This window comes from Phyllobates terribilis, unplaced genomic scaffold (genome assembly GCF_046119375.1).
Source record: "Phyllobates terribilis strain yellow unplaced genomic scaffold, ASM4611937v1 Scaffold_47__1_contigs__length_9908305, whole genome shotgun sequence".
NCBI classification, from domain to species: domain Eukaryota; kingdom Metazoa; phylum Chordata; class Amphibia; order Anura; family Dendrobatidae; genus Phyllobates; species Phyllobates terribilis.
In genome coordinates, this window is record NW_027362807.1 from 3736163 (window position 1) to 3808251 (window position 72089).

General features: G+C 45.1%; 1 protein-coding gene across 1 annotated transcript; it reads right to left on the reverse strand.

Moving 5' to 3' along the window:
* Positions 1 to 5813: 5813 nt before the first annotated feature.
* On the reverse strand, positions 5814 to 36615 carry LOC141191591 (uncharacterized). Its single transcript, XM_073661521.1, has 3 exons — positions 36607 to 36615; positions 17052 to 17142; positions 5814 to 9333 (listed from the first exon to the last, which is right to left on the reverse strand). Exons 1-3 carry the CDS (start codon positions 36613 to 36615, stop codon positions 8312 to 8314), a joined length of 1122 nt encoding a protein of 373 aa, XP_073517622.1. The 3' UTR covers positions 5814 to 8311.
* Positions 36616 to 72089: the final 35474 nt, after the last annotated feature.

Below are 72089 nucleotides of genomic sequence, written 5' to 3' on the forward strand. Positions count from 1 at the left end.
TGTAAGCACAACCCCCATCTGTGGACGTCGAGCCCTCATACCACCCTCATGGAGTCGGTTTCTAACCATTTGTGCAGACACATGCACATTTGTGGCCTGCTGGAGTTCATTTTGCAGGGCTCTGGCAGTGCTCTTCCTGTTCTTCCTTGCACAAAGGCGGAGGTAGCGGTCCTGCTGCTGGGTTGTTGCTCTCCTACGCCCCCTCCACGTCTCCTGGTGAAATGGCCTGTCTCCTGGTAGCGCCTCCAGCCTCTGGACACTACGCTGACAGACACAGCAAACCTTCTTGCCACAGCTCGCATTGATGTGCCATCCTGGATGAGCTGCACTACCTGAGCAACTTCTGTGGGTTGTAGAGTCCGTCTCATGCTACCACAAGTGTAAAAGCACAACCAACATTCAAAAGTGACCAAAACATCAGCCAGAAAGCATTGGTACTGAGATGTGGTCTGTGATCCCCACCTGCAGAACCACTCCTTTATTGAGGGTGTCTTGATAATTGCCAATAATTTCCATCTATTGTCTATTCCATTTGCACAACAGCATGTGAAATTGATTGTCAATCAGTGTTGCTTCCTAAGTGGACAGTTTGATTTCACAGAAGTTTGATTTACTTGGAGTTATATTCTGTTGTTTAAGTGTTCCCTTTATTTTTTTGAGCAGTGTACAGTCATGACCAAAAGTTTTGAGAATAACACCAAAATTATATTTTCACATGATCTGCTGGCCTCTAGTTTTAATTAGTGTTTGTCTGATGTTTATATCACATACAGAAATATAATTGCAATCATATTATGAGTACCAATAGGTTATATTGACAGTTAGAATGAGTTAATGCAGCAAGTCAATATTTGCAGTGTTGCCCCTTCTTCTTCAAGACCTCTGTAATTCTCCCTGGCATGCTCTCAATCAACTTTTGGACCAAATCCTGACTGATAGCAGTCCATTCTTGCATAATCAATGCTTGCATTTTGCCAGAATGTGTTGGTTTTTGTTTGTCCACCCGTCTCTTGATGATTGACCACAAGTTCTCAATGGGATTAAGATCTGGGGAGTTTCCAGGCCATGGACCCAAAATCTCTAAGTTTTGTTCCATGAGCCATTTAGTTATCACCTTTGCTTTATGGCAAGGTGCTCCATCATGCTGGAAAAGGCATTGTTGGGCGCCAAACTGCTCTTGGACGGTTGGGAGAAGTTGCTCTTGGAGGACATTCTGGTACCATTCTTTATTCATGGCTGTGTTTTTAGGCAAGACTGTGAGTGAGCCGATTCCCTTGGCTGAGAAGCAACCCCACACATGAATGGTTTCAGGATGCTTTACAGTTGGCATGAGACAAGACTGGTGGTAGCGCTCACCTCTTCTTCTCCGAATAAGCTGTTTTCCAGATGTCCCAAACAATCGAAAAGGGGATTCATCAGAGAAAATGACTTTGCACCAGTCCTCAGCAGTCCACTCCCTGTACCTTTTGCAGAATATCAGTCGGTCCCTGATGTTTTTTCTGGAGAGAAGTGGCTTCTTTGCTGCCCTCCTTGAAACCAGCCCTTGCTCAAAGAGTCTCCGCCTCACAGTGCGTGCAGAAGCACTCACACCAGCCTGCTGCCATTCCTGAGCAAGCTCGGCACTGCTGGTAGTCCGATCCCGCAGCTGAAACAGCTTTAAGATACGGTCCTGGCGCTTGCTGGTCTTTCTTGGGCGCCCTGGAGCCTTTTTGACAACAATGGAAGCTCTCTCCTTGAAGTTCTTGATGATTCGATAGATTGTTGACTGAGGTGCAATCTTTGTAGCTGCGACACTCTTCCCTGTTAGGCCATTTTTGTGCAGTGCAATGATGGCTGCACGTGTTTCTTTAGAGATAACCATGGTTAACTGAAGAGAAACAATGATACCAAGAGCCAGCCTCCTTTTAAAGTGTCCAGTGATGTCATTCTTACTTAATCATGACTGATTGATCGCTAGCCCTGTCCTCATCAACACCCACACCTGTGTTAATGGATCAATCACTAAAACGATGTTAGCTGCTCCTTTTAAGGCAGGACTGCAATGATGTTGAAATGTGTTTTGGGGGTTAAAGTTCATTTTCTGGGCAAATATTGACTTTGCAAGTACAGTAATTGCTGTTAAGCTGATCACTCTTTGACATTCAGGAGTATATGCAAATTGCCATTACAAAAAATGAAGCAGTAAACTTTGGAAAAATTACTATTTGTCTCATTCTCAATACTTTTGGCCATGACTGTATATGTAGTGTTGAGTTGTCAGTCATTACAAGGCGGTTGCTGATTGGGTAGTGGCTCTCAATCATTAAGGGCAGATCAGTCTATCCATAAGAGCTTGCTTTTAGGACTCAGGGTGACTTGTCAGTCCACTTTGCTTGGACGGTAGTTGTCACTCATTGAAGTTAAAAAGTTCTATTTCTGAATTTAGGCCTTTTGGCCTCAGGGTGTCAAATTTAAAAATAAAACTACTCTCCACTTGGGACAATTGTTTTATGTAGTTCCCTTGGTGCCAGTGTTTGTGGAATATTTGTTTACTAGTCACTTGAAAGCCATTACATGACCCTCCATGCTTGTCAATAAAGTGTTTGGATAAAGGGTGACCCTGTTTCTGATATTGCTGAGGTGTTCGTAAATTCTGGCGTTCATGGGTCGTATAGTACGACCTATGTATAGTTTGTCGCATGGACATTTCAGGCCATAAATTACTCCTTTTGTGGAGCAGGTAATGACATTTGAGATAGTGTGTTTGACAATACCATTCTGGAGGTTTTTTTTTGGTGTGTAATGTTTTGCATATGAAAGGGAGGGACGTGGGTGTTTGTCCTGGTGTTTTCTTTACAGATGGAGTGATCCTGTTACCCAAGTTGCTGGTTTTCTTAAAAATAAATTTCGGGTGTTGTGGGATTAGATCACCGATGATTTTGTCTTCCTTCAAGATGTGCCAATGCTTTCTGACTAGTTTCTTTAGGATGTTGGTGTTTGAACTGTATGGCGTGATAATTGAGGCATCAAAGACACCTGGGGTATTACCACTTGTACTAATATTTACCATTCAGAACTCCATACCTGACTTATTCTTTCCTTCCACCAGGTACTTACCACTATCTGGGATACAGCATCCATTGGGCCTTCTTCAAACATTACCGGAAATACTACTTCTTTATTAGTCCCATTACCATCACACCTTCTGAGGACCACCCTTCTCAATCCCAACCCCCTTGTGTAGTTTACCCAGCACTATTTTATACAGCTTCATTTTATACAGCTTAATTTTATTATTTTAATCAATAAAATACTCTGGTTTTATAAATAGCCTCCTCCTTACTTCCACTTACATGTATTCAATAAAATTAAATTTTATATTGAGTTAATTTTCTCCAAGTGTTCTTTGTAGGCTACATACAGGGTGTAGCGTCTGCGTCTCTGCCCTCTGACAGGCAGAGACGCCGTTCCCCTTACCACAGCGCTCCAGCCCCGGCGTCTTCCTGCTCTCCTGCTGCTGCCGGCACGCACAGCTTCCCAGGCACTGTGCTTAGGGCACGCGTGCTCCCTCCTTCTTAAAGGTGCCGCGCGCGCCATCCTAAGGCGTCCCCGTCCAATGGCCGGAGGACCTCTCATATAAAAGGCACCTCCTCCAAAATGGAGGTGCCCATGCAAGGTTGTAGCTCTGTGTACTTACCTCTGCTTCAGCCTTCAGTCCACTGCTAGCCTGACTACCAGTCCTGTCTGCCAGCCTATCAGTCCTGCCCGCCAGCCTGACTACCAGTCCTGCCCGCCAGCCTGACTACCAGTCCTGCTCGCCTGCCTGACTACTCTCCAGCCCAACAGTCTGTCTACAGTCCAGTCTGCCAGTCTGTCTATGGGCTCTGCCTGCCTGCTTACCTGGAAGCACCTGCCTGTTACCTGCCATGCCTATCAGCCAGCCTACCTGGAGGCTCCTGCTTGTTATCTGCTGTGCCTACCAGCCTGTTTACCTGGAGGCTCCTGCCAGTTACCCGTGGTGTCTGCCAGTCGGTCTGCCATGCTCATCTGCTGTACCGGTCAGCCCCTGCCTTCTGACCGGAGAGAGTCACCTGCTCTCATACAAGGTCTGGCCCAGGGTAGCACCTGGTCCCTCTGCTCGGTCCTTCCCTGGTCACGGAGTCGATTGAGCCGCCATACGACCTTGGTCAGTCCGAGTTGATACCTAGTTACGCCCCTCTGGTCCCTCCTTACACCGCAGCACAGAGGTTCCACCACCCCGATCCGTAACACAGGGTGGGCCATTTATATTGATACACCTAAATAAAATGGGAATGGTTGGTAATATCAACTTCCTATTTGTGGCTCATTAATATATGGGAGGTGGAAAACTTTTCCAGATGGGTGGTGACCATGGTGGCCATTTTGAAGTCAGACATTTTGGATCCAACTTTATTTTTTTCAATGGGAAGAGGGTCATGTGACACTTCAAACTTATTGAGAATTTCATAAGAAAAACAATGGTCTCTTTTATGGGTGGCTCAGTGGTTAGCACTGCGAGCCTTGCAGCGCCGGGGTCCTGGGTTCAAATCCCACTAAGAACAACATCTGCAAGGCGTTTGTATGTTCTCCCCATGTTTGCGTGGGTTTTCTCCGGTTTCCTCCCACACTCCAAAGACATAATGATAGGGAATTTAGATTGTGAGCCCCAATGGGGACAGTGATGATAATGTCTGTAAAGTGCCACGGAATATGTTGGCACTATATAAAAATGAAGATTATTATTATTTATGGTGGACTGAAACACCTACTTCCTGGAAAGTGTTCTTCACTTAGGTTGAAATTGCGAAGGGGCTTTCCTTCAACAAGGAAAGGATTCTGCAATCATCCACAACTGTTTTTTTAAGTGGACATTCACGCCTTTTTGAGTTTCCAAGCTCACCAGTCCACTCTTTCTCTTTTTTTTTTTTGCATAATGTACCAAATTGTTGATTTGGCCACTTCTAACATTCCTGCAATCTCTTTGAAGGATTTGATCTTTTTATTCAGCCTGATGATGCTCTGTTTCACTTCCATTGAGAGTTCCTTTCCGTGTTGTGTGTTCATGGCAACAGCTTCAAAATACAAATACAAATGCCACACCTGGAATCAGCTCCAGCACTTTTATCTGCTTAATTGATGATGGATTAATAAGGGAAGAGGCCATGCATCCAATAAAAGAGTGTTTGAGATAATTGTCCAAATACTTTTGGTCCCTTGAAAAAGATGTAGCTACATAGAGTTGAAACCAGAAGTTTACATACACTATATAAAAAGACACATATGCATGTTTTTCTCAATATCTGACATTAAATCAGAATAAACCTCTCTCATTTTAGGTCAATTAGGATTACCATCATTTTTAATATTTGCCAAATGCCAGAATAATGAGAGAGAGACTATTTTAAGGCATTTTTATTACTAACTGCAAAGTCAAAAGTTTACATACACTAAGATTTCTATGCCTTTAAACAATTTTGGACTGCCCATATGATGAAGTCATGTGTTTAGTAGCTTCTGTTTTTTTTGGCAATTTTTCTAATTAAATCTTTCCTGATGGTGTAAAGTGGAAGGGTGAATGTCAAACATCATATCCGGGGGTGTGGCTCAGATTCACCCGCTGTTATCTTTTTGTCACGAACAGCCCTCTGCTGCCCCCTACCATCAGGACAATTACACAATTGACATACGATTAACGGAGGAGTTCGAGGCTGTTTCCACTACTAGACCATTTATTGGTGAACTCACAGTGAGCGTATAATATATACTGTATACAACCGATTCCAACTCATGGAAAAAAAAAAAAAAATATATATATATACATACACACACACACACAAACACATACATCTTTGTACGGTCATTGCCAACTCCATAGTAACCCAAGAAAGATTATTACCACCAATTGTTTTACAGGCTGATATGACAACCGTTACAAGTAGCGTATGGCTTCCAGGGTTGCAGCTTCCAGAGCAAGTGATTTGATTACATGATCTGAAAGGTCCTTGAGCTAGTTGGGTGGAAGGTTCTTCAGCTGCTCACTCAGGATGTGTAGCCTCTGTGCAGGTCCCGGTACCTTCCTCTCCTGCACTGCACCAATCAGTTAGATAAGTGTGGGGATGGAGGAGAGAGCAGTCCACTCACTGATCAGGAAGGACACGGTCTCAGCTTTCTCTGTCACAGGAAGCTGGCTCCAGTCAATAATATGTACTCATTTTTTTTCTTGCTAAAAGTGCATTTGAAAAATATGGTAAGATCTAAAATAATTAACCTTTCTCATTTAATTATACAACTGTTTGTCAATAACATATTTTCTCTCTGAGTTATTTTTGATGGTAAACAAAATATGATTTTCCAGTAATTCATTTTTCACACTCTAGGTATGATAATGGCTTCGTCCTGTGTGGGATTTTTGAAATTTAAAAGGGTTGTCCACTACTTGGACAACCCCTTCTCATTCCTCATGTTAGATCCTGTTAAAATAAAAGCACTTAAACAAACCTCCCATGCCGATGCCATTCCAGTGGTGTCGGCACTTGTTTTCTCGGGACTCATGAGAACTTGTTACAGCACGTGAGCCCTGTACCCAGTCAGCACTGACATCACTGTACCCACCTTCGGACAAATCGAATATCACGAGGAAGTCAGAGAACAGCCGCAGCCCTGGCTTCCTGTTGATGTTCAATACAGTGAAGAGCAAAAGGGTAACAATGTTTTGAACTTTTGGCTTTCAGGCTCCATATCTCACCATCCACTACGGCTTCAAATGTGAGTCTATCATCATTCTATAGACCATCATCTTGGCTATCTCATATATAAATTTGACTTTCGGCTATTATATATATGATTACTTATTCAGATTCTTGTCATGTCTCTCCATTGTTACAGTTTTGCTCCTAAAAATCTATATTTTATTTTTTAATAATTTGTTAGTATTTTGTAAATTCACCTTTGGTTTTCAACAATGCCTGAATCGTTCTGGGCATGCTCTAAATCAGATTCAAACATGTCTCAACTGAATTCTGATCCCAGGTCTCTTCTACACATTCTCAAAGTTGGAGCATACTGGTCGACTCACTTGGGTATGTATACAGTTTTTTTCTTCAACTCTACCCACAAGTGTTGGATTGGGTTGAGGTCTGGGGACTGTAGGGGCCAATTATGCACATCGGCACATCTACTTCATTGTCATTGAAGCATATCTTCACCAATCTTGACTTATGCTTTAGGTCATTGTCCTGCTGGAACACTATGTTGTCCTTTTCATACCCCTAGTACTCGAGTGCACTTAGTAACTTGTCTTGTAGGATACTCACATATAGCTCAGCATTGAGACCAGCATTGATCCTGTTCAAGTATCCAATGCCTTTGATTGTGAAACAACCTCATATCAACAGCCTTCCTCCACCAAACTTCACAGTTCCGTCAATTTCTTGTTCAGTTAGCACCCCTTTCCCTTGTTTCTTCCAGACCCATTTGCACCCATCAGAGCCCAATTTATTTCCTTTTGTCTCATCGCTCCAAACAGCCAGTTTTCAATCTTCTTCTTTTTGTACTTTTTTTTGCAAACTCTAGCAGATGCTTCTTATGAGGATATTGATGTTGAGGCTTCTTCACCTTTTTTTGAGCTACCATTCTAGATTTGTATAATGTGCGTCGCACAGTGCTTGCATGGATGTCTGTGATCTCTGTATTACGAAGCATAAAAACCACCTCCACTGCTGTGTTTGTCGTGCCAGAACTGATAAGACATTGTCATGAGCCAACTTGTTGATTCCGATATTTTGCCTGGACATTTACGTCTCGACTTTTGAATGGATTGACGGACTTCATTTTGTATTTTTCCAACTGTCATGGGACTCACATGATGCAGTTTGGTAATTTTCTTGGCTGAGAGACCGCCATCGATGAGCTGGATGATGCTGTTTCTCTATTCTTGGGAAATCTTTTTCATGGCTGCTATTCGATTTGAACCAGTGACCTTTCACTTCAGAATCAACCTAATAACACACTGAGCTATTAGGGAATGTGAAAACAGTTTGTAATTTGTAGTATACAGGAAGAAAAAGATTTTTCCACCACCAACAGCAAAACAGGAACAATGCAGTGACCTGACAAGAATCTGCATAACTAATCATATGCTAAATAATTGCAAGTCAAATTTATGTATGAGATTGCTAAGAAGATGGTCTATAAAATGAAGCAATTTTCAGTTAAAACATTTCCAACATTCTGAACATGAAAAAGGCTTCTCCCCAGTGTGACTTCTCGGATGTTAATTAAGAGTTGATTTCCATGTAAAACATTTACCACATTAATTACATGAAAAAGGCTTCTCCACTGTGTGACTGCTCTGGTGACTAAGAAGAGATGATTTCTTCACAAAACATTTTCCACATTCTGAATAGGAAAAAGGCTTCTCCCCTGTGTGAATTCTCTGATGCTTAACCATATATGATTTCTGGTTAAAACATTTCCCACCTTCTGAACATGAAAAAGGCTTTTTCCCTGTGTGAATTCTCTGGTGCTTAACCAAACCTGATTTCTGGTTAAAACATTTCCCACATTCTGAACATGAAAAAGGCTTCTCTCCTGTGTGGGTTCTCTGGTGGTTATCAAGATGCGCTTTCCGGTTAAAACATTTACCACATTCTGAACAGTAAAAAGGCTTCTCCCCTGTGTGAATTTTCTGGTGTTTAATCAAATCTGATTTCTGGTTAAAACATTTCTCACATTCTGAACATGAAAAAGGCTTCTCTCCTGTGTGGGTTCTCTGGTGGATATCAAGATATGCTTTCCGGTGAAAACATTTCCCACAATCTGAACAGGAAAAAGGCTTCTCCCCTGTGTGAGTTCTCTGGTGCTTATCCAAATATGATTTCTGGTTAAAACATTTCCCACATTCTGAACAGGAAAAAGGTTTCTCCCCTGTGTGAATTCTCTGGTGAATAACAAGATTCCATTTCAGGGTAAAACATTTCCCACACTTAGAACAAGAAAATCTATTCTCCGCTGTGTGAATTTTTTGATGTTTAAGAAAAGACTTTTCAAGGGGAAAACTATTTTCATATTCTGAACATGAAAATGGCTTATTTGTTTTAGGAGCAGTTCGTTTTTTAATGCTTATTTTGTGACTTTGATTTTCCTTAGTGGTCAGTAATGAATCAGAAGACGGGACCTGTATCAAAGGATCAGATGACAGATCTTTGCTGTGAAGGGATGATGGTATATCTGGAGTAATGGTGTTCACATTAATCGTATATTGGTGGATCTCACAATCAACTGATTTAAAAATTGAAGAGGTCAGCTGTCCCTCTGATCTCCTGGTACAGTCATCTGCCAAGAATAAAACCAATTATTATTTTTGAATAAAATATTCTTGAAGTTTATATTTTTTTAACATTTCTACTTAAACTCTCAGTAAAAATGGCAAGTTATGTAAAAATATAGAATACCCATAAACACTTCTACTGATCTCACACAAAACAAGCCCCTACTCAGGTCCATCATCTGTTAGTGGAATAGTTTCCATAAACAAATTCAGCAATATCCGCTCTCCCCCTCACTTCTGAGCCTTGCAGTGTGCCCAAACCACAGTTAGCATCCATGTATTTGGCATTACTACAGTGAAAAGAACGCACTTAATTTATGTTGTGCGTGCCTTGCAATTTTCACTCTCCAACATGCACTGCTTGCTAATTTGTGGAAAGTGCCTGTGGAGTCAAAATAGTCATTATTCCTATAGATTAATTCACTGAGTTATAATTTCCAAAATTAAGTCACTTTATGGAGATTTCTACTGCTCTGTTTTTCTGATATTTTGTCATAATAGGGTTTCTGCAAATGGTGTGTTCCATCTCCTTTAGGATCTGCTCCTGCGACATCTGCTTCTGTCACCAGTAGAGAAATTTTTACCGCACACTCAAGAGGTTCAATCGCAAATATTTAAATTTATTGCTTTAACCAAGTGCAAGTGATGGACAAGGTGATAGGCGACTTAACGTTTCGACAGGCTCCCGGGCGTTGTTCACATAGTCGCTCTGTATATGTATGAATGGTAAGACCAAATGACAAGTGGAGTACCCGACAGGGATAGGTATACGGCAGATTTCTGTGTGGCAATAGGAAGTCCAATCAGTATACAGTGGGGAAAAAAAAAGTATTTAGTCAGCCACAAATTGTACAAGTTCTCCCACTTAAAAAGATGAAAAAGATTACCGGAGGAGCTCCCGTGGATAATGATAGAGACTCCACTGTAAGTTTAGTGGAAACGTTACAATAGGCTCACAGGTGACTGCTCAAAAGTGCATAGGTTCAAGATATAAAAATTAATTTGAAATTAACCCCTTTACAACCCAAGGTGGTTTGCACGTTAATGACCAGGCCAATTTTTACAATTCTGACCACTGTCACTTTATGAGGTAATTACTCTGGAACGCTTCAACGGATCCCCCTGATTCTGAGACTGTTTTTTCGTGACATATTGTACTTCATGACTGTGGTAAAATTTCTTCGATATCAATTGCGTTTATTTGTGAAAAAAAACAGAAATTTGGCGAAAATTTAGCAATTTTCAAAATTTGAATTTTTATGCTCTTAAATTAGAGAGATATGTCACACAAAATAGATAATAAATAACATTTACCACATGTCTACTTTACATCAGCACAATTTTTGAACCAAATTGTTTTTTATTGGGGAGCTATAAGGGTTAAAAGTTGACCAGCAATTTCTCATTTTTCCAGCAAAATTTACAAAACCATTTTTTTATGGACCACATCATATTTAAAGTCACTTTGAGGGGTCTTTATGACATAAAATACCAAAAAGTGACACCATTCTAAAAATTGCACCCCTCAAGGTGCTAAAAACCACATTTAAGAACTTTATTAACCCTTCAGGTGCTTCACAGGAATTTTTGGAAGGTGTAAGAAAGAAATTAACATTTTACTTTTTTCACAAAAATGTTACTTTAGACCCAATTTTTTTTATTTTCGCAGGGGTAACAGGAAAAAATGGACCCCAAAATTTGATGTGCAATTTCCCCTGGGCACGCAGATACCCCCATACCCCACGGCAGGGTTCGGAAGGGAAGGAGTGCCATTTGATTTTTTAAATGTAAAATTTGCTTGAATAATTAGTGGACGCCATGTAGCATTTGGGGAGCCCCTGATGTGCCTAAACAGTGGAAACCCCCCACAAGTGACACCATTTTGGAAACTAGACCCCCTCAGGGAACTTATCTAGATGTGTGATGAGCACCTTGAACCCCCAGGTGATTCACAGAAGTTTGTAACATTGAGCCGTAAAAATAAAATTTTCACATTTTTCCCACAAAAATGTTTTGTAGCCCCCACTTTTGCATTTTCATAAGGGTAACAGAAGAAATTGCACTATGCAGTTTGTTGTGCAATTACTCCTGAGTTAGCAGATACCCCATATGTGGGGGAAAACCACTGTTTGCGCGTGCAGCAGGGTTCGGAAGGGAAGGAGCGCCATTTGACTTTTTGATTGTAAAATTTGCTTGAATAATTAGCGGATGTGCCCCTGATGTGCCTAAACAGTGGAAACCCCCCACAAGTGACACCACTTTGTAAACTAGACCCCTCAGGGAACTTACCTAGATGTGTGGTGAGCACCTTGAACCCCCAATTCCTTTACAGAAGTTTAGAACATGGAGCCGTGAAAATACAAAAAATCAAACTTTTTCCACAAAAATGATGCTTTAGCCCCAATTTTTTTACTTTCACAAGGGTAAGAGGAGAAAATGGACTCCAAAAACTTTTGTGCAATTTCTCCTGAGTACGCCAATACCCCATATGTGGGGAAAATACAGTGTTTGGGAGCACGGCAGAGTTCAGAAGGGAGGGAGCACTGTGTGACTTTTTGAACGCAAAATCGGCTGGAATCGAGAACGGACGCCATGTCGCGTTTGGAGAGCCCCTGATGTGCCTAAATAGTGGAAACCCCCCACAAGTGACCCCATTTTGGAAACTAGACCCCTGAGGGATTTTATCAAGGGGTATAGTGTACATTTTGAACCCAAAGGTACGACAGAATTTGCTAAAATTAGGTCATCATATTGAATAAGTTGTCAGTCTTGAGCGCAAGTGCTCGCTACTTGAGTTTGCATCGGGTATTCAGGTATGCACCATGTATCACGGGTGCTCAAGTGAAATGCTCGAGTCCCCGCCCGCATGTTTCACGGTTATTAGACACCCCAAAAAAAACAGGCGGGGATCGCTCGTGCATGGCAGGTAATCCCCGCGAGGTTATTTTTGGCCGCGAAGCATATGGGGCGGAGACTCGAGCACCTATGACACTCAATGCAAACCCGAGCACCTGATACAAACTCAAGTAGCGAGCACTTGCGTTCAACACTAGTTGCCATATTGTCATCTTTTTTTTTTTTTTTTTTACACTTTTGAAAAAAAAAAACAACCCTAACCCTACCCTAGCCCAACCCTAACCCCAACATTAACACAACCCTAATCCAAACCCCAGCGTTTATTTTTTATGCCGTTCCTAGTGCGGTATAAGTGATTAGACAACCTTATTCTTTGGGTGAGTGCGACTACAGAGATACCAGAATCATATCGGGTTTTTATGACTGACAGCTGTCACACACTAAAAGACACATATTTTGTAAAATCTAGTTTTTGCATCGCCATATTTTGAGAGCTATAATTTTTCCATATTTTGGCCGACAGAGTCATGTGATGGCTTGTTTTTTGCAAGATGAGTTGACGTTTTTATTGGTGCCATTTTCAGGCACGTGCAATTTTTTGATCGCTTTCTATTCCAGCTTTTGGGAGGCAGAATAAACAAAAACCAACAATTCAGGGATTTTTTTTTTTTTAATTTTTTCATTCTACTCCGCGTGTGGTAAAATTGATAAGGTCTTCGGGTCAGTACGTTTACCACATTTATATCGTTTTTCTATGTTTTGGCACTTTTACACAATAAAAGCTATTTTATAGAAAAAAATATTTTTTTGCATCGCTTTATTCTGAGAGCTATAACTTTTAGATTTTTTGGATGATGGAGCTGAATGGCGGCTTGTTTTTTGCGGGACAAGATGACGTTTTCAGCGGTACCATTTTTATTTATATTAGTATTTTTTATCGCGTGTTATTCCATTTTTTGTTTGGCGGTATGATGATAAAGCATTGTTTTTTGCTTCGTTTTTTATTTATTTTTTTACAGTGTTCACTGAAGGGGTTAAATAGTGGGACAATTTTATAGGTCAGGTCGTTCTGGACGCGGCGATACCAAATATGTGTACTTTTATTGTTTTTTTTTTTTTTTTTTCATAATAATATTTATTGATGGGTACATTATATTTTTATTTTTGGTGGATTATTTTTTTTAATATTTTTACAATTTTTTTTAAAAAAATTTCTTTCACTTTCTGACAGTTTTTTTATTTGTTTACTTTGTCCCACTATGGGACTTTCACTTTTTTTATTCTGATCGCCTGCATAGCATAGGGATGGAGCACAATCCCTGTGCTATGCAGGCTGTCAGCGCTGCACAGTGAGAAGATAGTTTGGTCATGTACTGCGCATGACCAAAAAATCTTCCTGCTGTCTGGTGACCCGGATGTTGTGATGACGACATCGGGTCGTCATGGCAACATCCGGGAAGCAGTGGCAGACAGCGCTGGAGGCCGGAAAAGGAGGTGAGTATACCGATCACCTCCCCTTAGCCACCGCAATACTGCGATCGCAGCATTGCGGGGGTTAATGTGCCGGGAGCGGTGCGGGACCGCTCCCTGCACATAGTACCGGGTGTCAGCTGACAATCAGCTGACACCCGGCGGCGGTCGCGTCCGCACAGCCTGTCCGCACAGCCTGACACCCAGCGCGATCGCCATGACTTACTAATACGCGTCAGGCTCTTAAAGCCCAGGGCACTGACGCGTATTAATACGTCATGGGCTTTAAAGGGGTTAAAAACCACTCAAGAGATGAGTGGTTGACATATAATAGCATATAATTGCACAACGCGTTTCTGCTCTCAAGGAGCCTTCAGCCTTGAGTGTTTTTTAATTCCAAATAAATTTTTATATCTTGAACCTATGCGCTTTTGAGCAGTCACCTGCGAGCCTATTGGAACGTTTCCACTAAACTTACAGTGGAGTCTCTATCATTATCCATGGGAGCGCCTCCGGTAATTTCTTTCACAAACCCATGTGGAGGCAACCTGTCGGGCCAGGACAAAGTGTGCAACCACGGCTATCAGATGAGCGGCAGACCTTTGGTGGAGACCCTGTAAAACATTTTATTAAATCTGTACTAGAGTTGTGCCTGGATCAGCACAACCCACAAAGGTGAGCCTCTCCAGTTACCTTATCAAAATTCTATATGTGATGTTATTTACTGCGCTCAGATAGCGCTCCTTTCTTCTCCCAGTTTTTTTTTATCTTTCTCACTGCCCAGATTTTCTCTACTTAAAAAGATGAGAGAGGCCTGTAATTGACATCATAGGTAGACCTCAACTATGAGATACAAAATGAGAAAACAAATCCTGAAAATCACATTGTCTGATTTGGAAAGAATTTTTTTTCAAATTTTGGTGGAAAATAAGTATCTCATCTTTTCAAGTGGGAGAACTTGCACAATTGGTGTCTGGCTAAATACTTTTTTCCCCCACTGTATGTAGAGATCTACCAGAATTAGAGTATGGCAGATTCCTTGGAAAGGGAGGTTTTCAGTGCGCACCTGTGCCTCTAGTGTGCATGTCTCCTGAAAATTTCTCTACATGTGATCCAAGAGTTTGCCACTCCCTCCCGGCTGCACCTCAACTATTAGCTGTGTGCACGCCCTTTCCTCTCCTGCTTCTATCACTAGGCACGGCCTTACTCATTCTGCAGGGGGCGCTGGTGATGGAGGAGATGTCGGAACCAGAAACTCTGGGTGGCCCAGGCTCTGTCCAGCCACTAAGATTAGAATGCCTGGGATCTGTAGTACCATCCAGTCTGCCAGTATGAATGTGTGTGCTGTCCAGCTGAAGTTATCTGCTCCCTTCTTCAGTCAATTGGAAAGCACCACACCCTACTAAAGCTCAAAGCATATCGCTGGAAGCTGCCAGATACAGGCTTGCTCTCCTCTGGTTCAGTCCTCTGTGCTCAGCCCCCGGCTTGTGTATTTGTTTCCTGTTATGACCTCGACCCGTTTACTGACTACTCTTGTGTCTTCTGATTTTGTATTTTCTCTGACCTCCATGTTCTGACCCGGCTACCTGACTATTCTTCTTGCCCTCTCACACCACAGAACAGGAGATAACACCATGGCCCAATCGTAGGTGTCTCTGTGTAAGCCCAGATCCATGTAGAAGGGTTAAAGGGTGATAAGCAAGACAATCCCTGAGATCTGAAAAACAGAGAAGATAGAGCCAAGCCTGTTCGTGGTGGCCATCTTTTGAGCTGCCAGGTGACCATGAACAGTGCCCCCAATACATTGTATCTGCAAACTATTCCAGCAAGATTTGCATTCAAATAGCTAAATGTCACTCCTTCCCTTCTTAATCTGCCATGTGACCAGTCAGTAGTGTACAACCATATATAGGGTACTGTTGGATTCAGGAGAAGTTACAAATTATTTTCTAAGGTCCATTTGTTTCCTATTATTTTTTGTGAAGAATTCCAAAGTTATCACCACATAAAGTGACACACGTCAGAATTGAAAAATGGGCCCAGTTAGGAACACAAAACTGTCTGCAGGAAGGGGTTGAATCAGAGTATTTTGGGCACTAACTACTGTAGTCAAAAACTGTGGCTATAGACAATAACACATCTACTGAAAGGATCAAATTCTATAGTCTTCATCTGTAAAAAATAAGTAACTAATGGTGAAACCTCTCTGGGGTAATTAGAGTATGGGGCTCGGTGGTTCTTGGCAATCTAAGCTATCGTAAATGCCAATATTTTCTATCAGATGAGTTTCAAGAAGAAATATTAGACATTTAAAGAGAACTTTTTAGAATAGTGCAGAATTGAGGTGTCTTAAATTTAGATCTCGGGCATTTGGAAGAGTCAATGGAGACCTTTTTTTAAAGACTACCACGGAGTTACAGACTCACATAAATTAGGCAGGCCGATCCCACGACAATCAAACTATCATCCAGAATGAGCTTGGAAAAAAAAAGACAAAATAAAAAAATACATTACATCCCCAATAACATACAGTACAGACCAAAAGTTTGGACACACCTTCTCATTTAAATATTTTTCTGTATTTTCATGACTATGAAAATTGTACATTCACACTGAAGGCATCAAAACTATGAATTAACACATGTGGAATTATCTACTTAACAAAAAAGTGTGAAACAACTGAAAATATGTCTTATATTCTAGGTTCTTCAAAGTAGCCACCTTTTGCTTTGATGACTGTTTTGCACACTCTTGATGAGCTTCAAGAGGTAGTCACCGGACATGTTTTTCACTTCACAGGTGTGCCCTGTCAGGTTTAATAAGTGGGATTTCTTGCCTTATAAATGGGGTTAGGACCATCAGTTGTGTTGTGCAGAAGTCTGGTGGATACACAGCTGATAATCCTACTGAATAGACTGTTAGAATTTGTATTATGGCAAGAAAAAAACAGCTACCTGGTCTTGTAGGGACCATATGAGGACATTCAGGAGCACAGAAGGGAGAGAAGGTAGATTCATCCAATAAGATATCATTACCGTCTGCTTTCTCTTACAGGCTAATCAGAACATTTTTCTTCAAGTGATATTCTATATTGTCAGCACATTCGACGTACGCTGTCATTTGGCTTTGTAGTTTACAGATCTGGGCAGGTAACGGTCAGTGTCTCCTAATCCCAGGGGGTAGGTGGATCCTCCAGGTTGTAAGTTCTCTAGAAAAGGGCTTTCACAATTACACAAAGTAATGTGAACATTTTTAGGTGGAGGAGAATGTTTTAATCTAGAGGCAAAATGGTGATCACACGATTGTGATACGGCCGGACTACACCACTGATAAAGCAGCCACAGCCGCTAACTGAGAAGAGTCTGTGACTTCTTTGCGTTTAGTGGTTACTACTCACCTGGGTAGTCATATGTAGGAATCTCCTCTTTACACTGCTCATCACCCCTCACATATATTTCTGTAGTATTAATAAGGGTCAGATCTTCACCCTGAAACAAATATTGTAAAAGTCACAGACAGATGTAGAAGTCACATCTATGATCAGCTCTAATCCTGCCATCTCCACCGCTCTCATTACACAAGTATAAACCATATAATACTGGTGGATAAAACAAGACTGAGCACAAGACCTTCACAGCCGTCTACACATCATAGGGGAGATCTCATGACACCTTCTCTCTATCTACCTGATGATCCTGAGGAACATTGGGATCTTCTTATTTACAGTCCTGTGGAAGAAGAGGACGGGGACATCTCTCTGGTGATGTCCTCTTACTGGATAGATCTGGAGGAAACACATACAGGGACTGAATTCATTCTTTACATACAGATAGTTATAGGCAGTGTGTATTTAGTCCTGTCTATTACCTGGTGATGTGAGGGGTCGGGGAATCTCCATCATGACATCCTTGTACAGATCTTTGTGTCCTTCTAAATACTCCCACTCCGCCATGGAGAAATAGATGGTGACGTCCTGACACCTTATAGGAACCTGACACATACAATGATACAGTCATCCCCCCGATCCCTTCATAGCTTTACTATAAAATGTCCCAGCATTCCCAGCAGTGTCACCTCTCCAGTTATCAGTACAATAATCTTGTAGGTGAGTTCTAGGATCTTCTGGTCATTGATGTCCTCATGTATCAGGGGGTGAGGTGGAGGCCCCGTAATTGGGCTCAGGGGTCTTCCCCATCCCTCAGACACAGGGTCCTGACAGCGCTCACTAGAGGTCTTCTTCACTACTGTGTAATCCTGGTTATGGAGAGACACATTAATACATCTCTCTACAGACATTTCCAGAGTCCTCACCTCTCCAGATCTGTCCATCTGTTATTCCCATAAGTAAGAATGATGTAATGTGATGTCATCAGAATCTCTCACCTCTGCAGTAATCCGGAAGAGGATCTCTAGGGTGAGGTGTAATATCCTCTCTGCCATCTTGTCTCTGTCCATATCCATCTTTGATGCGTAATTCAGGAAAATTCTCTTATATAGAAGAAATTCACTGAGAGGATCCGAAATTGTAGAGACCTGAATGAGTATAAGATGAGTCAATGTAACATCATAAAAATCCAGTGTAATAATACAGTTACTGGAAACAATAAGGGAAATATAGCAGGTGATAGAATGTGTAGATGTTGTATTCTCTAGTCTTTTACGGACTGGAACATAAGCTGAATTGCTGACTAAGACATCTCTACCGTGCTCCCAATCACTGGCTGTGTTGCTCACTGCTTCTGCAGCCTATAGGAATCACAAGTTCGTTGGGACTTACCAGGAAATACAGAGACTGGCGGGGAACTGTAAAGGTACCGTCACACTTAGCGAAGCTACAGCGATCCCGACAACGATACGACCTGGCAGGGATCGTTGCTGCGTCGCTATGAGGTCGCTGGTGAGATGTCAAACAGTCAGATCTTCCCAACGACGCAGAAACGATACGGCGACCTGTCGTGACCTGTATAACGATGCAAAGCAAATGCACGCCTATGTGTCTCAGTTTTGAGTCGCCAAAGAGGTCGTTGGTAAGGTGTCAAACACACCGATGCATGCTACCCAGCGGGACCTCAACGATAAAAAAATGGTCCAGGCCATTTCGACACGACCAGCGATCTCACAGCAGGGGCCTGGTCGCTGCTACATGTCAAACGTAGCGAGATCGCTGCTGAGGTCGCTGTTGCGTCACAAAACTTGTGACTCAGCAGCGATCTCGCTAGCGATCTCGCTTAGTGTGACGGGGGCTTGACAGCAATGGTATTTTCATTATTTTAAAACATTCTGTTTTTTCCCTGACATACTAATAAAGCTTATATATTTTAGGCCACAGACAACAAGCAGTTTCTTCCTCAGAGTCTGCAGCTGAATACGTTTCTCATATATTATACTGTGTGTGGGGGGATAGCGGTACTGTGGGAACATTACACTGCGTGAGGGCATAATGGGGGCATTACACTGTGTGGGGGCATAATGCCTCCTGCATAAGGCGAATAATGTGGGCATTACACTGTGTGGGGGCATCATATATACTGCATAAGGGGCATAATGGGGGCATTACACTGTGTGGGGGCATCATATATACTGCATAAGGGGCATTACACTGTGTGTGTGGGGGGGTGAGAGCAGGAGTTATACTTTATCTATGCTAACGTCATTTTGATTTGTGTACGTGCATCTTCTGCTTACCAGAATGTAGTTTGAATCAGTATGTGGGTGTGAGATAAGGGGTCCCTTAGGAATGTCTTTGTCTGGAGACTCAGAGAGAACATAAGAAACAAAAGTCAGAAAGTTGGGTGTCAGTAGTGTTAACCTAGCCAATTAGATGTACAGTATGTATTCAGCTCTGGCTCAGGATAGCATGCGTGCTGGGTCACGCGTGCAACAGACTTTAAGTGTAATAGCGTAAAATGCGTTTAATAAGCAGTTATACAATGACACGAAGCTGACACTCATCTCTCCTCTCTTCTTCATACTTCATATATTTCATCCATCCATCCGTTTGTGTGCTGTCTGGGTGTGAACGGGGTCATATTCCTGCAAGATTTCTTCATGGTATTTCATCCATCCGTTTGTGTGCTGTCTGCGTGTGAATGGGGTCATATTATAGCAAGATTTCTTCATGGTATTTCATCCATCCGTTTGTGTGCTGTCTGGGTGTGAACAGGGTCATATTCTAGCAAGATTTCTTCATGGTATTTCATCCATTGCTGCTGTTTTTTTGGCTCTGTTTTGAAGTGTTCAAAGCTTTCTTTTTCACTGTTTTATGGCCCTCTGATGTATATTGGTTTGTTTACCCTGCATAGCATTGCCTGCTCTGGCCTTGTGCTAATTGGCTAATTACTCAGTTTGGCCAATTGGTGCTGCATGTCAGCAGACATTTCAATTCATATATATTCAGCTCTGGCTCAGGATAGCATGCGTGCTGAGTCACGCGTGCAACAGACTAAGTGCAATAGCGTAAAGTGCATTTAATAAGCAGTTATACAATGGCAGTTGGACAGGGCAGGAGACAGGTAAGGTGCATAAGATATTCATACAAACATGCTGCTTCTTGGTCAGTTGTATTGCATTATGCATTGGTCATAGCAATCTGCTTCTTACTTGTTTTAACTTCTGCTTTCTCACATCTTATCCGCCCTTTAACACATTCTGTGCACTCACTCCATATCCACCCCTCCCTTCTCCCCTCTCCCATGTATAACTCTGAGGCTCTACTGACCTTTCTCACCCACTCCAAACCATCCACCACCTTCATACAGCACTCAAAACATTCATACAAATCATTGCACCACCTGCTCACTCTCTTTTTTCTCCTTCTCCTAGTCGCTGGCGACATATCCCCAACCCTGGGCCTCCCTCCACTAGCATACACCACTCTCCTCCAGTTGCATGTAGAAACCCTGCTAATCTTATTAATATTCATTGCATGACCTCTCCTATCGTTTTCCATTGTGCTCTCTGGAACGCAAGGTCTGTGTGTAACAAACTAACTTACATTCACAATTTTTTCCTCTCTAATTCCCTTAACCTTCTGGCTATTACAGAAACCTTGATCCAGCATTCAGACACCACCGCAGCTACTGCTCTCTCATTTGGTGAGCTGAAATTTTCACATACTACCAGACCTGAGAATAGACAGGGTGGAGGTGTTGGTTTGCTCCTTTCACAACAATGTGCTTTCCAGGTCACCCCCCCAGTTCCCTAACTCATGTTTCCTTCCTTTGAAGTGCACACCTTCAGACTCTTCAAACCCTTCTCCCTGCGAGTTGCGGTTGTGTATCGCCCTCCAGGCTCCTCCCGCCAGTTCCTGGATCCCTTTGCCTCCTGGCTTCCTCACTTTCTATCCTGTGACATCCCCACCATCATCATGGGAGACTTTAATATCCCCATCAATGATCCCCTCTCCCAATCTGCTCTCTTCTACTTTCTCTAACCGCCTCATTCGGCCTCTCACAATTTACTAACTCTCCTACGCATGAAGACGGGAATACTTTGGGCCTGGTTTTCTCCCATCTCTGCTCGCTGCATGACTTTACTAACTCCCCTCTCCCACTCTCTGACCACAACCTTCTTTCCTTCTCTGTCAAGAACCGCCTCATCCCCACTTACCACACTTATAGGAACACACGTACCATTAATACCCAGCAGCTTATGGGCAATCTCCACACATCTTTAGCCCCCATCTCCTCCCTCTCCTGTCCAGACTTAGCATTGTCACACTACAAAAATACACTGAAGAGTGCCCTAGATGAAGCCGCACCTTCTACACGCAGAAAGACCCGACACAGACAACGGCAGCCCTGGCACACAATGCAAACACGCTTTCTTCAGCGTTGCTCTAGGTGTGCTGAGCGGCAGTGGAGAAAATCTCTTTTAGCAGAGGACTTCATCCACTATAAATTCATGCTCAAAACCTATAACTCTGCCCTTCATCTGGTCAAACAATCCTACTTCACCACTCTTATCACTTCACTGTCCAGCAATCCAAAACGACTTTTTGAAACCTTAAACTCCCGCCTGAGCCCTAAAGCACAGACCCCCACCACCAACCTCAGCGGGGAGGATTTGGCCACTTATTTCCTATAAAAAATCAACCACATCCATCAGGACATCTCAGCCCAATCTCCTCAGTGCCTGGATCCCCTTCCCTGCCGCACTTCAAGCTCACTAGCCATCTTTGAGCCTGTTACAGAAGAAGTTACCCAGCATCTCATTTCTTCTCGACTTACAACTTGCAACAGTGACCCCATTCCTTCACATCTCCTGCAGTCTCTCTCACCGGTGGTCACCACTCACCTGACTAAAATATTTAACCTCTCTTTCTTCAGGTATCTTTCCCTCCTCATTGAAACATGCCATCATAACCCCTTTACTTAAAAAGCCATCCCTGGACCAGAACTGCACTGCTAACTACAGACCTGTCTCTCATCTTTAAACTCCTGGAACGCTTGGTCTACTCCTGTCTAATCCGCTATCTCTCAGATAACTCTCTCCTCGACCCTCTACAATCTGGTTTCCGCTCCTTACACTCCACTGAAACTGCCCTCACCAAAGTCTCTAATGATCTACTAACAGCCAAATCCAAAGGTCACTGCTCCCTGCTGATTCTCCTGGATCTCTCCGCCACATTTGACACTGTGGATCACCAGCTCCTCCTCACTATGCTCCACTCTATAGGCCGCAAGGAAACCGTTCTCTCCTGGTTCTCCTCCTACCTCTCTGATCGCTCTTTCATGGTATCTTTTGCCGGTTCCTCTTCCTCTCCTCGTCCCCTTACTATCGGAGTTCCGCAGGGCTCAGTCCTAGGCCCCATCCTCTTCTCTCTATACACTGCCCCTATTGGACAAACAATCAGCGGATTTGGGTTCCAGTATCATCTCTATGCTGATGACACCCAACTATACACCTCTTCACCTGACATCATCCCTACCCCAATACAAAATACCAAGGATTGTATGTCTGCTGTCTCTAACATCATGTCCTCCCTATATCTTAAACTGAATCTCTCTAAAACTGAACTTCTTGTGTTTCTCCCCTCTACTAACCCAACTGTACCCAACATTGAAATTACCTTGGAGGGTTCAACCATAACTCCCAAGCAGCACGCCTGCTGCCTTGGAGTCATATTCGACACTAACCTTTCCTTTACCCCCCATATCCAATCACTTACTCGCTCCTGTCACCTGCATCTTAAAAACATCTCTAGAATCCGACCTTTTCTCATCTTTGCAACTGCTAAAACTCTCACTGTTGCTTTCATTCACTCTCATCTGGCCTACTGCAACTTTCTTCTGATCAGTCTCCCTCTTACCAAACTGTCTCCTCTCCAATCCATCCTGAATGGGGTCGTATTTCTGTCCAGCCGCTTCACCGATGCCTCCATCTTGTGCCAGTCTTTACACTGGTTGCCGGTCCGCCTCAGTATCCAATATAAACTCATCACTCTCACCCACAAAGCTCTCCACACTTCTGCACCGCCTTATATTTCCTCTCTCATCTCTGTCTATCGCCCTACACGTGCCCTCCGTTCTACAAATGACCTAAGACTAACATCCCCCATAATCCGAACCTCGCACCTCCGTCTCCAAGACTTCTCTCGTGCTGCGCCCGTTCTCTGGAATGCACTACCCCAGGCGATCCGACTGATACCTAGCCCCCATATCTTCAAGCGCGCTTTAAAAACCCATCTCTTTAAACAAGCCTACCACCTTAACTACTCAGTAAATTAACTTTCCCCTGTTCCCTCCTTCTAAATGTCATTCAGAATCAGTTCCCTACTCTTCATCTGTCTCCACACACTCCATGCACAAGATAACTGCACTCGGTACTCGAGTATTGCACTTAAACATACAGGCTGATGACTGGATCATACAGCTTTATATGAAAATCCCTATTTATTATAATTGCCAGACCTGAAATAACAAGCACTTTTTACCTATTGTGTCCCCCCATTTCCTTGTAATATGTAAGCTTGTGAGCAGGGACCTCACTCCTAATGTAACTGTTTAAACTGTCCTTAAATTGTATTGAATTTATTGTCTGTACATGTTCCCGCTTAATTGTAAAGTGCTGCAGAACTTGTTGGCGCTATATAAATAAAAAAATTATTATTCTTATGCTAATGCCAGCACATATTTAGAGATAAGCTGAGCCAATAATATTGCTTTAAAGTATGAATACTAATAACCTACATAAACCTGGACCAGAGCATGTAATAAAATAGATCTAGCCTGATGATCAAATGTATCAGTTGCAGTTCTTCCATGCACGTATTTGAATTTACAATTTAAATTTGGAACAGACACAATGTCTCACATTATGTGGCGACGACAAACCTGGCGCAAGGAACAGGGACCCACTAATTTAAAGGACAGTTTTATCCAAACGTTTGCTGGCGCCTAGATAGATTGAAAAATCAGGACAGCTGCAGCAAGGTTAGTAGTTTTATTCTTACACTACATGAATTTGTCTCTCTCTTGGTTCTGGTCTGAGTTGGGTAAGTTTGTTCGCAGATCATTCAATCTGTTCATAGTAAGTGGGTCCATTATTGTTAGACAAAGAACCCTGATGAGACCTTGTGTACTGTGTTGAATTTCTGTGGGGTATGGGGAGTGTGGATTTGGTATTTCACTGGTCATCTGTACGTGGGATTGGATTGTAGTGATTAGTTGATTGCACCTGGTGGGGACAATGTTGATGATTGTCAGCTGCCTCTTGTATTGCTAAGGAAACCCATATGGTTCTGGCTCCTAGACGTAGGGGCTGATGGTTTTCATCTGATTATAAGTCAGGCATGGAGTGACAGAGTAGAAAGCCAATGTGTGTGTGGTTTCGAGTCCCCGCTGTTTTTTCTCTCTACACTGTGTTCCAAATTATTATGCAAATAATATTTTCTCAGATTTTCCCAAATTACCTATATGAATTGCAGTCATTGTAATTTTCCAGTCAAATAACTATTAGAGTACAATTGAAAGGTTTTTGTACAAACTGCCTATGATAACAGTATATTTTTAAAAAAATAAAAAACTCAAACTGCACTCAAAATGCATGTTCCAAATTATTATGCACAGCAGAGTTTTCAACCTTTTCATTTTAATAAAGAACAAAAAAATGGTCATTTTTGAAATTGTCAGCCAGTCGATGAGGTCAGCAGAGGAGGTGGAGGAGGATGCTAGTGACGACGAGGTCAGGTTGCGCCTTCCTGGACAGAGACGTAGTACTGGAAGCACGTCAACAACAACATCCTCAAACACATCTCAGCCTCTGACCACAAGTCGTGGTGGCTCTTCAGGTCGCATGGGTTCTAAGCCTTGCATAGCCTGGGCATTTTTCAGATCGATAAGGATGACCCAACTCGTGTTATCTGTAACATTTGTCACCAAAAGCTAAGCAGAGGCCAAAAAATCCATAGTTTGAGTACTTCATGCATGAACCGTCACATGGATATGAAGCATAAGTTGCAGTGGGAAGCTCACTGTGCTACAATGCGGCCTAGCGGGCCGGGCCAACCACCGTCTGCCCCATCTTGTGCATCCGCGGCCTCTTCATCCTCTGTGACTGGGGGGACAGCAGTCACAAGTGTTTTGGGACGCAGACCTGCCACCTCTTTACCCGCAACAGCCAGTGTGATTGGCAGGTCATCATTTCATTTGGAAGTCGAAACACCAGCTGTTGTTGAGCGCTCTCCAACATCGAGAGCACCACCTTTGGATCAAGGCAACCTAACTTTTCCGCCTGCATCTTCTTCACAGACCGGCAGTTTGCCGGGGATACCCTACTCAACCCCGTCTAAGCACAACAGCCAGCCCTCGGTCCCTCAGATGTGGACAAGTAAAAGACCATTTCCTCCTAGCCATGAGAAAGCTAAGAGGTTGAATTTCACCATCTGCAAGCTGTTGGCTACAGGAATGCTGCCTTTCCGCCTGGTGGACACAGAGGATTTTCGAGACCTTATGTCCGTCGCAGTGCGCGAGTACCAGATGCCCAGTCGGCACTACTTCTCAAAGAAAGGTGTGCCTGCGCTCCACCAGCATGTCAAACAACATCACCGCTTCTTTGAGAAACTCTGTGTGTGACAGGGTGCATTTCACCACAGACACTTGGACGAGTAGGCATGGATAGGGGCGTTACATGTCGCTGACTGGGCACTGGGTAACTATGGTGACAGCAGGACAAGGGGCTGCAGTCCAAGTCTTGCCGTCCCCACGAGATGTGCGTCAATCCTCTTTATCTCGAAGTTCCTCCACTGCTTCTGCCTTCTCAACCTCCTCTGGGTCCTCCACCTGCACCCAAAGCCTGTCTGGTCATGCCACCCGCTTTCTAACTGCACAGAAAGGATTCTGCACACCTCCTTACTATGCTGGTAGCAGGGCTCAAAGTCACCAGGCGGTTTTTACTTTGAAATGTCTGGGAAATGTGAGTCACACAGCTGAGGAGTTGTGGTCAGCTCTGGAGAACCAGTTTCATGAATGGCTGTCTCCACTGGACCTGCAACCAGGGAAGGCTGTGTGCGACAATGCTGCAAACCTGGGTACGGCCCTTCGCCGGGGCAATGTCACACACTTGCCTTGTATGGCTCACGTGTTGAACCTGGGTGTCCAACAATTTTTAGCCCACTATCCCGGACTAGATGGCCTTCTGCAGAGGGCACGGTCGCTGTGTGCTCCCTTCCGCCGTTCGCATCCCGCAGCTCAGTGACTTACATCTCTACAGAAGTCGTTGGGCCTGCCACTTTACCGGCTAAAATGCGATGTGCCAACATGGTAGAATTCAACTCTGCACATATTGCAGCGACTGTGGCAGCACCAACAAGCCCTGGTGCAATACGTTCTGACTTATAGCCTGGGCCAACGAGATCCAGAGGTGGGGCAAATCATGCTGGAGGAGTGGTCTCAGATCAGGGACCTATGCACCCTTCTGCACAGTTTTGAAATGGCGACGAAGATGTTTAGTGCTGACGATGCCATTATCAGCATGACTATTCCGGTGATTTACATGCTGGAGCACATGTTAAACAGAATTCGGAGTCAGGTGGTGGGTCAAGAGGAGGTGGAGGAAGTAGAGGAGGAGGAGTTGTATGCGGAAGGGCTAACATCTGCAAGGTCCAGACGGTCGGCAGCACCAAGGCGGCAGGCATGGGAGGGTGGGGGAGAGGGATTAACCAGGGCGCATGGTAGCAGCCAAACTAGTGAGGAAGGTGCAGGAGCCCAGGAAGAGGTGGAGGACGAACTGGCGAAGGACATGGAAGACTAATCAGATGAGGGAGACCTTGATCAAATTTCTGTTGTGCGAGGTTGGGGGGAGAGGGCAGAGGAAGGAAGGATGATTCTTACCTCGCCACCAACACAACAGGGACTTGGTGTTCCTGGATGCGCAAGACACGAGTGCCTTCTTGCTGCACTACCTGCAACATGACCCTCGAATTGTCAGAATTCGAAATAATCCTGACTACTGGGTTGCCAGACTCTTAGATCCCCAGTACAATAGTAAATTTGCCGAAATAATTCCTGCCATAGAAAGAGATTCACACATGCAGGAGTATCAGCAGAGACTGTTGCAGAATCTTACATGTGCTTTTCCACAAAACACCAGTGATGCACGTAGTGAATCTCACAGTTCTAACTTGCCAACCGTGGGACTGTCGAGTCTTCAGCACTCAAACCGTAACAGAAACACAGTATCTGCTGATAACAGCAATTTTGCGGAATCCTTTCACCACTTTTTTAGCCCATCCTTTGCAAGGCCACAGGAGACAAGAAGTCAGACACATAGTCAACGCCTAGAGATGATGGTACTGGAGTATCTCCAAGTGAACATCGAAGCCATGACTGTGTCACTGGACCCTTGCTCTTTTTGGGCTTCCAATCTGGATAAATGGCCGGAGCTCGCCACTCACACCTTGGAGATCTTGTCATGCCCGCAGCCAGCGTTCTCTCTGAACGTGTGTTCAGCGCTGCTGGTGGTGTGCTGACAGATAAGCGCACGCGGCTGTCCACTGACAATGTAGACAGACTCACGTTCATAAAGATGAACAAATCATAGATACGCAAGGACTTTTCTACCCCTGTGTCATCCTGGGGAGAGTAAAAGCTTGAGGATTTGTTAAAATTACCTCACCAACCGTTTTAAGCAACTCTGGGACAATTGATGCCACTTAAGTGGTGTCTGTGCCCCAAATTTTTGGAAAAAATGGAGACTCTTTTTGGAGTCTCCTTGCTGTGTTTTACGTGACGTTGGCATCGTCAATTACAGGTGGGTTGGGTCTTCCCCCTCCCCTTTTAACCATAAGAAACTACATACACTATGGCTTGGGGTAACACAGATGGTTTAGTCTGAAGAGCTGTTTACTCAGAGGTCTGATCCTAAGCTTCAGTGTCTGCTAGTCAGCATAGTAACCCAGCTGCGAAGCAAGCTGCACAGCCTGTGTATCTAATAATGATTTTTAACTGCATCTAGCCTAGGCAGACTGTGGTGACCCCCAACCAAACCCAGACACTCAGCCCCCTACCGCCCCCCTTTCATTGACAATACAATCATGTAACTATTACAACTGGATGGGTGAGGATCGGTCACAGCTTTACTAACTGTTTATACTCATTACATTAGAAAGGCATTTTATTTCTAAAATAATTCAGCTTGTTGCAGCATGCTCTGTGTCTCCACACCGGCAAGTTGGCCAACAAGTGTAACTCTCCAACATGTCATTTCTATTTCCAGGCCACAGAGGATCCTGCGTACTCGTATACAGGACTCTGACCCCCATCCATCACTCTTAACGCTTGTTCTACTCCGTCCTGGAGTCCTGACAGGAATATGTCCAGTCCAATATCCATTAAGTGAACAGAGTCGGGCCGTATGAGGCCTGCTTTATCTCCTTCCAGTTGTCCGCCTCGGTCTCTTATAAATTTTGGCATCCAAATATTTATTAGCCGCCTTGTCCGTTCGATGGCCGTGATGTCTCGGGCACCTTGCCATACCGCGCTCGGCACAATCGCTGACTATTTTTGTGAAAAATTCTCTTAAGCGCTCAGTGTCTAGTTTCATTATTGCCATTAGTTATGCGCTCTTGTGATAACCTAGGTCGTTTCCCCCGGCCTGTATAACTAACATGACTTTCGCCCTTTTTTCTGCCCAACATATATACGAGTGGCCTATCACCCACACTGTTGGCTTAGCGTCACCTGTAAAAGAAACAAACCACGTTAGGATAACAAGTCCGGTCTTATGTATCTCACCAAACACGTGGATCGCCATCTCCCTATCCTCTGAACTTCCGTTTGTGACAGTCCTGCTCTTGCTGCTTCCGTGGCCTATGCGGAATGAGTGTGTCCCATAATCTTTGTGGTGGTTCCCTGCCGATGTTATGCATTTATTAAATATAGCTTGGAACTGGTATCTTGATAATGGCGTTCCATCAATGTGTGATAGGAAGAAATTACTTTGTGATCTGATGGTTTTATATGTTTTTACTATTGTTACCCGACTCAGCGTACCATTTGTGGGTTGTAGAAGTACCCAAGTGCCCCTGCCCGCTGGAACTGTTTTCGATTTGCGTATGCATAGACGTATTGCATTATTGGCTATGACTACGTCCTGGAGTAATAAGCCTCCATTGGTGTTAATTTTGGATTGAGGGACAAATTCGCTTATGCATAGCGCCCCGAAGAAGTCGATCGCAAATACAGTAGACAGTAGTGTTGCTTCGAATTGTGAGTATCATGTTAATGGTGTTAGGGATATGATGTGAGAAATCAGTTTTAGTGACACGGGACGGGACGTTTACACTCCTGACTTGGCTGACCCCTTTTCCACCCTTTTATGGATTGTCTGATGATGAATCTCTTTGTCACATGTCCCCAATTCAGTAGTTGGAAGTGAAATGCTACTCCGGTCAGCCACCGCTGCGCTGACGCCCCTGATATGCCCCTCATCATTAGCTGGTGGAGAAATTCTATGGTGACTTGTAATCTGGCTTGTTCACATTGGTCAACCCGTCTGCCTGCTACTAGTCATGTCCACTGTTCCCATGCCTTACCGTATGCTTGGCGCATCGACGGGGCAACTGACGCTCTGATTAATGGCATCAACTATTCTCCACTAGATCCCATAGGGAGGCTGGGCAACTGTTGGGTGGGCATTGGGGAGGAGCTCTGTGAAAATCTGCCAAATGAATTGTGATAAAGAGTTAGCACCAGCGTTAGACCCCTCAGCATCGTGGCTAGCGCGGACCCATACATTGTGTTTTAGGCACAGGAATGCTAGACGGCGTAGTAGGCCTAGCACTGGGAGAGACGATGATGCCATATTATTAATGAAGTGCGCTAGGCTACTGTTTTTTGTCATGCAGAGTATATTTTTGTTAGCCAGGCGCGCACCCCATATTTCTATTGTTATCACTATTGGAAACAGTTCCAGGACTGCCTGTTTGTTTGTCAGCACTTGTTCTGCCCAATACGGAGACCATAAGCTTGGGCACCATTGGTTATTTAGTATCGCTGCATATCCGCCTGATTCTGCCGCCCCGGTGAATAATCTTAGTTGAATGTTGGACTGTTCTGCTGACATAAATAACATGTGACGGTTGAATGATTATAAGAAGGTCTTCCACACCTCTAAGTCTGCCGGAGCTGCCTGCTGATTCTGATTGTATGACTCTGTTTAGATGCCCCTTTTGTTGCGGGCGATAAATGAAGAGAAAAAAACCTTCCGACTGGCATCACCCGGCTCGCAAACACGAGGAGATCTAGTAACACTTGCATCTGCTGTAGTGTTACTTTCCATACTGTGCAAAAAACCTAGATCTGGTGTAATGTTTTCGTATTTTTTCCCCATGGGAGGCCGAACAACCTTGCTGTGGTGTCGATTTCGATGCCTGAGAACAATTTTTTTTAGTTGTGGGGCCTATGTTTTTGGTTGGGCATAATGGGACTCCAAACCGACGGGAGATATTTGTGAATTCGTTGAGTAAGGGGCAGCGAAAGTGGATGACCATTCGCCACATGGCAGAAAAAGAAAGGGAAAAAAATCAGCTCACCCACCTAGAAGATCAACAGCACGGAGCCAGGAGTGCTACCAGACGAACATGAGGAACCAGGAAGATCCAGCTGAACAAATCTTCTAAAATCCACTTTTTATTTGGTCATACAAAAAATATTTTAAAAGTCCACCTTGGAGAAGAACAGCAAACGCGTTTCGAACTAAAGGTTCCTAATCATTGCATAGCAAAAAAACAGCAAGGAAGTGGTATTTATATGTCATGTCCTGCTATGTACCTGTTCAAGGCTGAGTTAATCAGAAATTTAAACACACATACCATGTTAAAATCGTATAGCATAGAAACAATGCATATAAATGTAAATAATCCAAAAGAAAAAGAAAAGAAGAAAAAAGGAACATATATATAATAATAATATATAATAATAATCTATAAATGATCATTCATAATGATACATCAAATCATGTCTGATGTTTAAACCCGCTGGTACACATGTATTTAAAGTATAAATCCACCAACTTTCTCTATTAAGGAGCTTTCTCCTATAATCATCCACCAAATCTCCACCAATCGCCACGGCCCACGGAGGGGACACCACAGTCAGTGAATCCTTCCTTATTTAGTATAGAGTCTACCAATACTTTGGGCGTATTAGCCCAGCTGCAAAGCAAGCTGCACCGCCTGTGTATCTAATAATAATTTTTAACTGCATCTAGCCTAGGCAGACTGTGGGGACCCCCAACCAAATCCAGACGCTCTGCATCTAACCCAGCCAAACATTTGATAGTATTGCTAGTAGCAGAGTCGCATGGGCTCTAAACCTTGCATAGCCTGGGCATTTTTTCAGATCGATAAGGATGACCCAACTCGTGTTATCTGTAACATTTGTCACCAAAAGCTAAGTAGAGGCCAAAAAATCCATAGTTTGAGTACTTCATGCATGAACCGTCATTTGGATATGAAGCATAAGTTGCAGTGCGAAGCTCACTGTGCTACAATGCGGCCTAGCGGGCCGAGACAACCACCATCTGCCCCACCTGTGTCATTCTGGGGAGACTAAAAGCTTGAGTATTTTGGAAAATCACCTCACCAACCATTTTAAGCAACTCTGGGACAATTGAGTGGTGTCTGTGCCACAATTTTGGGAAAAAATGGAGACTCTTTTTGGAGTCCCCTTGCTGTGTTTTACATGATGTTGCCATCGTCAATTCCAGGTGGGTCGGGTCCCCCCCCCCTCCTTTAACCATAAGAAACTACATACACTATGGCTTGGGGTAACACAGATGGTTGAGTCTGAAGAGCTGTTTATTCATACTATAGCCTGGGAATCAGAGGTGTGCTCCAAAGCTTCAGTGTCTGCTAGTCAGCAGAGTAGCCACCGCCTGTAGATCTAATTACAACTTTTTTTTTCAAATTCAAGTTTTTTTTTATTTTTGTGTTGAAAAAGTACAAGAAAATACAATATACATAGTAAAAGGGGTAGTATAACTATAAATCTATGCATAACGACAGTACATTGGGGGGTACAGGGAGCGTTTTCCATCATTATCCACATCAAGCATGTATTTTTCCATATCACCAATCAATAGAGTGCGATTATGATCATTGTTGTGCCGACATCACGGATAACTTTAGTTGGGGGCTAGATGGTAGGTGTCAGAGTTTTGCAAATCCATCCAATCCCTCCAAATCACACAGTGTCTATCAACATCAGCCGGTGAGATGGCAATCAGATGCTCCATCCTATTAAGGAGGGAGATCTCCGCAAACCATTCCTCCACAGTGGGTGGGTCTCTGTTTTTCCAGTGTCGTGGAATGACATTCTTAGCCGCCTGTATTAGGTAGCCTATTGATGACCTTTTATAACTACGTTTACTTATTGGTAACATTGATAAAAGGAGGGCTTCTGGCGTATTAGGGATAGTCAAACCAGTTATTTTCTCAATCATTGGAACCACCTTTGCCCAAAATGCATTTATTATAGGGCTTGCCCACCATATGTGTGACATTGTCCCTTCCCCCTACCCACATCTATCTGAGACCACTGGATACAATCTATGAAGGACTGCTGGTACCTGGTACCATCTAGAGATAATTTTGAAGGAGGTTTCCTGAACTTTGGACCCTATTGAGGTTTTATGTGTTAGGAAGAAACATTTATCCCATTGTGAGTCAGAGAAGGACTTCCCCAGTTCCCTTTCCCATGTATCACAGAATCCTGGCCTATTGTCAGTTACCCGGGCAATGAGGAGATTATACAGTAGGGAGATGGAGTGTGTAGGGGGTGACAATGATAGGCTCAATTTTTCAAAGTTTGTGAGATTTCTATGAATATGTGTGCGCTTCTTCACAGTTGAATAGAAGTGTTATAACTGGCTATATTCAAAATTAGTCTTCGGGGAAGTGGCTCTTTCCTGTAACAAGTCATTGAGGGGGAGCAGCGAAGTATTGGAGATGACATGAGAAAATAATATCGGATGGGATTTATTTGAACTGAGAAATCTATTTGCAGATAGTCCTGGTGGGAAATCTGGATTATCTGAAATCGGGAGCAAGGGGCCCTGGGGGTCGATTGAGGATAAGCTTTTTTTTGGGATCTCAAAGCCAAAGCAGTGGCATAAGTACTATATGACATGAGGCCAAGAGAGGGGACAATTAAATGGGCGCACCATGGGAGAGTGGTAAGAGCTTTAGGACAAATGGATTGAGCTATTTTGACCCACAATTTCCCCTCCGAATGATGGAAGAAGTCCAGGATTCTAGCGTGTACTGCTGCCATGTAATACCTTCTACAATCCGGAAGGCTAAGGCCCCCCTTTTGTTTGTGTCTGATTAAAACATCCCCCCGAATGCGTGGACGCCCACTTGCTCAGATAAATACTATGTAGTCTTTTCCAAAAATTTGAGGGAATTACCACGGGAATGGTTTGGAAGAGGTAAAAGAGTTTAGGTGGGACGTTCATTTTTAGTATATTTATTCTGCCGAACCAGGAAAAATCCTTCACCGTCCAAGAAGTAAGATCTCTATGGAGTTGTTCAATAAAGGGCCCAAAATTAAGATAAAATAGATGGGAGAGGTCTCTATGAATACGAATTCCTAAGTATTTGATACCCTGTGAGGGCCAGGCAAAGGAAAAGTTGAACTGGATGGAATCCTGTATGGATTTGGGGAGGGAGACATCGAGGGCCTCAGACTTCGCTGCATTGATTTTAAAATTTGACCATGTACCAAAGTGATCTATTGCAGCCATAACAGCAGTGATGGATATATGTGGTTGAGTGATATATACTAGGACATCATCAGCAAATGCAGAGCACTTGTACTCGGTGCCTCCCACCTCAATCCCCCTAATATTGGGGTTATCGTGAATTGATGAGAGCAGGTGCTCCATCGCTAGGATGTATAAGAGAGGGGACAAATGACATCCCTGCTTTGTCCCATTGGTGATTATGAAAGGTGATGATAATGTTCCATTTATCTTCAGCCTAGCTGACGGATTGCGATACAGGGCCATGATTTTGGCTATAAAAGGGTCCCCTAAGCCAAGCTTTTTAAGAGAATAATATATGGCGTACCAGTAGACTCTATGGAATGCTTTCTCAGCATCCAACGAGAGTATCTAATTACTAATTTTTAACTGCATCTAGCCCAAGCAATACTTTGGGCCTAGTAGCAGTGTCTGCTAGTCAACGGATTAACCCAGCTGTTAATCAAGCTACACCACCTGTAGTTTGGACACTTAATTTTTTGGTTCGGGCCCCCGGGACACTCAGTGAAGAGCATCGGGGAGCCATCCCAAGGCACAGGGGCTGGGACTGGCGGTAGGACGCCTTGCGGTGGACCGCCAAGCTCGATCTTTATAAAAGCTTTCTAACTGCAGCAGCTTTAGTGGACGCTACTGGAGCTGGAATTACCACGGCTGCTGGCATGAGACTTGCCCTCCAATAGATCCTTGCAAAAGGATTTAAAGTGTACTCATTCAAATTAGAGAGACAATTTAAATTAAAAAGATTAGACCTGCCTCCACCGCAGGGGAGCTCGCTCGACCCACCAGCGAACAGGCACCAGTATTGGGAGAGGGGGGCTGGCCGTCAGGGTCCACCACAGCTCTGGCACAAACCCGGCGACACGGAGGTCGCACGGGCAGGAAAGGACTGGCCGTGTCGGCTTCGCACTTTTTTGGTTTTAGAAGGGCATGACATGCCTATATCTGTGTCTCCCCCTCTTTTCTTTTCGCATAACTATATGTACTTGTCACTTTTCCATGTGTTAGTTGTGTCTTCTGAGCAGTTTGTCAGCTTTTGGACACCTTTGAAGTGTTTTATATGTGTTTTCTATGTGTTTCTATGTGTTTTTGTTTGCCTGCCATTGGTTTTAACGGTGTTCGAAGGTGTTCGACGAACAGTTCGGCAAACATACGGGTGTTCGACGAACCGAACCGAACACTACGGGGGTGGCTCAACACTAGTTTTTATCTGTTTAATAAGAAACAGATTGAACATGGTAGAGGTGCTGTATAGAGTATACAATCCATAGTGAAGTTATGAGTCCCCACTGGTTTGTGTCTCTAGTTCTGTATTCCTGTTTTTAAAGAAACAGAAAGAAATAAAAGAAGTTTGTTCAGAAAATGCATAGGTTTTGTTTAGTGTCTGGTTGTCCACCAGGTGGCAGATTTGATGAAGGTTTCTGGAAAGTATTGAAGGAACAAAAAGGTTGTTTAAATGATGTTTGTTTACTAGACCAGACAGATATAGTGGAAAAAGTCTAAATCTGTAACTAGAGGCGAGTTGGAGGAAGAAAAACATGGTGATAAGTTTTTGTATGTTAAAGTATGTAACAAAGATGGCGTTCATCCCCTGATGCTCCCAGTTTGACTCCTCCCCTTACATTGTCCCAAAATGATGGACATGTTGTGTATGCAGGAATGAGGATCCAGATTGGGTGGAGATCTGTTGTGTATGTGGTGCCCCCTGTTGGCACATAGAAGTAGGAGGTGTAATGATTCCTAAAACAGGACTGTACACTTTTTGTTAATACCCCACAATCCATTGGGATAGTGAGCCCCCCTTGGCCAGTGTCCCAAGTGTAACGCCCCCATAAGTCTCGGTCAGGCCCCTAATGAATATTATACCTGTACTGGATGGGACTAACGCCCCTTCAGACCCTGCCCTCCAACCTAAATGGATGCAACAGTTATATATCAGCATTTTGCTGCCATGAAAGACTCACTAGGACAATTACCCAGTCAGGGTGGTCAGCTCGCTTTAACCCCATCTGCTGCTCGCCCGCAGCTCTCGACCAGACTGCTACCACCAGCCCATACACTCCAGTCGGGGGGACCAGAGACTACAGAGCTCCAGGAGTGTGTGGCGTCCCTGAAATACTAGTGAAATGCTGGCCATGATGAGTAGAATGCCAGACCCTGTAATGTTTACCATGCCATTTGTTAGAAAAAGTAGAGAAAATTAGAAAGGCTTTCTCCTGTTAGTAGAAAAATATTATACCCGGCTCTGGTAAAGATGGCAGGAATTTGTATATGAGAACAAGTCTAAAGTTCACATCCGTTTACTGTCTCGTGCCTCTGTTGAAAGTTTAAAGCCCATGATCAAAGAGCCGCTAACAGTGTCCTGCCCGGAGTATCTGTCTATGTTCCCAGCCGTGATACTCCAAGTAGCAAAGAGTGTGGAAACAATAAATGCCCTGAATAACAAGGCAAAAACGCGGTCCAGAGCCACTCTTCTGTACGACCTGTCCAAAAAGGACAAAGTAATTTCACGTTCTAATTGTACGGAGCCTAAATACACACAGAAACTGCAGCTGTGCTAGAGCGTGATAGCCCCCCTCATTCCCCCTTCTCCAGTCTCTTCAGGGAGGGGGGAGAGTCAGTGTCTCACTAAGAATCCCATTTCTGCTGTATCAGTCTGCAGGAATTTCTTTTAACTTTCTTTCACTGCTTACCTCTCTCATGCTGTTACTGGAATTCTTTCTCAGTACAGCTGGACATCTCAGACTTTAATGTGCCCTCCTCATACCTGATAACTTCACCATTCACGATTACACTACTCTGAATCCCGCCACCTTGTTGCCTCTGAAGGGGGGGGGATGGGTTGTAGTGATAAAGTGGGTGATATGCTAGTTAAGCCACAAGAGGAACATGACTGTGTACAAATAATGTCCCACGGGGGGGTTTCAGTCATGCTACCGATGTCCCACTAGATAAACCGGACCATGAGCTCTTTGTGGATGGATCGTGGTATGGCATGGATGGCCAGTTCTACACTGGACATGCTGCTGTTTCCCTTCATGAAATCATAGATGCAGAGCCACTACCCCCACACATATCCACCCAGGAAGCTGAACTCCGTGCCCTTGAAGACACCTGCAGATATGTTAAAAATCAGACTGCCATGATTTATACAGACAGACGCTATGCCTTTATGACTATGGACCTATATGGAGAGCTGGATCTTTCCTCGCAGCGGCAAATAAAACTATCAAGAATGATAAATCCGTCCAACGCCTGATGGAGGACCTACCTTTCCCCGAGAAAGTTGACAAGGTGAAAGTCAAAGGCCATGCAAAGGACGACTCAAATACAGCTAAAAGCAACCACCTGACCGACCAGGCTGAAAATTCTGCAGCTTGCCAACCAAAAGACAACCCTGTCAGGGTGACAGCTGCACAGGTGGCCTCAGCCACAGACCCACCGGTGACCTACAACGTTCTCCAGAAGCTACAACATCAGGCTGGTGTTGAAGAATTCACCAGATGACAAGAGAAGGGAGCCGTGCAGTCACCAGGAGGACTGTGGCACGTGGGGAACAAAGGTTGCCTTACCAGAGTTCTGTATCCCATGATGGCAAACCGGATGGAATAGCATGCTGCTGCAAGATGCTGTGGTAGCCATGCTGGTCCATTATGCCTTCAATTTTGAATAAATCCCCAACAGTGTCACCAAAGCACCCCCACACCATCACACCTCCTCCTCCATGCTTCACGGTGGAAACCAGGCATGTAGAGTTCATTCGTTCACCCTTTCTGTGTCGCACAAAGAAATGGTGGTTGGAACCAAAGATCTCAAATTTGGACTCATCAGACCAAAGCACAGATTTCCACTGGTCTAATGTCCATTCCTTGTGTTCTTTAGCCCAAACAAGTCTCTTCTGCTTGTTGCCTGTCCTTAGCAGTGGTTTCCATGCAGCTACTTTACTATGAAGGCCTGCTGCACAAAGTCTCCTCTTAACAGTTGTTGAATAGAACTGCTAGAACTCTGTGCGGCATTGACCTGGTCTCTAATCTGAGCTGCTGTTAACCTGCGATTTCTGAGGCTGGTGACTAGGATAAACTTATCCTCAGAAGCAGAGGTGACTCTTGGTCTTCCCTTCCTGGGGAGGTCCTCATGTGAGCCAGTTTCTTTGTAGCGCTTGATGGTTTTTGCAACTGCACTTGGGGACACATTCAAAGTTTTCCCAATTTTTCAAACTGACTGACCTTCATTTCTTAAAGTAATGATGGCCACTCGTTTTTCTTTACTTAGAATTTGTATTATGGTAATAAAAAAGCAGCTAATAGTCTATTCAGTAGAACTATCAGCTGTGTATCATCCTGACTTCTGCACAACACAACTGATGGTCCCAACCCCATTTATAAGGCAAGAAATCCCACTTATTAAACCTGACAGGGCACACCTGTGAAGTGAAAACCATTTCCGGTGACTACCACTTGAAGCTCATCAAGAGAATGCCAAGAGTATACTTTCTCTACCAAAAGGTAGGGGACAAAACAAAAGGATCTGCTACTTTGGATCTAATCCTTATAAACAGGGAGGAAATGGTTGAGGAGGTAAAAGTGGCTGGGGCCCTAGGAGGCAGCGATCATGCGATTATAGAATTTTGGATAACTAGAGGAGGAAGACATGTGAAGACTCAAACTTCAAGGTTAGATTTCAGAAAGGCAGATTTTAAGCAACTCAGAAAGAGAATAGGAGGGATCCAAGGGCTGTATGTCCTTAAGGACATAAATGTCCAGGAAGGAAGGGACATTTTTAAAAATGAGATTCTCAAAGCACAATCGTTAACAATCCCGAAAAGTAGGAAGAACGTGAAGCATTTAAGGAAACCAGGATGGATAAACACAGAACTTAAACACATGCTAAAAAGAAAGAAATGTTTATTAAATGGAAAGAGGGAGGCATATCTAAAGAAGATTATAATGCAGTCTGCAGAACCTACAGGGCACGTATCAGGTTATCTAAAGCTGACAATTAATTAAGGCTTGCAAGAGATGTCAAAAGCAATAAAAAAGGATTTTGGGGGTATGTCAAAAATAAAAGAAAAGTCAAAAATGCTAAAGCATTTTTACAGGATGAAAATTGTGAAATGGTAAGAAAGGATGTTGAAAAGGCCGAACTTTTTAATTCTATTTCGCATCAATTTTTCTCAGAAAGAAAATGGAACATCAACTGATCTTCACTGTCCTATTAAAGGAATATTAGAAACCAAGTTATCTGTAAACAGTGAGATTGTGAGGGAATATTTAGCTAACATAAATGAGTTCAAGTCTCCAGGTCCAGATGAATTACACCCCAGAGTACTGAAGGAGATCGTAGAAGAAATTTTAACATAGTAACATAGTTTGTAAAGTCGAATAAAGACTTGCGTCCATCAAGTTCGACCTGTTAGTTCTGTAATTGCTAAAGTTGATCCAGAGGAGGGCAAAAACCCCAAATGATTTGGCCAATCTTCACCTGAGGAAAAATTCCCTCCCGACTCTGAAACCAGCAGTCAGAATAAATCCCTGTATCAACCTACTATTTTATTTTATTTTTAAGTATACGCTGAAATCTGCCTGGTGTCTAGAAATGCATCCAGTCCCCGCTTGAACTGGTGTAGTGAATCTGACATTACCGTCTCCTCACTCAGTGAATTCCATATTCTCACTGCTCTTACCGTAAAGAACCCCTTCCTATGCTGGTGCTGAAACCTTTTCTCTTCCAGTCTTAGTGAGTGCCCTCTTGTTACCGTAATATCCCTCCTTTAGAACAAATCCCGGGCAAGATCTCTATACTGTCCCCTAACATATTTGTACCTATTTATTATGTCCCCCCTCAACCTTCTCTTTCCCAGGCTGAATAGTCCTAGTTTTGCCAGCCTCTCTGGGTATTGCAGTCCCTCCATTCCCTTTATTAATTTTGTTGCCCTCCTTTGTACCTTTTCAAGCTCATTTATATCCTTTCTATATATTGGGGCCCATAACTGAGCACAGTATTCCAAGTGTGGTCTGACCAGTGCTTTGTACAGTGGAAGAACAATGTTCTCATCCTTTGCAGCTATACCTCTTCTGATACATCCCATTACCCTGTTTGCCCTTACAGCAGCGGCCTGACTTTGGGCACTCCAATTTAGTTTGCTATCAATCAAGATGCCCAAGTCCTTCTCCATCTCTGAATTCCCCAATGATTTCCCATTCAGTGAGTACTGGTGACTTCCATTTTTCCTTCCCATATGTATGACCTTACATTTCTCCTCGTTAAACCTCATTTGCCATTTAATGCTCCACCTACCCAGCTTATCCAAATCCCTCTGTAGGTCTGCACTGTCCTCTTTTGTATTAATTGTTTTACATAACTTTGTGTCATCTGCAAATATTGATATTTTACTATTTATCCCGTTGACTATGTCGTTAATAAAGATATTAAATAACATTGGGCCTAGTACAGACCCCTGTGGTACCCCACTAGTGACGCTTACCCAATCTGAGTATATTCCATTTATAACCACCCTCTGCCTTCTATCCTTTAGCCAGTTAGCTACCCACTTGCAGACATTTTCCCCCAGCCCCATCATTCTCATTTTGTATACCAACCTATTATGTGGCACGCTATCGAACGCTTTTGAGAAGTCGAGATACACGACATCCACTGGTTCCCCCTGATCTACTCGAGAGCTAACCTCCTCGTAGAAGTCAATCAGGTTTGTTTGGCAGGAGCGATTCCTCATGAATCCATGTTGGTTCGGGATTAAAAGATTATTAGCATCAAGATGCTCCGTAATTGCCTCTTTAATGAAGCTTTCAAAAATTTTGGCCACAACGGACGTCAGACTCACCGGCCGATAGTTTCCGGCGTCACTTTTCGCTCCCTTTTTGAATATTGGCACTACATTCGCCTGTCGCCAATCAAGTGGCACAGACCCAGTCTCAACAGAGTCCTTAAATATAAGATATAACGGTCTGTCTATCACATTACTTAGTTCCCTTAGTACCCGTGGGTGTATGCCATCAGGTCCTGGTGATTTGTTTATTTTAATGTTACTGAGGCGTTTCTGTACCCCAGCTTGGGTTAGATTTGTCATACTTAGTGGAGGATTAAGTTTGTCACTTCTCATTTCTCCTGTTAGTTCGATTTCCTTTGTGAAAGTTGTCGAAAAAAAATTATTTAATAGATTAGCTTTATCCTCATCTTTCTCTATGATTTTGCCTTCCTCACTTTTTATCGGTCCAATATTATCCGATTTAATCCTTTTACTATTTATATACGTAAAGAACAGTTTGGGATTTGATCTACTTTCCCTAGCAATACGTCTCTCTGTTTCCTCCTTCGCTATTTTTATTTGTTTTTTACAGGTTCTCGTTTTTTCCTTGTAACACATTAGTGCCTCCTTACTGTTTTCCTGTTTTAATCTCTTGAATGCTTCTATTTTGCTATTTAACGCCCCTTTTACGTTCTTGTTCAACCATATTGGTTTCCTCTTATTTCTGGCCCTTTTATTCCCATACGGTATATACAGTCATATGAAAAAGTTTGGGCACCCCTATTAATCTTAAGCTTAATGTTTTATAAAAATTGGTGTTTTTGCAACAGCTATTTCAGTTTGATATATGTAATAACTGTTGGACACAGTAATGTTTATGCCTTGAAATGAGGTTTATTGTACTAACAGAAAATGTGCAATCTGCATTTAAACAAAATTTGACAGGTGCATAAGTATGGGCACCCTTATCATTTTCTTGTTTTAAATACTCCTTCCTACTTTTTACTGACTTACTAAAGCACTTTTTTTGGTTTTGTAACCTCATTGAGCTTTGAACTTCATAGCCAGGTGTATGCAATCATGAGAAAAGCTACTTAAAGTGGCCACTTGCAAGTTGTTCTCCTGTTTGAATCTCCTCTGAAGAGTGGCATCATGGGCTCCTCAAAACAACTGTCAAATGATCTGAAAACAAATATTATTCAACATAGTTGTTCAGGGGAAGGATACAAAAAGCTGTCTCAGAGATTTAACCTGTCAGTTTCCACTGTGAGGAACATAGTAAGGAAATGGAAGAACACAGGGACTGTTCTTGTTAAGGCCAGAAGTGGCAGGCCAAGAAAAACATCAGAAAGGCAGAGAAGAAAAATGGTGAGATCAGTCAAGGACAATCCTCAGACCACCTCCAGAGAGCTGTAGCATCAACTTGCTGCAGATGGTGTCACTGTGCATCGGTCAACTATACAACGCACTTTGCACAAGGAGAAGCTGTATGGGAGAGTGATGCGAAAGAAGCCATTTCTGCAAGCACGCCACAAACAGAGTCGGCTGAGGTAAAAGCACATTTGGAGAAGCCAATTTCTTTTTGGAAGAAGGTCCTGTGGACTGATGAAACCAAGATTGAGTTATTTGGTCATACAAAAAGGCGTTATGCATGGTGGCAAAAAAACACAGCATTCCAAGAAAAACACTTGCTACCCACAGTAAAATTTGGTGGAGGTTCCATCATGCTTTGGGGCTGTGTGGTCAATGCCGGCACCGGGAATCTTGTTAAAGTTGAGGGACGCATGGATTCCACTCAGTATCAGCAGATTCTTGACAATAGTGTGAAAGAATCAGTGACAAAGTTGAAGTTACGCAGGGGATGGATCTTTCAGCAAGACAATGATCCAAAACACCGCTCCAAATCTACTCAGGCATTCATGCAGAGGACCAATTACAATGTTCTGGAATGGCCATCCCAGTCCCCTGACCTGAATATCATTGAACATCTGTGGGATCATTTGAAGAGGCTGTCCATGCTCAGCGACCATCAAACTTAACTGAACTGGAATTGTTTTGTAAAGAGGAATGGTCAAAAATACCTTCATCCAGGATCCAGGAACTCATTAAAAGCTACAGGAAGCGACTAGAGGCTGTTATTTTTGCAAAAGGAGGATCTACTAAATATTAATGTCACTTTTCTGGTGAGGTGCCCATACTTATGCACCTGTCAAATTTTGTTTGAATGCAGATTGCACATTTTCTGTTAGTACAATAAACCTCATTTCAAGGCAGAAACATTACTGTGTCCAACAGTTATTACATATATCAAACTGAAATAGCTGTTGCAAAAACACCAATTTTTATAAAACATTAAGCTTAAGATTAATAGGGGTGCCCAAACTTTTTCATATGACTGTATCTCTCGCACTGAGTATTTAGAATTCTTTTGAAGGTTTCCCATTTACTATTCGTATTCCTTTGATTAAGAACTTTGTCCCAGTCAATAAGTTGAAGGCTTTCTTTCAGCTGATCAAACTTCGCCCTCCTAAAGTTTAATGTTTTTGTTGTTCCCTTATTGATAACGCTATTACCCAGGTGCCCCCCTATCTGTACCTCAATTATTCTATCAGGCCTATTAGTCAATATTAAGTCCAACACGGCCTTCCCTCTCGTTGGTTCCTGCATTAGTTGGGAGAGATAATTATCCTTAATATTTGTCAAGAACCTTTTTCCTTTCTGAGATCTACAGGTTTCTGTTTCCCAGTCAATATCCGGGTAGTTGAAATCCCCCATTACAATCACTTCATTATGTTTTGCTACTTTGTCTATTTGTCCTAATAGCAGATTCTCATTCTCCTCTGTTATATTTGGTGGCTTATAGCAGACCCCCAGTAATATTTTATTATTATTTTTAGTTCCCTCTATCTCTACCCACATGGACTCGACCCCCTCTTCTCCCTCTACTATATCTTCCCTTAGTCTGGGTTTTAGACATGACTTTACATATAAGCAGACTCCTCCGCCTTTCCCCTGTTTCCGGTCCCTTCTAAATAAACTATAATCTAATAAATTTACCGCCCAGTCATAGCTATCGTCTAGCCAAGTCTCTGCTATACCTACGATGTCATACCTCTCCTCCGATATAAGCACCTGCAGCTCATCCGCCTTATTGGTCAGGCTTCTTGCGTTGGTCAGCATGCAAGATAAAACTTTGGGGTTATTTAGCATCCTATTCTTCTCTAACGATCTAACTGTACTATCCCCACCCCCCTCTCCACCCTCATTATATTCACTTCTCCCTTTCCCCCTCGCTTGCCTCACATCCAACCTATTTCCTTGGTTTCCCCCCCGTCTCTAGTTTAAAAACTCCTCCAACCTATTAGCCATCTTCTTCCCCAGCACCGCTGCACCCTCCCCATTGAGGTGCAGCCCGTCCCTACGGTAGAGCCTGTAGCCGACCGCGAAGTCGGCCCAGTTCTCCATGAACCCAAACCCTTCTGCCTTGCACCAACTCTTTAGCCACTTATTCACCTCCCTAACTTCCCGTTGGCGCTCCTGTGTGGCTCGCGGGATTGGTAGTATTTCTGAGAAAACTATCTTGGAGGTCCTTGCCCTAAGCTTCCTACCTAGGTCCCTGAAATCATTTTTAAGGACCCTCCATCTACCACTCACTTTGTCATTGGTGCCGATGTGGACCATGACCGCTGGGTCTTCGCCAGCCCCACCCAGTAACCTGTCAACCCGATCCGCGATGTGCCGGACTCGAGCGCCAGGGAGGCAGCACACCGTTCGGCGATCCCGGTCTTTGTGACAGATTGCCCTGTCTGTCCCCCTAATAATAGAGTCACCCACTACCAGAACCTGTCTTGCCTGCCCTACACTTCCCCCCTCCCCCTCATTACTGGAGCATACACTCCCCCGGCGGTCAGAGGATCTGTCGTGCTCCAATAATGCCGGTTCTGAACCAGCCTTCCTATACTTCTTCCCTCTATCCCTCCTAACTGTTATCCAGATCCCTGCCTGTTCAGCCTGCACTTCCCCTCTATGCTCCACCCCCAGTATTGACCCATTGAGTGTCTGCTCGGTGAGCAGCAAACTCCATTCCATGTTGTCGATGCTCCTCAGTACCGCTATCTGAGCACTTAGATCCAGAATTTGGGCTTCCAAGTGCACGATATGCTCACATCTCTCGCAGCAGTATGGATCCTCGAGCGGTTGCTCACGGAATGCATACATTGCGCAAGATGTACACTGCACGGCTCCGGCCAAAATGGACGTCATTCTAAATATGGGGATACAGTCAGTATATATATACAAGTACAAAACACAATTATTTATATATAGGTGTATGGACGGGGATCAATTAGGGATGTGCAAGTGTATCAATTAGATATCGGCGGGGGATCAGTAAAGTATGGACGGGGGATCAATTAAGTATCAAGTAGGGACGGGGGAATCAGATAAGTAGGTCAGGTGGATTAATTAAGTAAAAAGTAAAGTAAAGAAAGATGAAATACAGTCAGCAATTCAGTCCTAAGTCCTCCCTTCCAAACTCCCTGAATCCAAAGTCACTGAAAAACAAGTCACACACTTACTTTCGTTCGCACTTACGCTCCGGACACACGCAGCTCGTTCACACTCGCAAACTAAGAGATTTAAAGAGTTTTTTTTTTTTTTTTTCCTTTTCCAGCAATGTACCCTTCACCTCAATGCACTTCCAAAGGACTTGATGTCCAACCAGCTGCCCGTTATAAACCCTTAATTATGACCCCTTCCCCTTAATTAACCCCTTGTGAGTAAATCTACACCTCAGGATTTTAGTGCAATGTAGTTAACCCTTAAATACACAGGTAGTAAACTAAGAAACTAAAACTGTAGTGAGAAAATAGGTTTTAAAAAGCCCAATAAATCTAAACAGGTAGAAAAGCACTCAGCAGGTCACAATGCAGCACTCACTGCAATTCACACAGGTATTTTCTGCAGGATTCCCAAATACCTCTTCACTGAAAAACAAGTCACACACTTACTTTCGTTCGCACTTACGCTCCGGACACACGCAGCTAGTTCACACTCGCAAACTAAGAGATTTAAAGAGTTTTTTTTTTTTTTTTTCCTTTTCCAGCAATGTACCCTTCACCTCAATGCACTTCCAAACCACGCTCCATAATCTTTGAAAATTCTTGGAGAACAGGAGAAGTCCCAGAAGACTGGAGAAGAGCAAATGTTGTTCCTATCTTCAAAAGGGGGAAGAAGGTGGACCCAGCGAACTATAGGCCGTTGAGTCTGAATTCTATACCAGGAAAGATCTTTGAACAAATTATTAAACAACATGTATGTAAGTACCTGGATAAGAATGAAGTGATTAACCAGAGTCAGCATGGATTTGTAACTTACAAGTCATGTCAGATTAACTTAATTTCCTTCTATAACAGAATCACTGACTGGGTAGATCAGGGAAATGCTGTAGATATAGTATATCTTGACTTCAGCAAAGCATTTGACAAAGTATCTCACACCATCCTTATTGAAAAAATGACGAACTATGGAATGGACAAGGCAACTGTTAGGTGGATTCATAACTGGCTTAGTGATCGGACTCAAAGAGTGGTCATAAATGGCTTCACATCCAGTTGGATGAATGTCTCAAGTGGGGTACCACAGGGCTCTGTCCTGGGACCTGTATTGTTCAACATCTTTATCAATGATTTAGATGAAGGAATTGAGAGTAAACTGATTAAATTTGCTGATGACACAAAGCTAGGAGGGATAGCTAACACTAGAGAAGAGCGAGAGAGAGAGGCTTCAGAAAGACCTAAATAAACTGGAGCAGTGGGCAGCAACTAACAGAATGGTTTTTAACAGGGAAAAATGCAAAGTACTACATCTGGGCACTAAACATGAAAAAAGCATATACAAAATGGGAGGAATAGAGCTAAGCAACAGTATATGTGAAAAAGACTTAGGTATACTAATAGATCATAGACTGAACATGAGTCAACAGTGTGATGCAGCAGCAAAAAAGGCAAATACAATTCTGGAATGTATTAACAGAAGCATACAGTCTAGATCAATTGAAGTCATTATCACACTTTACTCCTCTTTGGTCAGACCTCATCTGGAATACTGTGTCCAGTTTTGGGCACCAGCAAGTTCAGAGAAGAGCGACCAGAATGGTGACCGGTCTGCAAACCATGTCCTATGAAGAACGGTTACAGGATTTGGGAATGTTTAGTTTACAAAAAAGAAGACTGAGAGGAGACTTAATAGCTGTCTACAAATATCTCAAGGGCTGTCACATTGTAGAAGGATCATCTTTATTCTCATTTGCACAAGGAAAGACTAGAAGCAATGGGATGAAACTGAATGGGAGGAGACACAGATTAGATATTAGAAAAAACTTTTTGACAGTTAGGGTGATCAATGAGTGAAACAGGCTGCCACGAGAGGTGGCGAGTTCCCCTTCAATGGACGTCTTAAAACAGAGGCTGGACAGACATCTGTCTGAAATGATTTAGTGAATCCTGCTTTGAGCAGGGGGTTGGACCAGACGACCCAGGAGGTCCCTTCCAACTCTACCATTCTATGATCTATGATCTAAGCAGTCATCAAAGCAAAAGGTGGCTACTTTGAAGAACCTAGAATATAAGACATATTTTCAGTTGTTTCACACTTTTTTGTTAAGTATATAATTCCACATGTGTTAATTCATAGTTTTGATGCCTTCAGTGTGAATGTTCAATTTTCATAGTCATGAAAATACAGAAAAATCTTTAAAATAAGAAGGCGTGTCCAAACTTTTGGTCTGTACTGTATGTACTTGTGTGTGCACGCGACCTCTTCTCAGGATGTACAGAAGCGTCTCCTGTGTGTAAAGCCATGGCCAAGGCTACAGCAAAGAGACTAATCTCAGAAGACGTCTGCAGATACGTGGTACCCGAGACCATGAAAAGTGACAGAGGCACCCACTTTACTGGAGAAGCAAAGCAGGAAATAATGCCCGCCCTGGGAGTCAAAAAGGCCTTCATACTATGTACCATCCACAAAGTAGCGGTAGAGAGATTGAATGGGACCCTGAAACTGAAAAGCCAGTAAGCCATGGCCGAAACTGGCAGACCATGGACAGAATGCTTGTCCCTTGCACTCTTCACAGTCAGGTATACTCCCAACAAAAAGACAGGCCTCAGCCCAAATGAGGTGTTATTTGGGTCAGCCCCTAGGCTAGGGTTGTATTTTCCACAATAGCTCCAGATGCAACATGATAGGCATTCTTCTAATGTTATTACACTTACAAAATGCTTGTTTAACATATATTTCTCGAGTTTTCTAGATCCAGATTCTGTGGAAGGAAGCCACCCCTTGCAGCCTGGAAACGGAGTGGTGGTCAAAAGACACGTCAGGAGAGCCCTTAAGCCTCGATTTGATGGACCCTTTCAAGTCCTGATGACAAATGAGATGGCTGTAAAGTTCGAGAAAAACCCCAATTAGATCTACGCCTTACACTGTAGGAGAACAGCTGAGCCCAAGAAAGCCACCGAGTGATGTGGACGCACACCCTGTGCCTTATCCTTGATAAATGGGGGCTCATCGAGGACTATGTCCCAAGAGAGAGAATGGGGAGCTAGTTACCACTTTCTGACTTGATACCTCAGACCCTTTAGTCCGTTATAAATTTGACTTGTGAAACATGGTCTCCTGCCTTAGGGAGGAGTGGCAGCGTGGGCACACCTATAGACTCTCCCAAAAGTATATATGTGTCACCACCACAAATACTGACTATGGGTCTGATTGTAAGTCCTGGAGTATGGTGGGGTGGAACACTGGGGAAAACTGGGCCTACAACCCTTCTGCAGCCCAAGAAAAGACAGACAGCACGGTAGAAGCCTCCTTACTAGATTGTCTGTTACAACTAGAATACATATCCAAACGTTGAACAGTGGGAGAGCTCTTGTGCTATTGTTAAATTCCTGATACCACTCCAGATTGTGACTCTAAATACAGACAAGCTCCACAAATATGCAACGGAAAATCGGAGACACAAGTGTGACATCAGCATTCCTACTTCTTTTGACTCTCAAGTGTACATTAACTCTACTGAGGTTCCAAGAGGAGTACCGGACAAGTTCAAAGGCAGACATCAAGTAGCAGCGGGGCTTGGAATAGTTATTCCACATAGTTACCATTACAGCGAATAAAAATGTGGCCCAGATAAATGCCATCTACAATGACAAACTGTTGGATGACAACTTTGACCAGCACATGAATGTGGCACCCGTATAGTTTCCTTGCTTGTTGTGGCTTGAGTGTGTACAGTCATGGCCAAAAGTATTGAGAATCAGACAAATAGTAATTTTTCCAAAGTTTACTGCTTCATTTTTTGTAATGGCAATTTGCATATACTCCTGAATGTCAAAGAGTGATCAGCTTAACAGCAATTACTGTACTTGCAAAGTCAATATTTGCCCAGAAAATAAACTTTAACCCCCAAAACATATTTCAACATCATTGCAGTCCTGTCTTAAAAGGAGCAGCTAACATCATTTTAGTGATTGATCCATTAACACAGGTGTGGGTGTTGATGAGGACAGGGCTGGCGATCAGTCAGTCATGATTAAGTAAGAATGACATCACTGGACACTTTAAAAGGAGGCTGGTTCTTGGTATCATTGTTTCTCTTCAGTTAACCATGGTTATCTCTAAAGAAACACGTGCAGCCATCATTGCACTGCACAAAAATGGCCTAACAGGGAAGAGTGTCGCAGCTAGAAAGATTGCACCTCAGTCAACAATCTATCGCATCATCAAGAACTTCAAGGAGAGAACTTCCACTGTTGTCAAAAAGGCTCCAGGGCGCCCAAGAAAGACCAGCAAGCGCCAGGACCGTATCTTAAAACTGTTTCAGCTGCGGGATCGGACTACCAGCAGTGCCGAGCTTGCTCAGAAATGGCAGCAGGCTGGTGTGAGTGCTTCTGCACGCACCGTGAGGCGGAGACTCTGTGAGCAAGGGCTGGTTTCAAGGAGGGCAGCAAAGAAGTCACTTCTCTCCAGAAAAAACATCAGGGACCGACTGATATTCTGCAAAAGGTACAGGGAGTGGACTGCTGAGGACTGGGGCAAAGTCATTATCTCTGATGAATCCCCTTTTCGATTGTTTGGGACATCTGGAAAACAGCTTATTCGGAGAAGAGGTGAGCGCTACCACCAGTCTTGTCCCATGCCAACTGTAAAGCATCCTGAAACCATTCATGTGTGGGGTTGCTTCTCAGCCAAGGGAATCGGCTCACTCACAGTCTTGCCTAAAAACACAGCCATGAATAAAGAATGGTACCAGAATGTCCTCCAAGAGCAACTTCTCCCAACCGTCCAAGAGCAGTTTGGCGCCCAACAATGCCTTTTCCAGCATGATGGAGCACCTTGCCATAAAGCAAAGGTGATAACTAAATGGCTCATGGAACAAAACATAGAGATTTTGGGTCCATGGCCTGGAAACTCCCCAGATCTTAATCCCATTGAGAACTTGTGGTCAATCATCAAGAGACGGGTGGACAAACAAAAACCAACAAATTCTGGCAAAATGCAAGCATTGATTATGCAAGAATGGACTGCTATCAGTCAGGATTTGGTCCAAAAGTTGATTGAGAGCATTTCAGGGAGAATTACAGAGGTCTTGAAGAAGAAGGGGCAACACTGCAAATATTGACTTGCTGCATTAACTCATTCTAACTGTCAATATAACCTATTGGTACTCATAATACGATTGCAATTATATTTCTGTATGTGATATAAACATCAGACAAACACTAATTAAAACCAGAGGCCAGCAGATCATGTGAAAATATAATTTTGGCGTCATTCTCAAAACTTTTGGCCATGACTGTATGTATGTGTGTCCATCCGATGGTGTGACAGACAGACCGATCTGGAGAATCCGGTGAAGCAGTGTAGGAAGACCGGCTTCTTCTACTAGGGAAGGAGAATGTACAGTACAGACCAAACGTTTGGACACACCTCATTTAAAGATTTTTCTGCATTTTCATGACTATGAAAATTGTACATTCACACTGAAGGCATCAAAACTATGAATTAACACATGTGGAATTATATACTTAACAAAAAAGTGTGAAACAACTGAAAATATGTCTTATATTCTAGGTTCTTCAAAGTAGCCACCTTTTGCTTTGATGACTGCTTTGCACACTCTTGGCATTCTCTTGATAAACTTCAAGAGGTAGTCACCAGAAATGGTATTCCAACAATCTTGAAGGAGTTCCCAGAGATGCTTAGCACTTGTTGGCCCTTTTACCTTCACTCTGCGGTCCAGCTCATCCCAAACCATCTCGATTGGGTTCAGGTCCGGTGACTGTGGAGGCCAGGTCATCTGGCGTAGCACCCCATCACTCTCCTTCTTGGTCAAATAGCCCTTACACAGCCTGGAGGTGTGTTTGGGGTCAATGTCCTGTTGAAGCATAAATGATGGTCCAACTAAACGCAAACCGGATGGAATAGCATGCTGCTGCAAGATGCTGTGGTAGCCATGCTGGTTCAGTATGCCTTCAATTTTGAATAAATCCCCAACAGTGTCACCATCAAAGCACCCCCACACCATCACACCTCCTCCTCCATGCTTCACGATGGGAATCAGGCATGTAGAGTCCATCCGCTCACCTTTTCTGCGTCGCACAAAGACACGGTGGTTGGAACTAAAGATCTCAAATTTGGACTCATCAGACCAAAGCACAGATTTCCACTGGTCTAATGTCCACTCCTTCTGTTCTTTAGCCCAAACAAGTCTCTTGTGCTTGCTGCCTGTCCTTAGCAGTGGTTTCCTAGCAGCTATTTTACCATGAAGGCCTGCTGCACAAAGTCTCCTCTTAACAGTTGTTGTAGAGATGTGTCTGCTGCTAGAACTCTGTGTGGCATTGACCTGGTCTCTAATCTGAGCTTCTGTTAACCTGCGATTTCTGAGGCTGGTGACTCGGATAAACTTATCCTCAGAAGCAGAGTTGACTCTTGGTCTTCCTTTCCTGGGGCGGTCCTCATGTGTGCCAGTTTCTTTGTAGCGCTTGATGGTTTTTGCAACTGCACTTGGGGACACTTTCAAAGTTTGCCCAATTTTTCGCACCGACTTACCTTCATTTCTTAAAGTAATGATGGCCACTTGTTTTTCTTTACTTAGAATTTGTATTATGGCAAGAAAAAAGCAGCTAACAGTCTATTCAGTAGGACTATCAGCTGTGTATCCACCAGACTTCTGCACAACACAACTGATGGTCCCAACCCCATTTATAAGGCAAGAAATCCCACTTATTAAACCTGACAGGGCACACCTGGAAGTGAAAACCATTTCCGGTGACTACCTCTTGAAGCTCATCAAGAGAATGCCAAGAGTGTGCAAAGCAGTCATCAAAGCAAAAGGTGGCTACTTTGAAGAACCTAGAATATAAGACATATTTTCAGTTGTTTCACACTTTTTTGTTAAGTATATAATTCCACATGTGTTAATTCATAGTTTTGATGCCTTCAGTGTGAATGTACAATTTTCATAGTCATGAAAATACAGAAAAATCTTTAAATGAGGTGTGTCCAAACTTTTGGTCTGTACTGTATCTGGGGGCAGTCTGTAGACAGGCCTTGCTGCTGGAACAGCCACCCACTGCCACAAGAGAAGGGAATTGTGAGAGCAGGAGTTATACTTTATCTATCCTGACTCCATTTTGATTTTTGTATGTGCATCTTCTGCTTACCAGAATGGAGTTTGAGTCAGTATGTGTGTGTGAGATAAGGGGTCCCTCAGGAAGGTCTTTGTCTAGAGGCTCAGAGAAAACATAAGGAAGAAACAAAAGTCAGAAAGTTGTTTCAGTAGTGTTAACCTAGTCAATTAGATGTATGTATGCTAATGCCAGCACATATTTAGAAATAAGCTGAGCCAATTATATTGTTTTAAAGTATGAATACTAATAACCTATATAAACATGGACCAGAACATATAATAAAGTAGATCTAGTCTGATGCTCAAATGTATCAGTCGTAGCTCTTCCATGCACGTATTTGAATTTACAATGTAATTTGGAGCAGATACGTCTCACATTATGTGGCGACGACAGGTGGCATCATACATACCGTATAAGGGGCATAATGGGGGCACTACCTGTGTGGGGGCATCATACATCATGCATAAGGGGCATAATGGGGGCATTACACTGTGTGGGGGTATCATACATCCTGCATAAGGGGCATAATGGGGGCATTACACTGTGTGGGGGCATCATACATCCTGCATAAGGGGCATAATGGGGGCATTACACTGTGTGGGGGCATCATACATACTGCATAAGGGGCATAATGGGGGCATTACACTGTGTGGGGTCATCATACATACTGCATAAGAGGCATAATGGGTGCAATACACTGTGTGGGGGAATCATACATCCTTCATAAGGGGCATAATGGGGGCATTACACTGTGTGGGGGCATCATACATCCTGCATAAGGGACATTACACTGTGCCGGCATCATACATATTGCATAAGAGGCATAATGGGGGGCATTACACTGTGTGGGGGCATCATACATACCGCATAAGAGGCATAATGGGGCATTACACTGTGTGGGGGCATCATACATACTACATAAGGGGCATAATGGGGGCATTACACTGTGTGGGGGCATCATACATACTACATAAGGGGCATAATGGGGGCATTACACTGTGTGGGGGCATCATACATACAGAATAAGGGGCATAATGGGGGCATTACACTGTGGGGGCATCATACATATTGCATAAGGGGCATTACACTGTGGGGGGGCATCATACATCCTGTATAAGGGGCATAATGGGGGCATTACACTGTGGGGCCAGTAATGGGGTCCTGTACTATGAGAACAATACGTTTCCTCCCTTCCTGTCTCCATAGTTGGATCGTATGTATCTATTACAGGAAACAGAACAAAAACCTTATGATTCTTATAAAGGGGCAACACAAGACCCCAAAAGAGTCTCCGTGCTGAAGGGGTTAATGCCCCCTGCGCCCAGTAATGGGGTCTCCACATACCTCCACCTGCAGAGCCGCCACCACATATATGGCTGCTCTGTGCGCACAGGAGCTGTGATGAGGTCACAGGAGGGGAGGAGTCAGGGGTCACATGATCAGGGGCCTCAGTGGATGCAGGACTCTGCTGTGCTGGTTGTCATGGTGCTGGATGAGCTGAAGTTTATGTGTGGGGTCAGGAGGGGTTTACAGTGTGGATGTAGCAGAGCCGCGTGTGTACGAGGTGTACGGAGCAGAGCCGCGTGTGTACGAGGTGTACGGAGCAGAGCCGTGTGTGTACGAGGTGTACGGAGCAGAGCCGCGTTTACGAGGTGTACGGAGCAGAGCCGTGCGTGTACGAGGTGTACGGAGCAGAGCCGCGTGTGTACGAGGCGTGCGGAGCGGAGCCGCGCGTGTACGAGGTGTACGGAGCAGAGCCGTGTGTGTACGAGGTGTACAGAGCAGAGCCTCGTGTGTGCGAGGTGTACGGAGCAGAGCCGCGTGTGTACGAGGTGTACGGAGCGGAGCCGCGCGTGTACGAGGGGTACAGAGCGGAGCCGCGTGTATACGAGGTGTACGGAGCGGAACCGCGCGAGTACTAGGTGTACAGAGCGGAGCCGCGCGATTACGAGGTGTACGGAGCAGAGCCGCGCGTGTACGAGGTGTGCGGAGCCGCGCGTGTACGAGGTGTACGGAGCGGAGCCGCGCGTGTACGAGGTGTATGGAGCGTCGCCGCGCGTGTACGATGTGTACGGAGCGGAGCCGAGTGTGTACGAGGTGTACGGAGCGGAGCCGTGTGTGTACGAGGTGTACGGAGAGGAGACTAGTGTGTACGGAGAGGAGACTAGTGTGTGCGAGGTGTACGGAGAGACTAGTGTGTACAAGGTGTACGGAGAGGAGACTAGTGTGTATGAGGTGTATAGAGCGGAGCCGCACGTGTGTATGAGGTGTACAGAGCAGAGCCATGTGTGTACGAGGTGTACGGAGTGGAGCCGTGTGTGTACGAGGTGTACGGAGTGGAGTCGCTCGTGTACGGAGCGGAGCCGAATGTGTACGAGGTGTACGAAGTGGAGCCGTGTGTGTACGAGGTGTACGGAGCGGAGCAGCATGTATGAGGTGTGCGGAGTGGAGCCGCGCATGTACGAGGTGTGCGTAGTGGAGTCACACGTGTGTGCGGAGCCGTGTGTGTACGAGGTGTAGTGTACGAAGTGGAGCCGTGTGTGTACAAGGTGTACGAAGTGGAGCCGTGTGTGTATGAGGTGTGCGGAGCGGAGCCGTGTGTGTACGAGGTGTGCGGAGCCGCGCGTGTACGAGGTGTACGGAGTGGAGCCGCGCGTGTACGAGGTGTACGGAGTGGAGCCGCGCGTGTACGAGGTGTACGGAGTGGAGCTGCGCGTGTACGAGGTGTACGGAGCGGAGCCGAGCGTGTACAAGGTGTACGGAGCGGAGCCGAGCGTGTACGAGGTGTACGGAGTGGAGTCGCGCGTGTACGAGGTGTACGGAGCAGAGCAGAATGTGTACGAAGTGGAGCCGTGTGTGTATGAGGTGGAGCCGTGTGTGTACGAGGAGTACGGAGCGGAGCCGTGTGTGTACGAGGTGTACGCAGCGGAGCCGAGTGTGTACGAGGTGTACGGAGCGGAGCCGAGTGTGTACGAGGTGTACGAAGTGGAGCCGTGTGTGTACGAGGTGTACGGAGTGGAGTCTCGCGTGTACAAGGTGTACAGAGCGGAGCCGAATGTGTACGAGGTGTACGGAGCGGAGCCCCGCTTGTACAAGGTGTATGGAGCGGAGCTGTGTGTGTACGAGGTGTGCGGAGCGGAGCTGTGTGTATGAGGTGTAAGGAGTGGAGCCGCGCATGTACGAGGTGTGCGTAGTGGAGTCACACATGTGTACAGAGCGGAGCTGTGTGTGTACGAGGTGTACGGAGCAGAGCCGTGTGTACGAAGCGGAGCCGTGTGTGTACGAGGTATACGGAGTGGAGTCGCGCTTGTACGAGGTGTACAAGGTGTATGGAGAGGAGCCGTGTGTGTACGAGGTGTACGGAGCGGAGGCGCGCATATGAGGTGTACGGAGTGGAGCCGTGTGTGTACGAGGTGTATGTAGTGGAGTCGCGCGTGTACGAGGTGTACGGAGCGGAGCCGAATGTGTACGAAGTGGAGCCGTGTGTGTCTAAGGTGTATGGAGAGGAGCCGTGTATGTACGAGGTGTACGGAGCGAAGGCATGTGTGAACGAGGTGTATGGAGTGGAGTCGCACATGTACGAGGTGTACGGAGCAGAGCCGCGTGTGTACGAGGTGTACGGAGCAGAGCCGTGTGTGTACGAGGTGTACGGAGCAGAGCCGCGTTTACGAGGTGTACGGAGCAGAGCCGTGCGTGTACGAGGTGTACGGAGCAGAGCCGCGTGTGTACGAGGCGTGCGGAGCGGAGCCGCGCGTGTACGAGGTGTACGGAGCAGAGCCGTGTGTGTACGAGGTGTACAGAGCAGAGCCTCGTGTGTGCGAGGTGTACGGAGCAGAGCCGCGTGTGTACGAGGTGTACGGAGCGGAGCCGCGCGTGTACGAGGGGTACAGAGCGGAGCCGCGTGTATACGAGGTGTACGGAGCGGAACCGCGCGAGTACTAGGTGTACAGAGCGGAGCCGCGCGATTACGAGGTGTACGGAGCAGAGCCGCGCGTGTACGAGGTGTGCGGAGCCGCGCGTGTACGAGGTGTACGGAGCGGAGCCGCGCGTGTACGAGGTGTATGGAGCGTCGCCGCGCGTGTACGATGTGTACGGAGCGGAGCCGAGTGTGTACGAGGTGTACGGAGCGGAGCCGTGTGTGTACGAGGTGTACGGAGAGGAGACTAGTGTGTACGGAGAGGAGACTAGTGTGTGCGAGGTGTACGGAGAGACTAGTGTGTACAAGGTGTACGGAGAGGAGACTAGTGTGTATGAGGTGTATAGAGCGGAGCCGCACGTGTGTATGAGGTGTACAGAGCAGAGCCATGTGTGTACGAGGTGTACGGAGTGGAGCCGTGTGTGTACGAGGTGTACGGAGTGGAGTCGCTCGTGTACGGAGCGGAGCCGAATGTGTACGAGGTGTACGAAGTGGAGCCGTGTGTGTACGAGGTGTACGGAGCGGAGCAGCATGTATGAGGTGTGCGGAGTGGAGCCGCGCATGTACGAGGTGTGCGTAGTGGAGTCACACGTGTGTGCGGAGCCGTGTGTGTACGAGGTGTAGTGTACGAAGTGGAGCCGTGTGTGTACAAGGTGTACGAAGTGGAGCCGTGTGTGTATGAGGTGTGCGGAGCGGAGCCGTGTGTGTACGAGGTGTGCGGAGCCGCGCGTGTACGAGGTGTACGGAGTGGAGCCGCGCGTGTACGAGGTGTACGGAGTGGAGCCGCGCGTGTACGAGGTGTACGGAGTGGAGCTGCGCGTGTACGAGGTGTACGGAGCGGAGCCGAGCGTGTACAAGGTGTACGGAGCGGAGCCGAGCGTGTACGAGGTGTACGGAGTGGAGTCGCGCGTGTACGAGGTGTACGGAGCAGAGCAGAATGTGTACGAAGTGGAGCCGTGTGTGTATGAGGTGGAGCCGTGTGTGTACGAGGAGTACGGAGCGGAGCCGTGTGTGTACGAGGTGTACGCAGCGGAGCCGAGTGTGTACGAGGTGTACGGAGCGGAGCCGAGTGTGTACGAGGTGTACGAAGTGGAGCCGTGTGTGTACGAGGTGTACGGAGTGGAGTCTCGCGTGTACAAGGTGTACAGAGCGGAGCCGAATGTGTACGAGGTGTACGGAGCGGAGCCCCGCTTGTACAAGGTGTATGGAGCGGAGCTGTGTGTGTACGAGGTGTGCGGAGCGGAGCTGTGTGTATGAGGTGTAAGGAGTGGAGCCGCGCATGTACGAGGTGTGCGTAGTGGAGTCACACATGTGTACAGAGCGGAGCTGTGTGTGTACGAGGTGTACGGAGCAGAGCCGTGTGTACGAAGCGGAGCCGTGTGTGTACGAGGTATACGGAGTGGAGTCGCGCTTGTACGAGGTGTACAAGGTGTATGGAGAGGAGCCGTGTGTGTACGAGGTGTACGGAGCGGAGGCGCGCATATGAGGTGTACGGAGTGGAGCCGTGTGTGTACGAGGTGTATGTAGTGGAGTCGCGCGTGTACGAGGTGTACGGAGCGGAGCCGAATGTGTACGAAGTGGAGCCGTGTGTGTCTAAGGTGTATGGAGAGGAGCCGTGTATGTACGAGGTGTACGGAGCGAAGGCATGTGTGAACGAGGTGTATGGAGTGGAGTCGCACATGTACGAGGTGTACGGAGCAGAGCCGCGTGTGTAAGAGGTGTAAGGAGCGGAGCCATGTGTGTACGGAGTGGAGTCGCGCGTGTACAAGGTGTACGGAGCTGAGCTGTGTGTGTACGGAGTGGAGCCACGCGTGTATGAGGTGTATGGAGCGGAGCCCTGTGTGTATGAGGTGTGCGCAGTGGAACCGCGCATGTACGAGGTGTGCGTAGTGGAGTCACACGTGTGTACAGAGCGGAGCCGTGTGTGTACGTGTACGGAACAGAGCCGTGTGTATACGGAGGGGAGCCGCGTGTGTACGAGGTGTACAGAGCGGAGGTGCGCGTGTGTACGAGGTGTACGGAGCGGAGCCGCGCGTGTGTACGAGGCATGTGGAGCTACGCGTGTGCGAGGCCTGTGGACTCTGGCGATGACTCCGCTGCTTTCCAGGGACAGACCAGCTGTCATGTGCCCCTAACAGCCACAGGTGGAGTCGCGATCCACCCATGGCTGTTAACGTGTTAAAGGGAATCTGTCACCCCCTGGGAGCTATCAGTCCTCTAATATGGGGATACAGGTGATAGAAATGTGAATCCATACTTACCTGTATGTCCCATATTAGAGGTCTACTTGCTGTGTAATAGCTTTTTATTAAATTAGTTTTGGCAAGCTTCACGTCTGGGGGATTCGAAGTAATCCCCGCCTATTAGCTTCCTTTCCATATCCCCCCTCCTCCCCTGCATGTTACAGGGGCCTGTGACGAGCAGTTCCCGGCCGGATCCCGCGCCTGCACAATTTACCCTGTATGGACGGCGCTCTAATTCCTGCCGTCTGTGTAGCCTTGTGGAGCAGGAAACTTGTGCACAGGCGACAGTGAGACACAATTGTGAAATTGCACTTTTTTTGCAATTTCACCGCACTTTGAATTTTTTTCCTGTTTTCCAGTACACAATATGGTAAAACCAATGGTGTTGTTCAAAAGTACAACTCGGCTCACAAAAAAAGAAGCCCTCACATGGCCATATTGATGGAAAAATAAAACAGTTATGGCACTGGAGAGAAGGGGAGCAAAAAACGAAAATGCAAAAATGGAGAAACCCAAGGTGGTATAGGGGTTAATATCAAATAATTCTAAAAAAAAAAAGAAAAGTGTTAGAAAATATTTGTTTTTATTTCTTTTATATAGGCATCGAAGAAAACCGGCATATGGATCTTTTCCAGCCTGGGTGCCGGGTTATCTGTCCCATTCCATCCGGTGTTGTTCATATGGTGCGAAATCCCTTCCCAGATCCCCTGAATTCCTACCTGGGATGTAAGTTCCCTCAGGAACGACCCGCTGAATTCACAGCTTATCAATGAACATTTACATTTTGTTCATATTTATCCGGAACTTTTCGAAAACCGTCTAAATGGTTAATATTTCTGATGAATTGTATAATTTATTTCAGTTAAATGTACAATATAGATTTTTGCCAATGTTCACACTCTGCATCTGAGGCTGAATGGTCCACAATGTACATTATATAATCATTGTCATATAGCATTTTATAGAGAAATTCATAAACATTTTGAAATATAATAAATAGAGTGGAGACACGAGGGTCAGTGGGTGGTCTCATCTTTAGAAAGCCATATGGACCAGGGCTCACCCCACTGAACGCCCGCTCTCCTTTCCCGTGGACAGGACACTACTCAGACCAGACAGGGTGAGGGTAACCCAGTGCGGCAATAATTTATTGCCCCAACACCAGCCAGTCACATACAGTACAGCCCCAGCAAGTACACAAGATGGTGCACATGACATAGTCTCACCTTCCCGCTGGCTCTGAGCAGCTGTGACTACGGAGCATCCAGGCCGACTACCCCAACTTCTGGCCAGCAACCAGAGAGGAGGTAGCGGCAAGCTTAGGAAGCTGAACGAGTGCAGTGAGGTACGTGGCCAGGTGACCTGATTGTCCCAACCTGGATTCTCCAGCGTCTTTGAGGGTTCAGTGATGGTCAGTGGAGCAGAACTGTGTTCCTCCAGCTGGTCGGTGGCTTGCTGCAGAGTGTGTGGGTAAAGAGGCAGATTCTACTTTTCTAGGTCACACCTCGTATTCAGGCATTTTTTCCCACAGGATTCGGAGAAAGTCGTCTCTCATTGTCCAAGTGTTCATAGCTTGTCCTTCAATATTTGCAGAACAATCTTGAACTCACTAATACAATAGGTAAACCGGAAACTAACAATGATCAATCTGTCAGTTAGCCTGTGCCTTTGTTCCACAAGAACAATAAGGGGGCGATATAATCCGTACACAGCAGCCATTCAAGATTCCAACAATTACATCTACAACTAGAGTCAGGGACAATAGTTCATGTCCCTGTGCCCACTGACTAACTGCATTTGGCTGGGTCCTCACATATATATACACACACACACACACACACATCTATATCTGTATATAGACGAAATTCAAGTACAGTTGAAACCAGAAGTTTCCATACACTATATAAAAAGACACATCTGCATGTTTTTCTCAATATCTTACATGAAATCAGAATAAATCTTTCCCGTTTTAGGTCAATTAGGATTACCATAATTTTTAATATTTGCCAAATGCCAGAATAATGAGAGAGAGAGAATGTTTTAAGGAATTTTTATTACTTACTGCAAAGTCAAAAGTTTCCATACATTTCATTAGTATTTGGTATCATTGCCCTTAAACTGAATAATTTATGTCAAGCGTTTGGGATATCCTTCCACAAGCTTCTCACAATAGTTGGTCGGAATTTGGGCCCATTCCTCCTGACAAAACTGCTGTAACTGATCCAGGTTTGTAGGTCGCCTTGCTCGCACCTGCTTTTTCAGCTTTCCCCATAAATTTTCAATAGGATTGAGATCAGGGCTTTGTGATGGCCACTTCCTGGCTGATGTCTTGAGATATTGCTTCAGTATTGCCACATAATCTTCTTTTCTCATGATACCATCTATTTTATGAAGTGCACCAGTCCCTCCTGCAGCAAAAAACCCCCTACAACATGATGCTGCAACCCTCATGTTTTTCAGACGGGATGGTGTTCTTATGCTTCCAAGCTTCTCCCTTTTTCCTCCAAATGTAACGATGGTCATTAAGCCCAAAAATGTATATTTTAGTTTCATCAGACCAAAGGACATGTCTCCAAAAATTAAAGGAGTTGTCCAGTACTTTTACTATAGCCCAAATGTATTTACCCTGTTAAGATAAGGGTTTTTGTAAATGCCTTTTGTTGTCCTTCTGGCCTGTGAGCGGCGCTATCCTGGCCGCTCACAAGCATCACGTGACCCCCAACAGCAGCCAGCTCTTCCTTCTGCTGATGTCATGTCAAGTGAGGCGAGACATCAGTGACGCGATCCCAGTGGTGGATGCCGGGCTGTGGGCAGGGTTACCCCGCGGGTCGCACCCAGCATCCACTGCACGCATTCCCAATGAATGAGAGGGAAAGTGCCTGGTGGATGCTGGGTGTGACGCGCGGGGTAATCCTGCCCACAGCCCATCACTAACTGTGGAGCGCAGCACTGAGTCACGCCCGGCTGCAGCCAGAACTTGACATGACATCAGTGGATGTCAGAGCCGGCTGCAGCCGGGGGTCACGTGAGCGGACAGAAGGACAACGAAAAGGTATTTACAAAAACCCTTATCTGAACAGGATAAATATATTGGGGGACATTTGGGCCATAGTAAAAAGTACTGGACATCTTCTTTAAGGTCTTTGTTTCTGTGTGCATTTGCAAACATTAATCTGGCTTTTTTGTTTCTTTTGGAGTAATGGCTTCTTCCTGGCAGAGTGGCCTTTCAGCCCATGTTGATACAGTACTCATTTCACTGTGGATATTGACACAATCTTACCAGCTTCCGCCATCATCTTCACAAGGTCTTTTGCTTTTGTCCTTGGGTTGATATCCACATGTCGGACCAAAGCACGTTCATCTCTGGGACACAGAACCAGTTTCCTTCCTGAGCGGTATGATGGCAGGACATTCCCACCTTGTTTGGACTTGTGTATAATTGTTTGTACAGATGAACGAAGCACCTTCAAGTATCTTGAAATTGCACAGAACCTGAGCCGTATGATGGCTGGACATTCCTATCTTGTTTGTACTTAAGTATAATTGTTTGTACAGGTGAATGAGGCACCTTCAGGTATCTTGAAATTGTACCCAAGGATGAGACAGACTTGTGCAAGTCCACAATTCTCTTCCTGATATCTTGGCTTATTTCTTTAGACTTTCCCATGATGCTGTAACATACCTGGCGGTGGGCTTGCATGGTGCACCATCTCTCACCATGCAAGATCGCAAACTTGATCATCAATCCAGTCTGCTAGCTTGGCTTCTTTCCATGCTGTCTGTTTGTCTCTGTTCTGACTGCTTAGGGCGGCGGCCCGGTTACTTCCTGATTCTTGTAGCTGCTGTGGGCACACCCCTAATGCGTCCTCAGCCTATTGCTGTCTTTCACTGGATATTTAAACCAGCTTCACATACAAGCTGGTGCCTGAGCAACTTCAACATTCAGTGTGCTCTTTGACTCTGAATGTGCCAGGTCCTGTTCTAGTTTTCTCCTGCTTGTCCGCCTTCCTGGAGGCTGTATTTCCAGGCCTGTCTGAACATGCTCCTAGCCTGTTCATTTCTGCCTCTGGGGGCCGTATATCCAGGCTCGTTCCTGTATTTCGCTGCAGTAACAGTTCCTGTCTGAACTGTCTCCTAACCTGTTACTTCTTTTGTCTCTATGTCAGTTTCCTCCCTTTTGCTGCAGTGTCTGAACCAGCACTTGGCTATACCTAGGCTCGTTCCTGTATTTTGTTGTAGTAACAGTTCCTGTCTGAACTGTCTCCTAACATGTTACTTGTTTTGTCTCTCTGTCCGTTTCCTCCCTTTTGCTGCAGTGTCTGAACCAACACTTGGCTTTACCTAGGCTCGTTCCTGTGTTTTGTTGCAGTACAGTTCTTGTCTGAACTGTCTCCTAACCTGTTACCTGTTTTGTCTCTACGTCCATTTCTTCTCATCTTCTGCAGAGTCTGAACCTGCACCTAACTCCTACTCGTCGCTGTACTTCTGTTTGTGAGTTTGGAGTCCACTTGCTACTTCTTTGCAAGTACCTTGTGTGTATCTTGTTCTGCCTTTCCCTTCCAGTCTGTTCCGTGTGAACAGAGCCCTGTCCCCTCTGCTCTGTCTTTGCTCACCGCTTTGGCGGTTTATCTCTGCTCTGCCTTACCGCTCTGGCGGTTTCTGCCCGCTCTGCTCTGCTTTGTCCACCGCGCTTGTGGTTTCGCTCTGCTCGGCCCTGTCCACCGCGCTTGCGGTTTCGCTCTGCTCGATTACCACATCTGCGGCTCTGAACCCGTCTCCTAGTCTGTACTGGACCCTACCCAGCCTGTGCTCTAACCTGCCTGTTTCTGTATTCCCCGATGTGGGTCAACAGACGTGTCCGGGGTCTGACCTGGAGTCGCACCTGGTCCTTCTGCTCGGTTCCTCCCTGGTGCACAGGCGTCGTTAGCCGTCTTGCGACCTTGGTCGGATCGGGTAGATACTTAGTTACGCCCCTCCAGGCACTCTCCGGTTCATGGTCCAGTCGGATCACTAAACACGCACACGCCAGTCAGTCCGGGCGTGTGCATAACAGTTTGCTCAGGCCATGGTTCCCATTGAGCCCCACGGCCCTTTGCTTTCAGAGACATTTTGAATCCGTGTCCAGCGAATACGTGCATTAAAAATAAATACTTTTTTTTTTTTTCTCTAGCTATGGCCCAGGCGATGTACGCACCAGTCCAAATGGAGCTTTCTGCACCCGTTCCTGCGGATCTGCCACGGTACTATGGGGATCCTAAACAAAGCCGTGAGTTTGTGGAGCAATGCATGCTGCAGTTTCGGTTCTATGCTCACTATTTTCCTACCGATCGGGTTAAAGTGGGATTTATGATGTAATACCTAGCGGGTGATGCCTTAAAATGGATCACCCCCCTATGGGAAGCATGGGATCCTTGACCTGCAGGCCTTCCTGGTGGCCTTTCTAATGGTCTTCAACGACCCTAATCCTGGGGACTCTGCTGAAGCTGCCCTTCCCAGTGTCCTGGAGCAGCCCCGATGGGTTATGTGTGTGGGTAGCGCACCAGTTCTCCTGCCCGAAGAGACTGCTGCCCACCCAGAAACCAGACTGAAGATGGTTCCTAAGCAGGGACTCTCCATCTTTAATGAATCTGGCGATACATCCATCGAGGCGGAGGATACACCCAAGTCTCTGCACCCTTGTAACCTGGTGGAGGACCTCCAGTTGCTTCCTGAATCCTCTGGGGTGCTACCTGATAACAAATGGAGAGAGACTTTCCTACACCCTGTACCTGATGCCTCACTCACTTCGTCCAGTGAGCTTGACCAAGTGTACCCCGAAGCAGTGGTTACCCCTGAGTCTCTGCACCCCTCCAACCAGGCGGAGGACCTCCAGTTGTCTCCTGAACCCTCCGGGGTGTTACCTGATAACAAATGGACAGACACTTTCTTACACCCTGTGCCTGGTACTTCACCCACTTCATCCATTGCTGAGGATGGCTTGATGGGAGGTAGCATCCTAGTTACCAAGATGAGACCAGTTTCGTTTCCTCTAGTGGACAGAAGAGGTGGTCTTCTTGAAGAGAAGGACTGGCCTCCCAGTTCTCTGCGGAACACTCTTGCAGGCTTAAAGAAGAGGGCGCGTAAGGGGGGGGGGGGGTACTGTAACATACCTGGTGACGGGCTTGCATGGTGCACCATCTCTCACCATGCAAGATCGCAAACTTGATCATCAGTCCAGTCTGCTAGCCTGGCTTCTTTCCATGCTGTCTGTTTGTCTCTGTTCTGACTGCTTAGGGTGGTGGCCCGGTTACTTCCTGATTCTTGTAGCTGCTGTGGGCACACCCCTAATGAGTCCTCAGCCTATTGCTGTCTGTCACTGGATATTTAAACCAGCTTCACATACAAGCTGGTGCCTGAGCAACTTCAACATTCAGTGTGCGCTTTCACTCTGAATGTGCCAGGTTCTGTTCTAGTTTTCTCCTGCTTGTCCGCCTTCCTGGAGGCTGTATTTCCAGGCCTGTCTGAACACGCTCCTAGCCTGTTCGTTTCTGCCTCTGGGGGCCATATACCCAGGCTCGTTCCTGTCTGAACTGTCTCCTAGCCTCTTACCTGTTTTGTCTCTATGTCCGCTTCCTCCCTTTTTCTGCAGTGCCTGAACCAGCACTTGGCTATACCTAGGCTCGTTCCTGTATTTTGTTGTAGTAACAGTTCCTGTCTGAACTTTCTCCTAACCTGTTACTTGTTTTGTCTCTATGTCCATTTCTTCTTATTTTCTGCAGAGTCTGAACCTGCACCTAACTCCTACTCGTTGTCGCTGTACTTCTGTTTATGAGTTTGGAGTCCACTCGCTACTTCTTTGTAAGTACCTTGTGTGTATCTGGTTCTGCCTTTCCCTTCCAGTCTGTCCCGTGTGAACAGAGCCCTGTCCCCTCTGCTCTGTCTTTGCTCACCGCTTTGGCGGTTTATCTCTGCTCTGTCTTACTTACCGCTCTGGCGGTTTCTGCCCGCTCTGCTCAGCCCTGCCCACCACGCCTGCGGTTTCGCTCTGCTCAGCCCTGCCCACCGCGCCTGCAGTTTCGCTCTGCTCGGCCCTGCCCACCGCGCCTGCGGTTTCGCTCTGCTCGGCCCTGCCCACCACGCCTGCGGTTTCGCTCTGCTCGGCCCTGCCCACCGCGCCTGCGGTTTCGCTCTGCTCGGCCCTGCCCACCGCGCCTGCGGTTTCGCTCTGCTCGGCCCTGCCCACCGCGCCTGCGGTTTCGCTCTGCTCGGCCCTGCCCACCGCGCCTGCGGTTTCGCTCTGCTCGGCCCTGCCCACCGCGCCTGCGGTTTCGCTCTGCTCGGCCCTGCCCACCGCGCCTGCGGTTTCGCTCTGCTCGGCCCTGCCCACCGCGCCTGCGGTTTCGCTCTGCTCGGCCCTGCCCACCGCGCCTGTGGTTTCGCTCTGCTCGGCCCTGCCCACCGCACCTGCGGTTTCGCTCTGCCCTGCCCACCGCGCCTGCGGTTTCGCTCTGCTCGGCCCTGCCCACCGCGCCTGCGGTTTCGCTCTGCTCGGCCCTGCCCACAGCGCCTGTGGCTCTGAACCCTTCTCCTAGTTTGTACTGGACCCTACCCAGCCTGTGCTCTAACCTGACTGTTTCTGTATTCCCCGGTGTGGGTCAACAGCCGTGTCCGGGGTCTGACCTGGAGTCGCACCTGGTCCCTCTGCTCGGCTCCTCCCTGGTGCACAGGCGTCGTATGCCGTCTTGCGACCTTGGTCGGATTGGGTAGATACTTAGTTACGCCCCTCCAGGCACTCTCCGGTTCATGGTGTCACTAAACACGCACACGCCAGTCAGTCCGGGCGTGTGCATAACAGATGCTACGCAAAGAAGCAGTGTGTTTCAGGTGTGCATTAAAATACATCCACAGGTTTGTCTCTAATTAACTTTGCAGTAATAAAAATGCCATAAAACATTCTCGCTTCCTCATTATTCTGGCATTCAACAAATCTTAAAAATTATGGCAATCCTAATTGACTTAAAACGGGAAAGGTTTATTCTGATTTCATGTCAGAGATTGAGAAAAACATGCAGATGTGTCTTTTTATAGTGTATGGAAACTTCTGGTTTCAACTGTACACAGAACTTTATTCACACAGATACACAGGACTTTATTCACACACAGTAGAAACCAGAAGTTGGGCCCCTCTTTATGTATAATTTGATCTCATTGTTTCCTTATTGTCTTAATTAATTCACCTAGACGGGCATTTTATAGGTAGCTTTTAGGCGGGTAGCTACCTTCTGTCCTAGAATCATCATGATTTTATTATGTCTTTTTAATATCTTAGGCCTAATATATCAGGCCTTCTTGCCCCTTTGGGGGGCATGATTCCTTTTTACATATTACTGACTTAGACATGTAAACATTAGTTTATCTTAGATCTCTTGCTTAGAATTTTTATATATTTTAATCATGATGTCCATTAAATACATATATACCCGCAATTATGTGCTCACTTGCCCTATATTGATGATTTTATATTGATACGCTGCTCCCCAGCACATGCCACTTTATTATCTTAGTATCCCTGTGCACTTGTCACTTTATTAAAATGCCTATTGATTTTTTGACATATGTGTTATTTGCTGTATTTTCAGCACTAGTCACTTTGTTGCACCTATGGTAATGCCACTACATGGAGATAACTTTAAAGGGCATTTTCATTTTTTCATTCTTATCCTATCCTACTCAGGGGCGTACATAGGAATCATGGGGCCCCACAGCAGAAGCTAAAAGCATACATAGGAATCATGCCCCCCCCCCCCAAAAAAAAAATTAAATAATTGTCAGGGTAACGAAAGATCAGATCTCACAACTTTCCATCCTTTACATAGTAATTTTCCTCCTGCTGACGTCCTAGATCTCTCTTTCATTGCCCCATAAAGTGTGATGCCAATAAAAGGGCCCCCCAAACACAGTATGAAACCCCCATGGTGAATTCCTCCACGTGCACAGTATAATGACCCTACTGTACCCCACCTCAAATCCCAGGGTAAAGTATGCTGACCCCAACACAGTATGATCCCCCAACTGTGAGCCGCTAGAGAGGATGGTACATAATAAGGGACGGCGCTATACATAATAAGTGAGTACACTATATACTAAGGGACTGTGCTATACATAATAAGGCTACATTCCTGCATCTGTGTGCAGTGTCGGTGTGCTGCTCTGTTTTACTGATGCATTGAGCGTGTCCTATTCTAATCCTCAAAATCGGATCAGAACAGGACATTCTCTGACCCTCTTAGATCTCATTCTCAGATGCGTGATTTTCATGGATGTGTGAATGGATCTATAAAACTGTACGAGTCCGTGGACCATCCGATAAAAAGGTCTGGCAGCACACGGACATTTCACACAAATGTGAGAATGTGGCCTAAGGGATTTTACAGATAACATTATCACTTCAAGTCACACAGTGCAGATACAGAATAATATCTACATCCAGGCACTTACCGCTGACGTCTCAGCTGATCAGAGTCGGTTTCTGCTGCTTCTTCTCCATCTGGTCAGACCTTCATGTCGACATCTCCCAGCCACGACTCGTCTTGTCACGATGATCTCCAGCCTAGAAAATAACAAGGTCACATATTGTATGCATACATGTGTCTCCCCCGCTCTGTGTCCTCGAATACAGATATGTAACCCCCCCCATTAATATACTATTAGGCACTTAGTAATCAAAATATAAAGTGATAAGCAGCACTGTGCCCCCCGTTAACTATAATCTGCACCGGCCAATAATATAAATTATTCAGTCTCTGTGACTCTCCCCAATTAACTGTAAGGCTATGTGCACACGGAAAACATACAAGGCTTCACAGTACAAGCAAAGTGAAACCCCCATAATTGCTCTCTCCCAGCACCCCCGTCATTGCTCTCTCTCAGCACCCCCATCATTGCTCTGTCCCAGCACTCCCGTCATTGCTCTGTCCCAGCACCCCCATCGTTGCTCTGTCCCAGCACCCCCATCGTTGCTCTGTCCCAGCACCCCCATCGTTGCTCTATCCCAGCACCCCCATCGTTGCTCTGTCCCAGCACCCCCATCGTTGCTCTGTCCCAGCACCCTCATCATTACTCTCTCTCAGCACCCGTATCATTGCTCTCTCTCAGCACCAGTATCATTGCTCTGTCCCAGCACCTCCATCATTGCTTCTCCCAGCACTCCCATCATTGCTCTCTCACAGCACCCCCATCATTGCGCTCTCCCATCATTTCCTCTCAGCACCCCCATCATTACTCTGTCCCAGCACCTCCATCATTGCTCTCTCCCAGCCCCACATAATTGCTCTCTCCCAGCCCCCCACCATTGCTTTGTCCCAGCACCCCCATCATTGCTCTCCCCTTCCCCACCATCCCCATCATAGCTCTCCCCAGCCCTATCAGCCCCATTATTGCTCTCCTCAGCCCCATCATTCCTCTCCCCAGCCCCATTATTGCTCTTCCCAGCCCCATGATTAGTAACATAACATAGTAACATAGTAACATAGTTTGTAAAGCCGAATAAAGACTTGCGTCCATCAAGTTCGACCCGTTAGTTCTGTAATTGCTAAAGTTGATCCAGAGGAGGGCAAAAACCCCAAATGATTTGGCCAATCTTCACCTGAGGAAAAATTCCCTCCCGACTCTGAAACCAGCAGTCAGAATAAATCCCTGTATCAACCTACTATTTTATTTTATTTTTAAGTATATGCTGAAATCTGCCTGGTATCTAGAAATGCATCCAGTCCCCGCTTGAACTGGTGTAGTGAATCCGACATTACCGTCTCCTCCCTCAGTGAATTCCATATTCTCACTGCTCTTACCGTAAAGAACCCCTTCCTATGCTGGTGCTGAAACCTTTTCTCTTCCAGTCTTAGTGAGTGCCCTCTTGTTACCGTAATATCCCTCCTTTTGAACAAATACCGGGCAAGATCTCTATACTGTCCCCTAACATATTTGTACACATTTATTATGTCCCCCCTCAACCTTCTCTTTTCCAGGCTGAATAGTTCTAGTTTTGCCAACCTCTCTGGGTATTGCAGTCCCTCCATTCCCTTTATTAATTTTGTTGCACTCCTTTGTAGCTTTTCAAGCTCATTTATATCCTTTCTATATATTGGGGCCCATAACTGAGCACAGTATTCCAAGTGTGGTCTGACCAGTGCTTTGTACAGTGGAAGAACAATGTTCTCATCCTTTGCAGCTATACCTCTTCTGATACATCCCATTACCCTGTTTGCCCTTACAGCAGCGGCCTGACTTTGGGCACTCCAATTTAGTTTGCTATCAATCAAGATGCCCAAGTCCTTCTCCATCTCTGAATTCCCCAATGATTTCCCATTCAGTGAGTACTGGTGACTTCCATTTTTCCTTCCCATATGTATGACCTTACATTTCTCCTCGTTAAACCTCATTTGCCATTTAATGCTCCACCTACCCAGCTTATCCAAATCCCTCTGTAGGTCTGCACTGTCCTCTTTTGTATTAATTGTTTTACATAACTTTGTGTCATCTGCAAATATTGATATTTTACTATTTATCCCGTTGACTATGTCGTTAATAAAGATATTAAATAACATTGGGCCTAGTACAGACCCCTGTGGTACCCCACTAGTGACGCTTACCCAATCTGAGTATATTCCATTTATAACCACCCTCTGCCTTCTATCCTTTAGCCAGTTAGCTACCCACTTGCAGACATTTTCCCCCAGCCCCATCATTCTCATTTTGTATACCAACCTATTATGTGGCACGCTATCGAACGCTTTTGAGAAGTTGAGATACACGACATCCACTGGTTCCCCCTGATCTACTCGAGAGCTAACCTCCTCGTAGAAGTCAATCAGGTTTGTTTGGCAGGAGCGATTCCTCATGAATCCATGTTGGCTCGGGATTAAAAGATTATTAGCATCAAGATGCTCCGTAATTGCTTCTTTAATGAAGCTTTCAAAAATTTTGCCCACAACGGACGTCAGACTCACCGGCCGATAGTTTCCGGCGTCACTTTTCGCTCCCTTTTTGAATATTGGCACTACATTCGCCTGTCGCCAATCAAGAGGCACAGACCCAGTCTCAACAGAGTCCATAAATATAAGATATAACGGTCTGTCTATCACATTACTTAGTTCCCTTAGTACCCGTGGGTGTATGCCATCAGGTCCTGGTGATTTGTTTATTTTAATGTTACTGAGGCGTTTCCGTACCCCAGCTTGGGTTAGATTTGTCATACTTAGTGGAGGATTAAGTTTGTCACTTCTCATTTCTCCTGTTAGTTCGATTTCCTTTGTGAAAGTTGTCGAAAAAAAATTATTTAATAGATTAGCTTTATCCTCATCTTTCTCTATGATTTTGCCTTCCTCACTTTTTATCGGTCCAATATTATCCGATTTAATCCTTTTACTATTTATATACGTAAAGAACAGTTTGGGATTTGATCTACTTTCCCTAGCAATACGTCTCTCTGTTTCCTCCTTCGCTATTTTTATTTGTTTTTTACAGGTTCTCGTTTTTTCCTTGTAACACATTAGCGCCTCCTTACTGTTTTCCTGTTTTAATCTCTTGAATGCCTCTTTTTTGCTATTTAACGCCACTTTTACGTTCTTGTTCAACCATATTGGTTTCCTCTTATTTCTGGCCCTTTTATTCCCATACGGTATATACCTCTCGCACTGAGTATTCAGAATTCTTTTGAAGGTTTCCCATTTACTATTCGCATTCCTTTGATTAAGAACTTTGTCCCAGTCAATAAGTTGAAGGTTTTCTATCAGCTAATCAAACTTCGCCCTCCTAAAGTTTAATGTTTTTGTTGTTCCCTTATTGATAACCCTACTGAAGGGCATTTTGAAGTCGATAATAATATGATCGCTATTACCTAGGTGCCCCCCATCTGTACCTCAGTTATTCTATCAGGCCTATTAGTCAATATTAAGTCCAACACGGCCTGCCCTCTCGTTGGTTCCTGCACTAGTTGGGAGAGATAATTATCCTTAATATTTGTCAAGAACTTTTTTCCTTTCTGAGATCTACAGGTTTCTGTTTCCCAGTCAATATCCGGGTAGTTGAAATCCCCCATTACAATCACTTCATTATGTTTTGCTACTTTGTCTATTTGTCCTAATAGCAGATTCTCATTCTCCTCTGTTATATTTGGTGGCTTATAGCAGACCCCAAGTAATATTTTATTATTATTTTTAGTTCCCTCTATCTCTACCCACATGGACTCGACCCCCTCTTCTCCCTCTCCTATATCTTCCCTTAGTCTGGGTTTTAGACATGACTTTACATATAAGCAGACTCCTCCGCCTTTCCCCTGTTTCCGGTCCCTTCTAAATAAACTATAATCTAATAAATTTACCGCCCAGTCGTAGCTATCGTCTAGCCAAGTCTCTGTTATACCTACGATGTCATACCTCTCCTCCGATATAAGCGCCTGCAGCTCATCCGCCTTATTCGTCAGGCTTCTTGCGTTGGTCAGCATGCAAGATAAAACTTTGGGGTTATTTAGCATCCTATTCTTCTCTAACGATCTAACTGTACTATCCCCACCCCCCTCTCCACC

Bases quoted from the DNA above. Each gene is read 5' to 3' on its own strand.
- LOC141191591 (XM_073661521.1), bottom strand. The intron at 9,334-17,051 runs GTGAGTAGTAAC...TATTCTTGGCAG, and splicing joins TCCTACATATGACTACCCAG to ATGACTGTACCAGGAGATCA.